The sequence below is a fragment of the Melanotaenia boesemani genome, chromosome 8, assembly GCF_017639745.1.
Source record: "Melanotaenia boesemani isolate fMelBoe1 chromosome 8, fMelBoe1.pri, whole genome shotgun sequence".
NCBI classification, from domain to species: domain Eukaryota; kingdom Metazoa; phylum Chordata; class Actinopteri; order Atheriniformes; family Melanotaeniidae; genus Melanotaenia; species Melanotaenia boesemani.
Window position 1 is genome coordinate 4,527,658 of NC_055689.1, and position 66,520 is coordinate 4,594,177.

General features: G+C 40.2%; 2 protein-coding genes and 1 pseudogene across 2 annotated transcripts; 2 read left to right on the forward strand and 1 right to left on the reverse strand.

Moving 5' to 3' along the window:
• The first annotated feature begins 8,889 nt into the window (after positions 1–8,889).
• tada1 (transcriptional adaptor 1) lies at positions 8,890–17,854 on the forward strand. Its single transcript, XM_041991797.1, has 8 exons — positions 8,890–8,978; positions 9,479–9,570; positions 9,670–9,735; positions 11,504–11,598; positions 11,750–11,962; positions 14,588–14,739; positions 14,851–15,007; positions 16,216–17,854. Exons 1-8 carry the CDS (start codon positions 8,905–8,907, stop codon positions 16,366–16,368), a joined length of 1,002 nt encoding a protein of 333 aa, XP_041847731.1. The 5' UTR covers positions 8,890–8,904; the 3' UTR covers positions 16,369–17,854.
• A 330-nt stretch (positions 17,855–18,184) lies between these two features.
• Positions 18,185–20,191, reverse strand: LOC121644096 (transcription factor AP-1-like). The gene has a single exon (XM_041991798.1). The coding sequence runs from the start codon at positions 19,808–19,810 to the stop codon at positions 18,857–18,859; it is 954 nt and encodes a 317-aa protein (XP_041847732.1). The 5' UTR covers positions 19,811–20,191; the 3' UTR covers positions 18,185–18,856.
• Positions 20,192–27,883: 7,692 nt separating this feature from the next.
• On the forward strand, positions 27,884–41,528 carry LOC121644097 (annotated as a pseudogene).
• Positions 41,529–66,520: the final 24,992 nt, after the last annotated feature.

The window sequence follows — 66,520 nt, forward strand, 5'->3', positions numbered from 1 at the left end:
CCCACCAAATATTCCCCTCAGGAGAAAACTGTCAAGCTCTTGTTGGCCTCCTAGGACTAAATAAATTACATTTAATCCTAAAAATGGGGGCCAATGCTGAAGAACTTGAGTAAAAATATGTCTTCAAACAAGATTTAAAGACCTAAAAACAAACAACACAATCTTAAACTCAACTCTAAAGAAACAGTTAGCCAGTGCAGTGTATACTGGTATAAAGGCCCAATGTCAAGATCAACAGCGTGGTAGCCTGGAGTCCCAAGCAACAGGACTTAAGTCTTTTCCTCATTTAAAAAGACATTTTAACCATCCAGGACTTAACATCTTCTAAACAGTTTAACAAGGAGTTTTTAGGAGTCTGGCTGATTCGCTTCAGAGGGATGTATATCAGTATATTGTCTGCAGTGATACGAGATGCCATGGTTTTTTTAAAAACCCGTCTAGCAGACATTGTTAAGACCATTTAAAAATGACTGAAGTTGGATAAAACAGCTTTCTCCAGCAACTTTAAAAAGAAAAGGCAATTTTGAGTTCAGAAACAGAAGGAAACAGAGTGTTAAAGCCCTAAAACTAAACAAAATCAAATCCTATACTACAACAAAATCAATAATAAAAAAAAAGAAAACTAAATAAAAAAAACTATTTAAAAAAAAAAATACATATATTAAAAAAACAAACAAAAAAAAAAACAAAACAAAAAAAACCTAAGTAACTCTGCCAAAGTGTCTCATTTGTGTCACTTTGCCGGTCCCAAGCCCGGATAAAGGAGGAGGGTAATGGAGCTTGTAAATTTTAGAAAACCAACCTTGTCGACTCTGTTCAGGGTTATGCTGTATAATTTAGGTTAAAACAATATATATAAATATGGGTATATTCCCAATATTACACTGCTCAATAAATAAATAAATAAATAAAAAATAAAGGGAACACTTAAACAACACAATGGAACTCCAAGTCAATCAGACTTGTATGAAATCAAACTGTCCACTTAGGATGCAACACTGACAATAGTTCCACGGGTGTGCCCCAATTCAGGGTCTGCACACTTCGAAGTGAGGATTCGTTGGCCACATACGTCATGGCGGTGCTCGAAGTACTGTCCCAATTCACAGAATTTGAAGGACCCTCCGAATCCACCCTTCGAATCCGCACTTCGTTTGGCCTCAAACGAAGGCTGCTGGTGATGCATCCTTCACGGCCTCTTTTCTCCCACAATTCATTGCGCACAGGACGGTGTCGAATCATCAACCTCAAAAGAGTCGTACTAAGGGTAGCTGTGTCCCAATTCAGGGTCTGCACACTTCGAAGTGCGCAGACTACATAGGCTACAGAGTGTCCTCCGTAGTCTACACACTTCGAAGTCTGCTTAACGTTCGTGAAATGGGACAGCCTACCTAGTCTAGAAGAATTTCCCATAGCAACAACAAAGGACGTTGAATCACTTAAACCTCTGAAATTACTCGTAGGAAACGTCAGTAGACGCTGAACACGGAGCGGCAACACCGACAGTAAAAAAAAAGAAAAAAAAAGAAAGAAAAACACGGTTTGAGGCTTTGTTGTTTTCCAGCCGGTACACACTTCATTAACCCCTTAAAAGTAATTGAATATCAAATATTACCGAATTTTAATGTCACCATTTAACAAACATGCTTTAAATGTACTTGATTTTGTAACGTATATACTGAAGTGTAGTTAAAAAAACGTACTTTTTTTTAAATAAAACTTTATTTAAACTTAATACGACTCTTCAGAGGTTACTGATTCGCCACCGTCCTGTGCGCAATGAATTGTGGGAGAAAAGAGGCCGTGAAGGATGCATCACCAGCAGCCTTCGTTTGAAGCCAAACGAAGTGCGGATTCGAAGGGTGGATTCGGACGGTCCTTCAAATTCTGTGAATTGGGACAGTACTTCGCGCACCGCGATGACGTATGTGGCCGACGAATCCGCACTTCGAAGTGTGCAGACCCTGTGTCCCAATTCAGGGTCTGCACCATGGATGTATTATAAGAACATAAGAATGTTCTTATAATACATCCATGGTCTGCACACTTCGAAGTGCGGATTGCAACATGACCTCCAGCAGGCCACAGATGTGCATGTGTCTGCTCAAACGGTCAGAAATAGACTCCATGAGGGTGATAATTCCTTGATGCATTGAAGGAGGTAATATACCTCTATACACTATTTATCCTCTTCCTAATATGTTGCTACTTAGCCACAGAAGACGACTGTATTTCGTTTTTAGCTTTACTTAAGCAACTTTTAAATTTGAGGCATAAAGTCATGCAGTTAATTCCACCAATAGGCTAGTTTGGGTTTGCAACACAAGTGCAGAGAGGTTGGTAAACAGTACGTCCTGACTGTGGAATTTTTAATGCTATACGTGGGTCTATGCTAACTTAAATAACTTATATAACATTCATGTCAATATACACTGACATGACATTTTGTAAGCTTTATGTGATGTCGTTTTTTTAATAATTTGTACTGTGTTATGCATAATTAATAGGATGTTAACAAATTATGATAATTTGTGCATTATTATGGTTTATTTTAATTGGGTAACTGATGCATTTTAAGTGTGATCTAACTTACACATTGTATCGTAATTGTAAACTCAGGGGAACTATTTTGGAGCAGCTCCCAATGGCCAAAATGAAGAGCCACCTCCCTCTGCAGCCATATCTTTTCAGGACATGTCAGGTGTGTGTGTGTGTGCCAGGTGTAAACAGGATGAAAGACCCAGGTTGAAAAATCTGCTACAGTCTGAGCACTGAATTAAGACTATGTTAATTATTATTACTATTTTTTATTTATTTTATTTTATTCATTTGTATTTGTGTGATGAATGATTTGTACAGTTTACATTGGTGTTTACAAACTCTATTTCATTTATCTAGCTTATTGTTTTATCTATTCGTGTTAACTTTTGTATTTAATAATAAATAATATTAATAAAAATTAAAGCCGCAAGCGGCATCCATCGGGTCCGAGCCTCGTGGCCCCCGCCACCTGTGTTAGCTAACATGCTAACATGCTAGGTAATATAGTAAAGGGCTAGCTGAGAACCTGAAATGTTTATTTACCTAGTTAGCATTTCTTGCTAGCATGCTAACTTATTAGCATGTTAGCACATTAGCTAACATGCTAGGTAATATGGTAAAATGGCTAGCTGAGAATCTGAAATGTTGATATACCAAGTTAGCATTTTTATTGTCATGCTAATATGCTAGCATGCTAGCTAACATGCTAATGTGCTAGGCCTTATGGTAAATGGCTAGCTGAGAAACTGAAATATTGATTTACTTAATTTGCATTTTGCTAGTGTTGCAAATATTTTATAAGCATTTTGATTCATTTACTCATTTATTATTCATTTACTCATTTAAGCATTCTTATTCATTTATTCATTTACATTTTATCCTTAGATTTTAGTAACATGCATTAGGCTCTGCTTTTAATTAATAGAACTACATTATATAGTGGTGCTGAGGTGAAAACAGCTTAATTATTACTATTCCTTCACAGCTCACAGATAATGCATTCACAAACAGGACACAAACTCATATAGGGTTACTGAGTTCAAACATGAGAAAAGAGCGGCCTTGACAATGTTCTGGATGGCCAATAGGGAGTAATCGTAAATACTGTTGCATCTCTTTGCTTATCTATTCACTCCTAGCAGAACGGAATGCACAGTAACTCAGAGAAATTAGTAAGAAGGTAACCTTTGTGAGAAACTGTGAGAAACTGTGAGAAAAGGTAGAAAAGGGGAGTCAGCGCAAAGAAGCAGACAGATAACAGGGCAGAGCATAGTATCTTTTTCCTTTCAGCTCTGACGCACCTCAGACGGAGGACCTGGAGGAATCAAATTCCCGGAAGAAGGAAGGACCACCTTGCAAAATACACATTCACATGAATGCTCACCACATGCACGCACATAGCCACAATGCTTTGTATCACTATAAATGAGGAGGATAATTTAGTTAGGCGGGTCTTTTGGCTGAACCGAAGGGTCCCGACACTTCGTGTATTAGTTGACCAGAAGCTAAGCTAACAGTCCTCCTTCTCGAGAAGATATGTATTGTTTTCTTATTACTGGCTTAACAAAGAATTGTCAATTCTACTCAAACTCAGGTGTTTTTGCCTTCTTTTAAAAATGTGGATTTTTGAACACTCTTCCTTCTGATTTACAGGTGGTGAATAAATCTTTAAAGCCAACAAAGAATATTTTAAAACTTCACTAGCATGCTAATTTGTTAGCATGTTAGCTAATGTGCTAACATGCTAGGCCATATGGTAAAATGGCTAGCTGAGAAACTGAAATTTTTATATACATAGTTAGCATTTTTTGCTAGCATGCTAATATGCTACCATGTTAGCTAACGTGCTAACATGCTAGGCTATATGGTAAAATGGCTAGCTGAGAAACTGAAATTTTTATGTACATAGTTAGCATTTTTTGCTAGCATGCTAATATGCTAGCATGCTAGCTAACATGCTAATGTAATAGGCCATATGGTAAAATGGCTAGCTGAGAAACTGAATTTTTTATATACATAGTTAGAATTTTTTGCTAGCATGCTAATATGCTACCATGTTAGCTAACGTGCTAACATGCTAGGCTATATGGTAAAATGGCTAGCTGAGAAACTGAAATTTTTATGTACATAGTTAGCATTTTTTGCTAGCATGCTAATATGCTACCATGCTACCTAACGTGTTAACATGCTAGGCCATATGGTAAAATGGCTAGCTGAGAATCGGAAATGTTGATTTACCTGGTTAGCATTTTTTGCTAGCATGCTAATTTGCTAGCTAACATGCTATGTTGCCATGGCAACAGTCATATTTGACCTCAAAATGCTTAGAAGAATAATAATAAACATTTCAACAACAATAGGGTCCTTCCATACTTCGTATGGCTCGGACCCTAACTAAAGCCGCAAGTGGCATCCATCGGGTCCAAGCCTCATGGCCCAAGCCTCATGGCCCCCGCCACCCGTCTCATACACCTTTTGCTAGCATGTTAGCTAACATGCTAAGATGCTATGTAACGTGGTGAAATGTCTAGCTGAGAATCTGACATGTTGATATACCTAGTTAGCATTTTTTGCTAGCATGCTAATATGCTAGCTAACATGCTATGTTGCCATGGCAACAGATGTTTTAATATGTTAAGGACCCAACAAGTATGAATTCTGTCAACTTTGGTGCAGATCCCATGTATTTCTAAGGAGATATGAGCAAACCGTGTTTCATGGCGAGAAGACTTTTTTCCGTCGGTTGCCACGGTAACACGCTTTTTCCTATTAGAAAGATTAGAATAGCGTTTGGTCCCCAACTTGTCAGGAAGCTTCCCACCAAGTTTGGAGTCAATCGCACAAATCTCCTCAGACTAGTTCGTTCAAATACGATGCGTATAAAGTGAAAAAAATGTGGAAAAAATGGGCATACACTCCAGACACACTAAGATGGCGGGCACCCTGTTGCCATGGCAACATGTCTTCAACTGACTTTTTTTGCTCAACTCGGGGTGTTACACGTGTGTGCTGAGTTTCGTCTTCCTACGTCGAGGTAGACATTCGGGACCCCATTCATTTGGGGATTTTATTTTTTTTCTAGGTGGCGCTGTTGAGCCACTTTTGCATTGAAGTGTATGCAGACCTTAGAATATCGAAATTTTCGCCGTTCTTGACGTGTGTGCCAAATTTCACATAAGGCAACATACCAGTTTTTGGCCTTGGAACATTTCCTAAATTCATCCCTTTGAATGATTTAATACTTTGAAAAGGAGGAAAGAACACAGTGAACCAAAAACAATGTTCCAGTTTGCCACATGACTTGTAGAATATCATATTAAAGCCCTTTTTGACAGAATTTTCTTGTATTTTGCTCCATAAAATTTCCTCCCTTTTTCTGTCTGAAAAATATATTCAACCTACAACAGAAGTAAAACTTAATTTTTGATTGTTTGATATAAGTTTTTTACTAATCAAATATTGAAACATGGAACCATTATGGGCTCAGTGTAGCAGCATGAAATGTTGGTATTAAATGTTTAGGATTAAAAAGCAGTTTAAAAGACTGCTTCTTAAAGGGCAGTAGCTAGTGTGAAGGAAATTAATTTTTTATTCTTTTGTTTAATTTATTATTTCATTCTTCTGAACATGTGTTTAGACTAAACTAGTTTAGAATAGCGCTTGGGCCATAAACACATCAGGTTTGTCCATTGTATGCCAGAGAGCCTCGCAGAGCTGATCAGGAGGCCAAACTGCCTCATCAATGATCCCATTGGTCCTGCAAGGCCAGATGTAACACCTCTCTTCTCTAGAGACTCCTCGTGCATGAGTTTTAATAAACCTGAATGGTCTCTCATCTGGATGATTGTCATAAGTTATTTGTTTTTTTCCACCACACCAGTCTGCCTGGGGTCCACATAAAGCAACAATACATAAAACTATCTTCAAACAAATTGGTAATAATACAGTTTAACACCCACATCCACAGGCGTAGCACTGGGCCATATGTACAAACCATCTTGGTGGACCCCTGTGTGGACTTGATCGATAGTTCTCAGGCATTCTTTTCTGATGGTATAAGACTAGGGTAGTACATATGATCATAGCCATTTTCCTGGTTCATCTGGCAAACACTATTCTGCATTTCTCAGCCTCTCACTGTCTTCCTGTTCCTCTGCTTTCCTCATCTCAACCTCCTCATTACCTTTTACAGCAACCTTCCTCTCCCATTTCTTCACTTGCATCGTCTATCTCTCTCTGTGCCACAAGGAGGACAGAGCCCATACAAGCTGGATAGATAAAAAGATTATCTTAACCTGTTTAAAGCATGACATACAATAGAATAAAACTTGATGTGTTAACATTTTTTTTTGTTTGAATCAGCTGCAGGTGATTGTAAATTGAATAACTTACGTTCATGAACTCATCTTACTGCATCCTCAGTGCTCATCTGGACATGATGATGAAGCTGCTGCTGTGTCTGAAACTGAGGACCATGCTAATACCGATGTTACAATGTTAAAGTGGCACTGGAAAAGTTAAATAGCGACGTCCTTTTCAAATGTTGTCATACGTCACCTTCAGCGGCAGTACAAAGGGTCAGAGTTCACTCCCGCCATCCGACACCAGTTTCAGACACCAGTTTCAGACACCGTTTGGTGGCGGCAATGGATCGCTATACAATTATTTCTAACCGCCCAAAAAGCCGCACAGCCTGACCCTAAACATTCGCTTATAGTCTTTATTCAAAAGCGTGCCCATTTTCAACTGTTGTGTTCGTCTTTTTTGTTGTTTTTTTTTTTTTCTTTTTTTTGTTCCCTTCCCTTCCTGATCCTAATCCTCTTCTCTGGTTTGTTTCTTTTGCTGGTTGCATGTCAGTTATTCTGCTCAGCATCCCCCCACAATTTTCAGTAGAGTTGCAAATTATGTGCATAACCGACGCAGAAGACGAACAAAACTGCCTTCGTCCTCTGCGTTGACCATAAATGGGATTTAACTTAGTTGAAGAAACAGGTGCAGGTGTGGACTAAACCATTTTGCACTATTTTAAATGGGTGATATGGCCCTCAAAGAACATCATTATTGAAAAGCAAAATTAGCTCTCTCTCCACTTTCATTCTGGCAAAGTGACTTTAATTATCAAATTAATTAATTAGACATTTTAAAATGGAACACAAAAAAAGTTCATTCAGGGATTTTCAAGGGCCCCACCCTGCAGTGGGCCCTGGGTAAATGGTACTGTTTACATCCTCCCAGTCCGCCACTGTAACAGTATTGACTTAAAAAAAATGCTATTTTGTTTAAACAAGAAGAGGGTACTGAAAATTATTCAAATTAAAATGATTAATATTCAAAGTGAAAAAAAAAAACGAATGCTGGTCTCATGTCCACATTTTAGTAAACTAACTAGCAACTGCTAAAACCGTGTCCTGCTTAGCCTGCCGATACCCATCAGCTCCATCCGGAGTCCCACAGGCCAAAAAGGCCTGAAAGGACTCCTTCTTCAGCTTGATGGCATCCCTCATTGCTGGTGTCTTCGGCCACCACCCAACTCACATTGCAGCTGACCCCTATGGCCCCTCCTGCAGATGGTGAGCTCACAGGAGGCAGGGCCCATTTGAACTGAGCCTGACTGGGCCCCAGCCACCAGACACTCGCCTCCGTACCCCACCTCCAGGCCTGGCTCCAGACGGGAGGCCTGGTGACCCACGATCCAAGATCCTTTCTTTAACGTTAGGAAATTAATTTTGCTAATTAGATCTGCAGGCAATGCTGCAGGTGGGAGAAGAGCAGAGATCTGTTAACGTTTAGGACAACCAGGTAGTCTGAAAGATAGCCATGCAGATTATAAACATGATATAATAATAAAAAAAAACCACCCTTATCTGACCACAAAGCCTTATTAACTGACAGATTGGTTGATGTTGGGGTAAAAAACATTTAGTCAGGGTTGGAATTACAGGGGAGCTCTAAAAATTGTCCACTTTCAGGTTATATTTAATTTCCCATAAGGTTGCTAATGTTTTCTAAATTAAGAGAATATAGCGGTTGGGTCTGTGTATGGTTTGGTAATTGAAATTTCTGTTCAGAAGTAAGTAATAAAAAACAAATGTTCATTTTATTTTTATTTAAGAATAAAAACATTTTTATGAAATATGAGGTTTAAAACTGAATTAACAAAAATTTGAAAATGGTTTGATTTTGGTTTTATAGTTTGCAGAATGGAAAATAAAAATCACGTAAACACAAACACAGAAAACAACTCGTTTTAGACCAGAAGTGTTGATTTATGTGGGCGAATCACAGAAAGGTTCTGCTATGAGAGGGACTCCGTTTGGGGTAAAATCCAGTGTCGCTAAATGATGACGTATTTGTTAAGACGCGATGGCGGCGCATGCTAGCGAGCTCGAGATTGCAAAGAAGAATTTAACAGATGCAATTGGCGATAATGTGAAGCAGTAAGTTATTGTCGCTCTTAGCGTTTTTTTCCCCGTCCGTGGTGTTGAAATCTTAGTTTTAATTTCTCTCAAAAATACTAAATAATTACCGGCCCGCTACTCATCTAAATTGTGTGCATATTAGCAACTAGCTAGCACTCGCCATGAACTGAAGCATCAGTGAAGATCAGGATTTCAGATATACATTATTTAATATGGGCCTTCATTGTTATGTGACATGTAAAACGAATAAAAAGACACGACGAACGTAACTCCATTCCCACCCCGATGTTAAAAGATGCTTCTACTAAAGAGCTGAAAAATAACACAAGTAAGCGAACAGTGAAGCAAAAGAGGATAAATAAAATATATTTTTGCTACAAACGTCTTAATTGAAAAGCTGACAAGTCAGTTCTTGCGTTGTTAAGCAAAGACATCAGTATGTGAACTGAACTTGTGTTAAGTGAATACTGTACATGCATTTAGCTGCTTTGGAGTAAATGCTTGCTGCTTTCTTGTAGCTACTGGGCAAACCTTAAGCTTTGGTTCAAACAAAAGATAAGCAAGGAAGAGTTTGACATTGAGGCCCGTCGTCTGCTGGCACAGGAAAATGGTTGGTGATTAGGAGAAGGTCATCTCACTACTAACGTTTTCTGAGTGAAAAATAAGGTCTAATCCTATGTTTATCTCTTCTTTCCCTCCTCTGTCTCAGTCCATGTTCACAACGATTTCCTCTTGGCCATTCTCACAAGATGTCAGATCATTGTCTCTACACCAGGTACGAGTTTATGTTATAAGGGCTAAATGAAGCCCTGGTATGACCTACTGTAAAGCACATGCATATGTATGTCTGGAAGTCTGTGAACAGATTTAGTCCATCTTTAAAACAAATGCAATCATGACATTGTAAATGTATTTAGCTATAAGTAAAATGAAGACTGTTACCTTTTGTCATAACATATATATATAGGTTAGACTATTGACAGGTTTCTTGTGACCCTTTTCTGTCATAGTCTATTATTACATGAATGTTGGGTTCATGGGTTTTTCAGCAGCAACTTATTGCATGGAAGTATTATGTTAATTAATTATTTCTTAATTTGTCAGGAGCCAACATGCTGGTCAAGGTAGTTACAAACTATTAAAAGTAAAGTTTCAGAACACTGAACAAAAGGAAAATACAGAGAATACAGCTGCCATGGTGTCAAAGACATACATTAAAATAAACAGTGTTCATGTCTATTTGTCAAATCTCTTATAAATTTTGATGTTTATACAGACACAAGCTTGTGTTATACATAAAGTGCAACATTTAGAAAAAGTTTATTAGCAGTCAGAAGCTTGAATGCTTAAGAAAAGCAAGAAGTAGACTTTACCTCCCATTTTCAGCAGTTTTTACCTATATTGTGTGTGCTGTAAACACCTGCATCGTTGCTGAAGTTTGCTTCCATATTAACACACTGATAAATTGCTTTAAACTTGTAATTCAAACCAATGAACATGTGAGACAAATGCTTTTACTGGTCTTGCGTTGCAGGAGAATTAGATGTCTGATATCTAACTCATTAATTTTTCTGGCATATATATCCCATTCAGGAGGTTTACAAGCCAGCCTGAAAATGTAGAGTTTTTTAAGCTTATATAGTAAATTCACAATGAGTGATCCATGATAACACGATCATTGATCACATTTTCATAATAAAAATTGGTTGCTACCACTGTTATGTTGAAGCCACTTCCTGTCAATCTTTTGACCAATTAGATTAGCAGTTGACAAGAAAGTCCTATGTCTGCCTGAAAAGAACCAAAATAATGGTCCTCTATGACTGGAATAAAGCGAAGAGGATGTTTTTGATCACCAAAGATTTGCTTAGTTGGATTTGGTTTTGTGAGGATAGTAGGTAAATAGTAGCATAAATAACATTTATTTATATATTTATATTTATATATATATATATATATATATATATATATATATATATATATATAAACAGTTGGAGAAAAAGATTTAAATATGTAAATAGTTTCTGTTGTGTGTTTGTTTCAATGCCAATATTTTTTTCTCCTGAAAGCCAAGACTTGAGAGAATGATGTGTGATGTGATTGTTTTGTTGTTTTGGTTGGCATTTATGGTGCTATATCTATTAATAAATTCATTTTACATCATCATCTGACAACTGAGGCTGTCCTGAAAATTGTCAGTATGTTGACATTGATTAAGAGGGTTGAAGTTCTGCATTTTTATATATAAAAAAAAAAAAAACAGGCAGACTAAAAATGATTAAAAATGGCTGGGAGTTTTAACGGTTTAACTAATGACAGAAAAAGTCTTTCCACAGACACTTTAAATGCATCGTAGATGTGTAGGCTGATGAGGAAAAAAATTAACTCTTTAAATTGATGAAAGGTCATGAGGAACATTGCTAAAGTTTCCAGGGATCATGGGTTCACCGTCTGCCACTAAGCACATGTTGCTGTGATGTCTTGTAGCCAATCTTTTATAAACAGTTTTGTCTTTGTCTTGCGTTTTCTCCTTTGTCCTCTAGAGGGCACTGGACCATTACAGTGGCAAGGCAGCTGTGTTCCAAAGCCTGGAAAGCCAAAAGGAAAGAAGAAATGTTCCTCTAGACAAAAATTTGATGTAAGTCCTTATTCTCATTTTCTGGACATGTTTGGATAAGATATTTGCCACTTAATGAGCTGGTGTTTTAAATCGAAATGGCATCCAGTGAATCACTGAGGTGCTTGAACAGTTGACTCGCTGACTAACTTGTGTCCGTTTGTGCCCTCAGCATCGCTTCCAGCCTCATAACCCTCTTAGTGCCGCCCAGCCTTTCAGTCCACGGGAGGTGGGAGGTGAGGAAGAGGAGCTGCATCTCAGCGCCCACACACTGCTGCTGCCCACACGGGGCCAACTGGAGGCCCGCATGATGATCACCGCCTTTGAACTGGGCCTGGATAATGTCACAGAAGATGCCATCAGCACCATGATTTATGCTGTTGAGGTGTGTAGGAGCTGTTCGCCATTATGTGGTCATTCTGATCGTTTCCATTCACAAAACTAAATTAGATAACATATTTAGATCACTAACATGTCGTCTCTCACCTTCTGTGCCCCCCTGACTCTGCTGTGGTTTATTGGGACCAGCTGTTCATCTCAAGAAGGTTTTTACCACCAAAATAGTTCCAGTGCTGTTGGTAGAGCTACGTTGGTTCGAACGAAGAACTAGCTTGTTTGTCAACAGCCAGAGAACCACCACAGAGATTATGCCACTTAAAACAACTTTTATAAGACATGTTTCATCCTCTTTCTAGGGATGTCTGTGCAGGGACACAGTTTATCTTGACTAAAGCAACAGTAGATCGTAGCATTTGTCCTGTTTCCTCTGCAAACTGATGTCTTGATATCATCAGTTTAGTTTCAAAACTGCTACTGATGTATGGTGATAAAAATTTTACTGGTCAAAAATTTTACAAGACCACAATTTTTCCAGTTATTTATTGAAAATTATGCAGCTTAATGTCTCATTGCACTCTGAAATGAAAGCATAGTGCAAATAGTTAAAAAAAGAAATCATAGAATCAATTTATAGACCAAAAATGTATTTTAAACTTTGAACTCATCAAAGTAGCCTCCTTTGGCCGATATAACAGCTGAACACACTTGTGGCATTCTTTTTACAATAGAAATCAAATATTTTTCAGAAAGTTCTTCCCATATCTGTTGCAGAAGTTTCCACAAATGTGTGGCACTTATCGGTTGCTTTCCTTTCACTCTTATGTCCAGTTCATCCCAAACCAGCTCGATGGGGTTTAAGTCTGAAACCTGTGCTGGTCACTTCATGTTTTCAAGCTTACCATCGTTTTCTTTTTTCCTGGTAGGTAGTTCTGGCACAGCTTGGAATTGTGTTTTGGGTCATTATCTTGCTGTAGGATGAACCCCTGACCAACTAGGTGCATACCAGAGGGTATTGCTGCAGAATGCTGTGGTAGCCATTTTAGTACAGGTTGCCACTTACTCTGTACAAATCACCGACCCCGGATCCAACAAAACTGCCCCACACCAGTTATTTCCACACACTAGAACCATCCTTTCGCCTACTCGACGCCATACAAATATCCTGCATGATAAACCGAAGAGTTCAAATTTTGATTCCTGTTTCCTGGCCCAGGCAAGCCTCTTTCTCTTATTATGACATCTATTAGCAATGGCTTTATCACTGCAACTTGTCTTGTCAAACCTGCAGCTTAAATCTCTTGTCTTGTGAGCCGTCGGTCATGCAAGCAAACTCTCAGAAACTTGTCCTCTGATTCAGGTGTCTTCCAGACCGCCTCCTGTCAGAGTTTGCCCCAGTTTGAGTGCCTTTTAATGGTGAAGGAAACTGTACTCACTGACACCTTGGCTTTCTTTGCAATCTCTGTAGGAACGACCAACATTTTTAAGTGTTATGATGGTCTGTCTCTCCTCCGTTGTTAATTGCCTTTTTCTCGCCATTTTTGTAGCAACAGACTACTTTCTGCAGTACAATACTGTTCAGCTGATGTTCACGAGGGTATGGTACCTCAGTGTGTTCAACACTGCTTTTATGCAGAGAGACGGGGTTGTAAGGAATCCAGCAAAGGTGGAACACCTGTAGGAATTAGTAGCACCAGCTTTCAAGGCTTGATCACCCTCCATTGCTTCAGGACCGCTTTTAATTAACACGTTTTGTGTTGACTGAAAAAGGCCTTTTTGTATCATTCTGAAATGTACATTACTTTTCATTTTTGGGTAACCTTACCGGTTTTTGTTTAACGCTCTGGCAGTTCACCACTGACCTTTGTACCATTTCAGGCTATTCATTGGACTCGAATCTTTGGAATTGCATTAAATAACTGAAAAAATTGGGGTGTTCTAAGACTTTTGACCGGGAGTGTATATAAATGTCAGCTGGCTATTAAAAGGCTCAACAATGCTGATAAATGTAGCAGCGAACACATTAAAAATACTTCAGCTATAAGCAGTGACTGCAGACTGCAGCGTTCAGACGCAGCTGGTAATATAAAACTTTAAACATCAGGAAATGAGAAGAGCACAGCAGTCGCGATCTTCTGCTGCTTCTACTTCACATCCATGCTGTTTTTTATTCTCTTAAGCAGAATAAACTGGATTTTAAACACGAGTTCACGTCACACGTTGTTTCACTTAGAAAATCTGCCAGTAGTGCTTCTTTAGCAACTGACCCAAGAAATTATAGTAAAAAATATATTTTTTTAAGTCTTGATTTTGCCTTTTTGACAGAATGTAATATAAATAAGTAAATGAATAAATGTGTTGTCAGAACTATTGTAGTGCAAAGGGTATCCACCAGGGGGCAGAATACAAGCATCAGATTGAATACAGCATCGTTTTGAGTCAACTTTTTACCATACTGTACGTCTCACATATCATACATTAGATATTAGTTTTTTTTCACAAATTGTTACAGAATTTATTTAATTTTTCTTTCCTTAAAAATTTTATACCATGATTCATCTCAATGTTGATCTGTTTAAACACACAGAAGGTGTGCAGCTGGAATTTAATTCCCCTCAAACCACCCAGGAGTAAACTCTGCTTTAACTCAGAGGTCCGATTTTCTGTATTTCAGCACCACTTGAAGGACGTCCTGACGGCTGTAATCACCCGGAGGAAGGCGTATCGGTTACGAGATGGCCATTTTCCTTATGCCTTTGGCAGTGATGTCACTCCACAACCGTATCTGAAAAACAGCCTCGCGGCCTACTACAGTGTCAGTGAATGGTAGAAAATATGATAAATAATTATTTTTGTTGTCTCTTATTTGCTTTATCTTTCCATTTTATTGTCTGTAGATAAAGTTACTCAGTTTTTATTTATTTATTTTTCTCTAAGCCCTCCTCCAAGCGCTTCTCTCCCTGCGGGCCCACCACCTCAGGTTTTCCCCGATGAGGCTGAGCAAAAAGCTGTTCACTTGTTGGCTTGTTCCGCTGACAGTCTTCCTGCTCCACTTCCTCCAATCAGCATGTTTGACCTGCTCGAGGCTTTACAGGTAAGAAACTCTGCAGATGTGCTTTTCAGGTGCAGATTCTCATTCTGCCTAATGAAGCTGAAAAGGAGGAGGATTTTAGTTCACAGTAAGGAGCTTAGTTTGAAGAGTAAATGCTTTCCATTATAATTCAGCCTTAGCAGCCTGAGAGAGTTTGATGACTTGTTGCAAATAATCCACAATAAAATGGAAGTAGACAACATTAATGGCAGGGATGTCCAGCTCTGGTCCTCAAGGGCCACAATCCTGCAGGTTTTCTGTGTGTTCCTGCTCCATCACACCTCACTCAAGGTAAATGGGGAACACCAGCTCTGACTTGCCCACCCTCTCTGGTTTTTGGTGTGTTTCAAGCAACAGATCCATTACTCCTGCTTTTCACTGGTCGGTGGTAAACAAAAGCTGAATTGTTGGTCTGAGTATTTCAGAAACTGCTGATCTACTGGGATTTTCACACACAACCATCTCTAGGGTTTACAGAAAATGGGCTGAAGAAAAGAAAATATCCAGTGAGCAGCAGTTGCCTGGACCAGAATGTCTTGTTGATGTCAGGTCAGAGGAGAATGGACAGACTGGTTGGAGATGATAGAAAGACAACAGGAAGCCAAATCAGCACTGATTCCTACCAAGGTCTGCAGAACAGCATCTCTGAACACACAACAAGTCCAACCTTGAAGCAGATGGGCTACAGCAGCAGAAGACACACCGGGTGCCTCCTGACAGCTAAGAACAGGAAACTGAGGCTACAATTCACACACACTCACCAACACTGGACAATAGACGATGGAGAAACGTTGCTGGTCTGATGAGTCTTGACTTGTATTGTGGTTCAGGCTGCTGGTGGTGTAAGGGTGTGGAGGATATTTTCTTGGCATATTTTGAGCCCCTTAGTACCAACGTGTCCTGGTTTAACCAGCACAGCCTACCTGAGTATTGTTGCTGACCATGTCCATCCCTTTATGACCACAGTGGAGCATCTTCTGATGCTACTTCCAGCAGAATAATGCACCATGTCACAAAGCTCAGATCATCTCCAGCTGCTTTCTAGAACATGACGATGAGTTCACTGGACTCCAGTGGCCTCCACAGACAGCAGATCTCAGTCCATGTCACGCTTTAGGATGTGGTGGAATCTAAGAAAAAGACAAAATACTACTGTAATACAGTAGCTGTAAAATACTACTGTATTAAAAATGGTTTTATTGCCTTTGCAGGTTCATCATGGTGTGATGCCGTCCCACACTATGTACGCCCTCAACATGGAGCGCATCCTGTCTCGTCTCTGGCACCCTAGCCACGAAGAACTAGAGCAGGACCACGTACACCGTCAGCGGCTAGCTGCTAAAGACGGCATGCTGGTCAGCTGAGAGGCGCAACACTGGACCGTTGAAGGACTGATGGTTGCATCAAGAACCAAAAGAACAGTCCCCACGTGTGAACTGCGGGGGAGCGGTGCCCTGAAAAAGAAGAAGGCTTTGTAAGACAGAAAATCACACCTGTGTTGCACAGAAAGAAGGGGACCGAATGACGCTAGATGAAACAAATAAGCTGTTGGTGGCTTTTTCATGTTCAGCATTATTTCAGGATGTTGCATTCAGGTTCCTGTTAATATGTTACAAAAGATACTTCAGTTTGGGACTCATGCTTACTTTACATCCCCCTTTTAGTGTTTGCATCCATCTATGGTCTCAGTTATATCCAAAAAAGTCAATACTTTGACCTTCTTTACCAGCAGATTTCATGCTCTGCAGGTAAAACCTCTGGATCCATTGTTGTCAGACCTTGTGACCTATTTTTTTCTCTCTTTAATTAAGAAGCAAAATAAGTTCAAATTTGCTCAAAATAAGCAAACATGCCAACTCTGACTGACTTGGAGCATGTCTTGTTAAACAGCAGTTAATCTTGCAAGAGAAATAACTTAATTTGAATATAGCTCACTCTGAATATGACCTTGTTTGGGTTAAGGTGAGTACAAAACACAGTTTACATCTTAATCAGCATAAAATTGTAATATTGATGTAAACATGGCAACGATTGATTTGGATGACTCACTTAATGAGTCATTTGGCTTGGCAGAAAACACAGTTGTGCATCCTTTGTTTCTGGGATTCTGTTGCACGTAACAGATATATATATATATATTTATATGTATATATATATTTATGCACAGTATTTAGTGAGGGGGTACCAGCAGTACTGAAAATGAAACTAATATTTAAGCCCAGATTGTACTGTATTAGAACTCAAGTGTTAGTAAAGATGGAATTTCTAGCTGTTCTTGTCAGACTTTCACCACACTGCATTATTATAAAGGCACTTTACAGAACATCTAGTTGGTCCTTGAGGGCTGCCATCCTGCAGTTTTCCCTGCTTTAACACACCTGTTTCAAATTAAATGGGTCTCCTTAACAGCTTGTTGGCCAATTCTACACAAGCCTGGTAATGACACATTAATCTGAGTCAGGTGTGTTAAAGCAGGAACCACCTAAAAACCTACAGGCAGCAGCTCTTGAAGACCGGAACTGCCTTTCCCAGCTTTAAAAGTTGGATAGATCATCTGTGGTTCATCTTTACTAACAGGTGTGGAGGAAAGCTCAATTAAAGCAGTAAATGAAAACACTTGTGTGGGTTAACAGTGGCTATGTAGGGTCTTAAACCAGCTACTTCCTTTGTTGCTCCTCCACATATGTCCAAACAATGTCATGATTGTTCCCAGAACTATTTCAACTTTCTGGTGACCGTGTTGGTGGTCCTGATTATCTGTACAAGTTTTTTTTATCTTTAAGTACATTTCTACTTTTCTATTCAGTGTTTATATGGAAGATGTTCCGAAAATGAATAAAAAAGTCTTTTGTATGAAAATTAAATATTTACTTGTGTATTTTACATTGTCTCACTGTGAACACGACTTCCATTACTTTGTTACTGGGAGGAGTCTCCAGCAGCTGTGAGGAGGAGGGAAGGAGGGAGCAGTGATTCAGACGTGCGCAAACTGAACTTGTTGCCATATTAGGGCAACTGCAGCTCACTTCCGACCCCTCGCCGTCCAATCAACGTCCGTGTGGATTCGCCAACCATGAGCGCCCCACGCCGCACCGATGACTCAATGTCCCGTCCGTCCCCATGTTCCTCAGTAACAAAATACCGCGAGAAGATTTAACTAACTTACAAATCAGGCAGAAATAAACTCCCATACACATTTTTATTTCAGTCATATTTACAGTTAAGTGCTTCAAGAAAAAAAAAGCTGCGTACAAATATTACAAAGTGTTATTTTCAGGTCTAACAGCTACATCCAAATTTATCACAAAGCTGAGGGAACATTAAGTGTTATGAAAGTAAGGCAGTTGTCAGTAAACGCTATACACACACAAACACACCTATAGAAGTCCAAAAAGGTGTGAAAGTTGTTAGTGTTATTTTGTACATATGCTCGCTGGTCAACAGTGCTTGACTCAAGTTTATGCACACGTTGCTACTTGTCAGACCTGCAGGATGAGGCCTGGATTACATTGTGTGGATCTCTTGAACCACAACTGAGTGATTAAAAATGAAAACTTGACATGCTATGATTTAACTGCATAGAAACAATCGGGGCTAGGTAGTTTAATGTGAGGATAAAAAGAAGTTAAAGACAGAAAAAGAGCCAAAGTTTGTGCGCCCCTACAAGAAGTTTAGTGATTTCTGCTCTGTAAGAATAAAAGTCATCATTTGTGTCCATACAGTCTGAGTGGGTGATTTTGGAGGAAAAATGCGCTGAGACGCAGAGATTTCCCTGAAACGGGTGAACATGTCATTTTAAGATGCATTTTGGTCCCCAAGCAATGTCTCTTGGTTCTTTTTTGTTATAGCAGTCTAGTAGGCTTGGAGCTGCTGCGTCAAGATGAGCTGACAGCCGCTGTTTACGTGGTCCATGACCTTTTGCTTAAGCAGAGCCAGCTCATCCCGGAGGACGTTAGCAGAAGAAATCAACTCTGTGTTTTGACTCTTCAGGTTTTTGACCCTATCCTCCAGCCGAGAGATCCTCTCCAGCTTCCTTTTCCGGCATTTGGACGCGGCCACCCTGTTCCTCATGCGCTTTCTCTCGGCTTTGATGCGCTCTTGGTTCTCCATGTCGATGGGGGAGAGCGGCGGAGTATCGCCGGACATCTCGGGCACAGTCTGCGGCTCCTCTTTCAGTGACTGTAGTCGCGAGTGCTGCGCTGCCGCCAGCTGGTGGTCCATGTGGTTGTGGGGCGGCTGTGGAGCTCCTGGGTAACTCGTAGGTGGGCGCCTCTCGCTGACAGGTGCGGACACGGAGCCCACAGTCCGGTTAAAAGTGGCCAAGTTTGTGTACTCCGGCGGCTCCGTGCGCACCGTGCAGCTGTAGGAGATCCCGCCGCTCTCGCATGCAGCAGAGCACGGTGCCATGCTGCTGGTCGCGCCGGTCTGTGCGTTGGGATGGGCGGCGGGTATCTGCTGGTAGTGGAGCTCAGCCAGGGCCCTCACAAACCCCTCGGCGAAGCCTTCCTGCTCGTCGGTAATGTTCTTGGGACAGACAAACTGGGTCGGGGTGGGAGTCGTCAGCCCGCTGCAGGACTGGATGATCAACCGCTCCAGTTCAGGCGAGGCCAGCTTCAGTAAGCCGACATCAGGGGAAGTCAGGATGTCCAGCGTTTTGGTGCCCAGCTGGGGTTTGAAGTTTTTCGGGTCGTTTAGATTGAGAGTCATGGTTTGTTTCAGGGTTTTAGGGTTGAACCCATACACAGCCGTCCCGCCAGGCTGAGAGTTGGAGGCATTCACGGCTTCGTCGTAGAGAGTCGCTTCCATTTTCTGAAGCTAAACTTTTGATGATAAAATTTAGATTTTATATTTTCTTCTTTAAAAAGAAAGAAAAATCCAAAATCGACTGTTTACATATGTCCCGTGACAATATGTCTACTGTCCTGTGGCAGATTCTGCCTTTTGTTGAAGTTCAACTCACTTGACAACTTTGTGTCCCGAGAAAACTTTTCTTTTGTGCACCGTGCGAATGTCGACAACAAAAACCTCTTCATCCACCGCAAAGCGTCTCTGTTTTTACACCTCAAGTTCTCTATTTAATTTATCCTTCCTCCTAAAACCTGGTAACAGTCCTTGAAAACGGGTATTACTTTCAATCACTTCCAACGTGGAGACGAACTTTATCCACCTCTAAGCTGCAGCTCTACTGAAAATAACAATGATGTCATTTCTAGGACCTGTCATTGGCCAGAGATGATTTGGTGGGCGGGAATTATCTAATGACATGCACGTTGCTCTGACAACAGCTCCTAACTCCGCCCCCCGCGATGGTTTATGGGATTAGGTAATGCAGTCTGTGGAGCAATGTACTCTGGGATTACGTAGTGTTTTTGAATATTTAGTTACCCGCTCAATTTCTACTGATCCAGTCCAAGTGCGACACTGTTCTTTTTGAGCAGGAACATGTGTTTAATAAATTATTAAGACAACAGCACAGATTTTTACGTTATCATCAAAACACAGAAGCGGTGAAATAATTTCTGTTCCTACGGATCTTTGAGGAGGAAACTGATAGACCAGTACAGGAAGTGTGTACTAGTTTGTTCAGATAATACAGTTAAAGATAGAGGGAAGAGCATGCACTTGACCTACATCAAGAGCTATTGTTGTCAAGACTGTATGGGGGGAGGGAGAAAAGGACGTGTTCCTTAAAAGTCTCTTAAAGTCTTTTTTCACAGTTTGAGGAGGACATCTGTTTTAATAGCATGAATATAGTGCTAAGCACAGCAGCAACAACAACAAAAAAAAAAGATAAAGTTACAAAAGAGCTTCTCTGTATAGGTTCAGGCAAGTAGCAATGAAAATAGACAAGTAAAAACTGCGATAAGTATATTCCATTTTCTGTTTTCAACCTACTGACACTTTTCTGTACAGTTTTGCATAGTTAAGTTGCCTTTTTCCTGGTAGTCTTCTCATTTTGGACAAAACCGAGTTTGAGGTTTCCCTTTAATTTGTGATAACGACTGGGAATGTGAATAACAAAGCTCATAAATATTTCATTTGCACATTTTTAGGTATCTTTGTCATGGATTTCCTACTTCCAGGATTAGCATATTAGAATTGCATAAAAAAATAAAATAAAAATAAAACTAAAAACTAAATAGTCCACTCTGTTCAGATTCTCGGGTTTTACATATCAAGAGATAAAACAAAAAGAATTATGTCCTTACCAGGCCATTAAAAATGATGACAAAATTAGATGATTAGTAACAAATGTCATTTCAGACTGCCAAAGTCATTTATTTAACAAAAGCTAAGCAAAAATGCAGAAGCAATGTGTAGAAATATCCATCCTTACCACTTTCATAGTAATTAAGGGGATAAGTAGCAGCCAGGTGCTGCTAACCAAATACACTTGATTAATTGATCATTGTCGGTGGGAAAATCAAAACAGCCCTCTGCCTTATGATTGAAAAGTTTAATTTCCAAGTACCTCAGTGATTGCCTGATAAAGGATTAATATAAAGAGGAAAGACAACAATGATCTTACAAAAATAATTGTTGCTGGCCATCAATCTGGGGAGAATTATGAGGTCTTTTCCACATTATTTAGGGTCCATGATTCTACAGTGAGACAGATTGTTCACAAGTGAAAAACATTCACAACAGCTGCCAATATTCTCAGCAGTAGAAGCCCCAGCAAGTTTAGACTTCAAGGTCAGACTTTAGCACAACACAAGAGCCACATCTCAGACTCCACAGGCCCCAGTTAACATGTTAAATGTTAAAGTTTATAACAAAACAATTAGAAATGGGCTGAACAAGTATGGCTTGTTTGGATTCAGTGAAAATTAAACACAGCGTTTTGGCACAAACATCTCATACCAACTGTCAAGCACGGTGGTGGAGGAATGATATGTGGGCTCGTTTTGTAGCCACAGGACTTGGACATCTTGTAGTCATTGAGTGTGTTATTCAACAGGACAATGATCCTGAACACAGCAGCTAATTTACAACAGAATGACTGAAAAAGAAAAGAAACAAGACGTTGACATGATTGGGTTAAACTCCAGACCTCAGCCTGATGGAAATGTTGTGGTGGGACCTTTCAGGAGAGCTGTGCATGAATGTATGACCACAAAGCTCAATGAACTGAAGCAGTGTTGTAAAGAAAGTGTCCAAAATTTCCCCACTGTGCGGTGAGAGCTTGATGACATACAGGAAATTATTACTTCAAGGTATTACTGCCAAATATGGATCTGCAAACTACTTAATCATGAGTTGTATTTAGTTTTTCCACGCAATGCATCGACATTTCGACTTAAAAAACTAACATAATAACAAGGTGTAATATATTACGTAGTGTTGTTCATCAGAGGTTGCATTTACTTATTTTTAAGACCTCAAAAGCACCAGAATTTTTTTTTTTTATTGTTCTGACGTCTACATAAAGTCTGAAGTGAAAAAAGATACACTTTCTTTTTCATTTTGTATGGTGTATGTGATAGTGGATTAAAATGTTTACAAAAGTTTTAGGATCAAATCTTTAAAATGGGTTGTTCAAAAGGAAAATTCAGATTCCGAAATCCCATAATCCAATCCTGGTTGTTATCTGGATAAAACCCTCACTTTGGGTTGTTCAAAATTTTTGAGTAGGATCTGGATAAGTTTGATAAAAAAACAGGATTATCCTGATCCCAGCAGAGAGTAGGATTACAAGGCGGATTTCAGGAAGAACATGCGGCACAACCTATCAGTTGATCAAATAATAGAACTTTTTATTTGGTGCATAGGCTTATATTTGTATTTTGCACCTGACTTGTTTAACCGTTACAGTGATAAAATGGTTAAATGGGCATAGGCTACCTATTAAGCCTTTCAGCATTGTAAAGCAAGACTAACCATCTTGTCCCCATGGAAATAAACCCCCAAACAAATTCAATAACAAACGCACATACAATAATCAATCTTCCTGTCAGTCATCACTGCATAATCCGTCAAAAATAATGACTAACGATTGCATCCCTCACTACTTGTCCCATCCATCCCTCATTCTGACAGAATGCCAGAGGTTGGGCTGGTACCTCAACACGGGGCTCAGGTGAGTCATTAACATTGTCACAGAGAGGGACATTGTACCTGGAACCTATATTATGCAGGACAATACATGCAAGTATTATGTTACATGTTCCCTGTGGTTCCACTCACAAGTTGTTAAGGTATGCAAACGGTCTCTTCAAAACTCCATTGAAACACTCGACTGCACATCACGTTTTGCAGTGAGCAGTGTTGAAGCGTGCCTGGGCTGGTGCAAGTAAGGGCGTCATCAGCCATGGTAGGAGTGGATAGACGCTGTCTCCTAATATGATGCCATCCGGTCGGTTGGTTTGGCACTCTCTGTACAAGGCACTCTCCCTTAGGATACGAGCATCCTAAACAGACCCCAGCCATTTCACGACAGTTTGTGATGGTGAGGTCAGCGTCGCCCACAAGTTTGATGTTGATGCTGTGCCTCCCTTTTCAGTTAATATACTCCTAATCATTCTCATGAGGTGCTTGGACATGCACATGCGTGCAGTCAATAACCACAATAGTATTGGGCATTTTCCCCAGAAGGTAAAACCTGTGCTTGGTCTGGACAATCTGATCTTCATTTGGAATTACAACAAACTGATTGACCAGAATGGCCAATGCGACTGACATGGCTTTTACCACATCACTCACAGTTGCTTTGTGCACTTCCATATTGTCACCAACCATAGAAGTGCAGAGCAATGAGGACCTGTTCATCCACAGACAGAGTGACTCCTTCGGGTTCTCCATTGTAGTTGTGGCCTGACAAGGTCTGCAATGGACTTAATATCAGCATCCCCAAAATGAAAGCATGCACTCAGTTCCTCAGTGGTGTATTGCTTCTGTTGTTTGGCATGCTCGACATATACCCTCCTAGCACCACAATGGTGGTAGCGATGAACAAAACCCACCATGTCAGTGCCTCTCTGTACGTCCTCTGAGAAAAGCTTAACAGGATACCTGTGAAATACCTGCCCACTCTTTAGCTGACGCGCTTAGGCTTGTGCTCAATTAAGCCGCTCATGGACCAATGATGAGGTGTCGCCCAATTGTAAATAGAAGTGAATGTTTATGGTTTCTGTGTGTTGTCTCACAATAAAAATCACTTGAAGTGATCCCATACCGTCTCTTCTACGTGTTGTTCTTTACATAGCCAGAAACCCACTTTGATTTACATGCTGGAAATCCAAATTTGGGGATCCTGAAAAACGGGATTCTGGATCAGGGTGATCCAATCCAATTTGAGCAACCGGGGTAAAAGTAAGCTGGATTACGTTAACTGCCGTCTGGAAAAGTGGGATTCCCGAATCCAAATAGCTTTTATCTGGATTAAATTTTTTGAACAACCGCCCCCTCTCTTACCACTAACAGCTCCTCAGTCTCCCCCTCTCCTCAGATTAAGAGTCTGGGGCTGTATCCGAATGTCCACCCTACTCCCTAACCCCTCGTTCACTACATAGGGCTGCACTACATAGCACACTACATAGTGACTCATTCTCTTGGCAATTCGGACACGAAGCTGCCTATTTTTTGGCGCCGCAAACCACCTGACTACCGCCATCACCACGGCAACCACAACCCGCGTCAAGATGTCATTCCAAGTCCAATCCAAATGTAAATATTTTTTTTATTCCTTATGTTGTATTTTATTCTTTGTTTGTTGCTTACAGATAATTTTGCGCAGCTCAATTTTTTTGCCTCCTTCCACCATGTTGAGCTTCTGTGCGCAATGCATTGTGGTCTATATTGACCCATCTAGTGACCATTCCCATATCAACAACATCACCCTGTCTGCTTTCTTCCACCTTAGCAACATAAACGGACTCCGCCCCTCCCTCACTGTCAACACTGTTTCCAGCCTTGTCAACAGTCTCGTCACCTTGCGCATTGTTACTACAACCCTCTCCTTATTGGTCTCCCCCAGAAGTCCCTCTACAAGCTCTAACCGGTCCAAAACTCTGCTGCCTGGATCACAACAAGAACCATAATCACATCACCCCCATCACTGGCTCCCAGTCAGTCAAAGTCCTCCTGTTCACCTTTAAGGCCATCCATAACCTTGCCCCACCATATCTGTCTGACCTCCTCCAGATCGCCACTGCAGCCCCCTCCCTCAGATCCTCCTTCTTCCTCCACTTCACTGTGCCCTCTGCCCGCCTCATCACCATAGGTAGCAAAGATTTCAGCCACTCTGCTCCCAAACTCTGGAACTCCTTACCACCTGACATCCACAATATTGACTCTCTTCCCATCTTCAGATCCAGACTCAAGACTCACCTGTATAAGATTACCTATTCACTTTAAGCCCAACTACAGTTTCCTCTATTTCTTTTACTATATGTTTATTTTATTTATTGTTATTTTGTTTGTTGAAAAGTGTTATTGAATTTTCATGAAAATCACTTTTAAATTAAATATATTATTATTATTATTTAGATTTAATCTTGGTTACTGTGTGTGCTCGGCCAGTAGCCTTCTGGGTGGGCCATATGGTTGCTGTACTGCATGTTTTCACCACATTCTGTTGTTTTGCTCATCAACCTTGTTGGTAAACCTGAAGCCATTCTAATGTCTAAAGCCTCTGTGCAGCTGCAGTCCAGTCTGGTTTTCCCCATTGTATTATTCAACATGTTCTCCTCAAGCCAACTATAAATAAGTTAACAACCCCATTTAAAGTCGGCTAGCCGGAGCTGCCCTAAGTCTGCACTCTTCCCAACACAGCCATGCAACACCTATTTGGAAGTATATTAAACCCTAAAATAAGAAGATGTAATTGTTTAGAAACTTTTTGTTCTTGTGTGTTGTGGAAAAGTTATTATCCACTTTCTCTTTGTTCTTTTCCTTTCCTCTCTTGTCTTACCAAAGTGCTGTCTCTAAGCTACTCTCTCTGTACCCCTGTATGTACACCTGTGTCAAGACCACCAAATAGTATTTTCCTATCAAATAATCACCATACTCCGGCAAAACTTCCTGTTTCTCAGTCAGCGTTTCCCCTCTGCAGGCCTGAAAGGGTCACCTTCAGTTAATAGCCCACCCCCCCCACCCTTCTAGCCTGGGCCAGCTGTTTCCACTCCGTACATTTTTCTAATCAGGAGCTGGCCCTGCCGGTCTCCAACAGGCCCCAGTGCTGTTGTTGTATAGAGGTGGGACAGTCCAGCATCCACAAAAACACCCCCACCCCTTCATGTGAGCTAAACACACAGAAAGGTTATGGTGCATGTGTTGATGTATCAGCAGAGCAAAGTTTTGATTACCTTCAGGCGTGGTCGTGAGGGACACGCACACACTGAGGCACTGTAAGCTCTGAGAGAGACAGATGAGATTTCAAACACTGTCCTTGCAGTGTTTGTTGAAGACCATCTGTTTCTTCCTGCCCTGCTGCTTAGTTTGTCTCTATACTCCATCTCAGCTGACCGTTCCTGGTCCAAACACGCCGGTCACAACCAGCACCACTTCCTTTAGACAGCTGCTTATCTCCTAGAAAGAAACACACACACACACACACACACACACACACACACACACACACACACACACACACACACACACACACACACACACACATACACACACACACACACACACACACACACACACACACACACACACACACAAAACACAATAGTGGAAGTAAACAAAGTTGGAAAGAGAGGAAGAAACAAGATAGTCTAGTTTTTCTTTTTTTTTCTTTTCTTTTTTTTGTGGTTTTTGTATCTTAATTCCATAAATGTGTATCAAACAGTTACATATCTTCAATGCAAGACATAGAACAAGATAAAAACAAGAAAATAAGATAAGATAATTTAAGATTCAGCATAAAAATTAAATAAGTTGACCCCAAAATGGAAAAAAAACATGTTACAGCAGCTGGGTATCTGGTACAAACATCTTAACAAGAAAAGAAGAAAATCATCCACAATGTTTCAAACACGTGTTCCTTATACAGTGTTGATTTAGATAAATGTGTCTTTTTGGGATAAACTTGATGCTTCAAACATTTGTTTTATGCTCTGTAATGTCTTGTTAAGAGGCAATTTAAGTGATACAGGACTTCTTTTTTTTTTAGAGAGATTACTAAGAAAAACACCAAACATTGCTACTTGTTGAGTATTGTTTTATCTATTACAGATTTTTTTAGATCTGTAACAGAATTTTCAAGGAATAATTTGTTGCTAAGTAAAATCTGGACCCATCAAGGTCAAACCCATCAACAACCCATACCTCCCTGATGACATGATCAAGTCACATGAGAAGTTTATTGTAAATGTGACAATTACAGATCGATCACAAGTTTGGGTAAACATACTCAAAAAGTAAAAAAAAAAGAAGAAAAGAAACTTATGGTACCTCAAACCTGCAGATTTCATGTCAGAAAAATGTCCAGTTTATCTAAACCTTTTGGTTTTTGTCTTGTTTGTTGTATTGTTATTGCTTTAGCTGAAGTTGTTTTATTGCTAAACTGCTCAACCTTGTAGCTTCTGGGACACGTGGCTTCTTCTTTTTATACTCTGAATAAAGGGGATTTCAAGCAACAGTGTTTTAATTGATTAACTATTTATATCTATAGGACCCAAGTGGTAAATTAATAGTCAGCTTGGAGTGATATTACAGTTAAGGAAATGCTAATAAAAAGCACAATCACAAGAATGTGGAGAGATTTCATTATTATTATTATTGTTGTTGTTATTATTATTATTATTATTATTATTATTATTTAGCATGAATAAGTCTGTACAACCCAAGATTTATTTATTTATACCTGCTTCGATCACCGGGACAAAAAAGCGCGACTGGATCCTTTTTGGTCGCTTTCGCGTTCCGTCTATAATCTCAACAAAGCGAAGTTCTGTGCTCAGAAACTGAAATCACTGAACGTAAGTGCTTTCTGGACTGTTAGGACATTTTAATCACTGGGTAAGTATGGTTGTGTTGGATTGATTTAAACTCTAACGCCTTTTTTGTTTTGTAAAGACTTTACGTATTTTTTAAACATTAATTTGGGCACAGAGTGACTGGCTGCACTGATGTTTTCACAGCAGAGGACATGAATAAATTAATCAATCAATCAATCAATCAATCAATCTTTATTTATATAGCACTTTTCATACAAGAATGCAGCACAAAGTGACTCTTAATTAAGAGTTAAATTAAGACTCTTACAAATAACCAACGTTAATTAGTGGGTGAATAAAGCACGTTTACATGGCGGTGTTTAAATTGAACCTGTTTAACCTTCTGAATGTCGAACCTGACAGTTCGGCTGGTTAATAATCGACCAGCTCCCCCTCTGTCTCCTCATGACAGAGCTTTACTATTATATGTTGGGGTGGACGTGGGGACAGCCAGTCACTGGTCACCAAAGATGGTCTGTTGAGGAGCACTGCAGAGGAGCCCATCAGGATCTGGGAGCCCCAGTGTGGCCACTACGTCCAGTCCTCCGCTGAGATATGGCAGAAATGCTGCACAGTTGTCAAGGTAGGGTGAGCTCAGAGCAGTGCTGGGTCCACAACACATTTACTAGACCATGCATCTTCAATCCAGTCAGCTATTTAAGCTCAAATATCCCAAACATACCTTGTCAAGGCTAAACACTTCCATTACTGCCACTCTTCAGGATGGTTTGGCGAGCCCACAAGACAAAAGTTTCCCTACTGTAATATTTTTTAAACAACATAGGGCTCACCAAAAACTGAGTCCTGGTCTGGTTGGTCGCTACAACCCTGTCTCCAACGCCCAACATAGGTGGTCTTTGCTCTACCGAAGACTTGGTGGTTATTATTACCGATATAACAATTCATCAATCTTCACACTTTGGTGCCCACTAAAGACGGCAAACTCAGCATCCGCCTTGCATCCTGTCTCTTCTCTGAACTCTCTCCAGCCAGTAAAAGTCAGTCCAGTTTTGAGTCTAGTCTAATCTCTTGCTCTGTCCCTTGCTTTTTTTCTGATTATCTCTTCCTACAATAATGTCTTGCTTTTTTTTTTTTTGTGCTAAAATCAGCTATGGTGCCCGTTCGGGGCAACCAGTGAGCTAATACCCAGTACTGGCATGTGACACAGTGCCGTAAAGGCTAAATACTGCTATAAAGTGATGCTCGAGTCCAGGATAGCCTCAGGATGCTGCAATGCAACTGTGGCTCCAGGACTGTACATAGTAAATGTCAGGGCGCCATCAAAATGAGTCAAAAGCACAGAGTTTTAGAGCCAGAAACTTATGTAGTGCTATTTTAGGAAAGATTATGTTGAATTGTTTCCATTTGCTTTGTTCAACCAAAATTTTCGTTTTAGTAAATGTGGTGAGGAAAATGGTTTTGTCTAAAGGCATAAGTAGCTGCATGCTTTGTGATTTTTTTTAGCGTCTTCAGCAATCTTTTAGTCTTCTGTGCCCAGGAACCAACAGCTATTAGCTAACATAACGTTAGCTACTTGTTTATGTATTTATTTTACTTTTAAACAATAATTACAACCGTTTGTTCATTAATTTTAACTTAAACTATTTTACTTTACCATTAGTTAATATTTTAAAATATTCATCTATTTTTTTAACTTGTTATTAAATACTTTTATCTAATATTATTATTGTTAGTCTTTACTTTTGGCTAACAGTTTAACGTTCTTATTTTATGCTATTGTAATATTTTAACAATATGAATTGTACCTGATTAAAGTGCTTACACTATGTTACATTTGACCAGAGTTTTAACTGCCTTTATTGATTTTTAGCTGATGTGCTGCAGATATTAGCTCTATTTACTTTTAGCTTATTCCTTTGTCTGCTAATTAATTACTCTAAGCTGACATTAGCTTAATTTAATTTTAGCTTGTTGTTTGAGTTACTTATTACTTTTAGTTAACATTTAATGGATTTTTATCAACTTAGTACTAATTTCAACCCCCCCCCCCTCCCTTGTGCCAGTCAGCTGAGCAGTTTCTTCTCTTATCTTACCTGAAAATTTTGTCAATATCAGTTACATTCGTCTTTTACACACAAACATGTTGGTTTGAACCCTCCAGATGTTGAGCTTTTCTTTGACAAATTGCAAGAAAGGTAATGTGGTACTTTATTAATCCTTAAAGAGAAAAAAAAAACTGCTTCTCCACTGCGGGGTCAAAGGTCCGGGTCAGGATGGACCTGGTCCTGATTTATGTTGTTTCTAATCTAGCAAAGTGAACACAGAGATGAACAGCATATCGCATTAGAAGAATGCAGATCATATGCTGCTTTTGTAGAAACTATGGAAAATGTTTCTGGATCACCAGAACAGTGACAGCTCTTGGGTATATGTTTAGTTTTTAGTAATTCTGGCCTTGAATCTTGTCTTTGTATTCAGGTGACACAGAGACAAACGTGGTGATGTGGATGGACCATCGAGCTGCAGAACAAGCTGCTCGTATAACAAAGTCCTGAGCAGGGTAGGAGGGGTCATGTCACCAGAGATGCAACCCCCTAAGCTTCTCTGGTTAAAAGAGGTGAGAGGTGAGCAAGGTCACCACCCAACCACTGGTCTCTGTGTGTTTTACTGTTGCTCTTTGAACCAGTTTGTTTTTCAAGCCTTACCAAACAAACCAGCTAACATGTAGTCTGGTGGTGTTCAGTTTTTAGCTTCTTTTTTAGATTTCTGTTGTTTGGAGACATCTTATCAACAGATCCTTGAAAACGTAATTTTCATTAAACGCTTGCATGTATTACATTTTCTTCTCTTACTTCAGAATTTAAAGGAAAGCTTTTGGGACAAAGCCGCCCATTTTTTTGACCTACCAGACTTCTTGTCTTGGAAGGCAACAGGCTCATTAACAAGGTGGGTTTTGATGATGATTTTAACATGAATGTCGTGGATGATTTAATTATTTTTTTTTATTTTATTTACATACTGACGGTGACCTACAATGATAATGTGTTTGCTGACGTATTGTTGTGCTGTACTTTTGGAACATTTTCCTTGTATCAAATGTTTGTTTAAGGCTAAACCAGAGTAACAGAGCCAGTTCCAAGTAAAACATCTTTTATCATTAACAAAGTGTTTTTGATACCGTGACCTTCACAAGATGCTCTTAACTATTGTGTGCTTTCATATTGATCTAAAAACTAGTGTTGACGTCTACTACAGTACCTTTCTGCCATGCTGTGCCACAGGTCTTTATGCACTCTGGTATGTAAATGGACATACTGCCCTCCTGAAGGATGGGACTGCAGCTATTGGACTAGTATTGGACTGGAGGACCTTTTGAAAAACAACTTCTCCAAAATAGACAAGATGATAATGATAATAATAATAATAATAATAATAATAATAATAATAATAATAATAATAATAATATTATTATTATTATTATTATTATTATTATTATTATTGCAATCATCTTTTCAGTTTAGGCAAATTCACACAAACATAACTATTAATCTTATTGATCATTAGTTTCTCTTTCTCTTTTCTGTGCCACTCAGGCAGTGTGCCGTGCTCACTAGGAAGTCCGTTGGGCGACGGTCTGACTCCGGAGGCTGCAGCAGATTTGGGTTTGAACCCAGGAACAGCAGTTGGTGCTTCTCTCATCGATGCTCACGCTGGAGGCTTAGGTATCGCAGTGAATGAAGTGAAAGTTAAAAGTCTTGTCATGAATAAGTTCACGTCTGCTAGTTAAAACATTGCCTAATATGCAAATTCCACACTGCTGTCAGTTTGCTCAGATGATAGATAGATAGATAGATAGATAGATACTTTATTGATCCCGAGGGAAATTCAAGCATCCAGTAGCATATACATACATTAAAGGTTAGTACTTGACATTAGGGGTTAGTACTTAAGCATAACTAGACTAATTTAAAATTAAATAGAGGCAACGGTAGATAAAGAAGACCATTATTATGGTCTATGTACATATATACTGTACAGGTGATCAAGTATGTACATATGTTGACGGTGGTAGCCAAACAAGGTGCATGAGTGAAAAAGTGCAGGATGTGCAAAAACTGCTGAGACAGTGTTAACAGAATGGGATAAGAGCAAATGTGCTTCCAAATGAGAAAAAGGCACATGTCCATAAAAACTATTCAGACTATGGTTGTGGTTGTGACCCCTGCGCCCTCAGCGAGATGTTGTACAGCCGGATGGCCCGGGGTACGAAAGAGTTTTTGAGTCTGTTGGTGGAGCAGGTCAGGGACAGTAGTCTGGGGCTGAACACACTCCTCTGCCTGCTCAGAGTTCTATGCAGAGGGTGAGAGGAGGAGTCCAGGATGGTCAGGATCTTGTCCAAGGTCCTTTTTTCTGCCACTGAGACCAAAGAGTCCAGCTCTGTGCCCACCACAGATCCTGCCCTTCGGATCACTCTATCCAGCCGTGCTGCGTCCCTTTTCTTTATGCTGCCTCCCCAACACACCACAGCATAGAAAAGGACACTGGCCACCACAGTCTGGTAGAACATCAGCAGCAGTTTCTTGCAGATGTTGAAGGACCTCAGCCTCCTTAGAAAGTACAGACGGCTCTGTCCTTTCTTGTGGATGGCGTTGATGGTCTCTGACCAGTCCAGTCTGTCATCAAGCTGCAGTCCCAGATACTTATATGAACTGACCGACTCCACCTCCACACCCTCTATGGAGACGGGCGTCAGGTCTGATCTGTTCCTCCTGAAGTCCACCACCAGCTCCTTGGTTTTGGAAGTGTTCAGCTTCAGGTGGTTCGCCCTGCACCAGCCAACAAAGTCTTCCACCAGATGATGGCACAGAAAGATTAATTAAATCAGCAAAGGATATTTTAGGTCCTTGAAGGTTAAAAAAAAAGGAAAAAATGAATGTTCTAATAGAGCATAAAAATGCCAAACTACTACTTCTCCGCTTACCCTGAAATTTTGAATATCTCGAATGGCAGAGCACAGATATGAAGGAGTCATATTTGGTTATTTACTGGATTACGAAAGATAGGAAATAGGTTCAGACCAGTTTGTGTTTGTGATTCTGCTTTTTATTTATTTATTTATTTATTTTTTGAAGCCACAAAAAGATGCATTAAATATGCAAAGTTTATATTTGAGCTTCTGGCTGGTAAAAAAACGGTGCATATTCAAAGAGACCATAAACATGCCACTTAAAAATTGAGCCGTTCAAAAGACTGGCTCATTCTTACAATATCCTAGAAAATATCACAATATATAAGAATGACAAACAATCAAAATATGTACCTATATAAACTCTACTATACAAGATTAAAAAAATGATAGGAAAATATAGATAAAAAAGGATAAAGCTGAGCAGTCAGTGCAAATTCTAGTAAATGTTTTGGATAGAACTCATAATATTTGTTTCCGAACAATTCTCTCTGTCCATAGATGCTTGACATGAATGGAGCGTGTTGGACATCAGACTTCTATGATGTCACAAATGTGATGAAGGCAGTGTGGAAAATCTGTATATAAAAAGAATGGCTCACAATTTAACGGCTCACAGCTGTGACTCGGTTCCCATTGTTCATTTAAAAGAGCCGTTCAAAAGAATCGATTCGTTCATGAAGTCACATCTCTAGCTGTTTGTAGCTGCAGACGTAGCTACAGCCAGGCAGCACTGCAGGGGTGGTCAGAGCGGAGCTTGAAGGCAGGTACGTTTGTCAGATTAAGAATGACTTAACTTCGTTTGCCACGTTTCATGATGGTGACTCGTGCTTCATGTCGGTCATGCTTTCCATTTATGTTGCATTGCTAAGGTTGTGCTAACCTAGCTTAAGTTACTCCCAGTCTGTTTATGTTAGCAATAACATTGCTGTGATTATGCCAACCTAGGATAGCGTTAGCTAACAACTTAAAATTCCAGTAAGTCACTACAGAAATAACGGAAGGATAGAAAATATTTAAGAGAACAGAACAACCATCGGTTGCGTGTTGAGATGCATTTAAGGAGGAGCGATGTGAACGGAGAGAGGAGGAAAAGTTAAAATGATGAACATTACTCTCTGTCTTCAGCAACTGTTATGATGTCCTGTCACTCCTAGTTTTACTTTGTCAGAAAACACTACTCAGGCTGTAACAGCAACTCACTCTGTGTGGTGTTGTGGAGTAACGTAAATGTCAGATTATTTGTGACCATTATATGTTTAAAATACAACTCTGGTTCATACGGTTCATATGAGTCACGACTTCATTGCAAAGAAAATAATGGAGTAGAGAAAATGTGATTTAACATTAAAGGGCATCAGAGGGCTGCAAAAATAGTGTTTTGCCGGTAACGTCACTCATCATATTGCTTATATAAAGCATGCATTTATAGTCAAAATCTAAAGATAAATTTATTAGTACCACTGGAAGTTACATTACCGTTCAAAAGTTTGGGGTCACTTTGCCCTGGGATTCAATAGGGAAGTGACCCCAAACTTTTGAACGGTAGTGCATATTAACGCATGTTCCATAGAAAAATTCACAATGAAAATTAAAATAAAATAAAGTTATTTTATTCCTATTTTTTTAATTAATCAACCGATTAATCGGTTATCAATTTTTTTTTTTTCTGCCAAATATCGGCATCGGCCCCAAAAAATCCATATCGGTTGGGCTCTAGTTTTAACCCTGTAACACTCAACATATCATATTTGCAACAAGACCTCTGCACCATCTACATAATCTAAATGTTTCTATGGACGCATTCACACCGGCCCTTTATGTTTGAATCCTAGTCTGTTTGCTCAGAAAGTCCCCTTTGATTGGAGAATTGTGAAAGCAGATGTGGTCCAGCTAAAAATGCAGGTCTTGAGCCACTTTAAGTTGACCAAATACAGGAAGTGGACTACAAAGCCAAGTGCATTGTGGGTTCAGTGCATGGCATTGTGGGTAAACTACCAAAACGTACATGCGTGTGGGACAATAGACAGCTCTGGATGGGTGAAATGGCTCGTCGTGGGACGTATATGAATTCGGTAAAAGTTCTGATTAAAAATATGGTCACCCCAAGAAAGCTAGGATCTGATGTAGCTCCATATTTTGCTGTTATGTGATAGAAACTGAAGTTGTTCTGTATTAATCAGTACATTAATTTTCCTTTTTGTTGTGCATCTCCTCTTCTCCTTTAGTAATATCTGAATATCCGCCTCTGGTGGGGACTGGGATACGTTATTTGAAAGGTCTGATTCATTTGGGTAGTACAGCGTGATCCAAACGTCCTGAAGAATGTTGCGTCCCCAAACTGAACCAAGTCCCCAATCGTACCAAGTCTAGCCAACTATCCTGGTGTGGATGCACCCTTAAAACCCTACTTTATACATTTTGGCACGTTTTCTGTCCCATAGTGGATTTCTTAATGTTCTGTAATTAAAATGGTTGTTAACAGATCTTTTTTTTAAAATGACAATGAAGAAGAAACTGAGAAATTGTCACTGTCACAATAAGCAAAACATCACATATGTTTTATTTAATGAGGCAGCTAGAAGAAGGGAAAAAAGGGAGAGGACGGCAGCCGTGGAGCTCTCTCTAGCTCTGACATCCCAACCATCTGGTTTTATTCTGTGAGGTAAACTGCTCATGAACTCTGCTCTCTGACCTGTGGCTGGAACCTCTGCCAATCATACATTGTTGTGTCAGTCAGAGGTTAAAACGCTCCGCACTATTAGTTATAGTCCATGTCTCAGTGATGCATGTCCCTGGCCTCTGCATTTTGACCAGCTTTCCATCTTAAACTCAAACCAGCTTGACAAACATTGTTCCAGCAGTTAGTGTCACTGCTAAATCCAACACGAAGGTTAAAAAATTACTTCAAAAGTTTCTGACCTACAAATCATTTCAATTATTTCCTGATGGGGTTCTGCAGTTTGGAAGCTTTCAGTTTGTTTTTTTGCAAATAAAAAATAAAATAAAAAAAGTTTTCCTCTGCAGAAGGTAAAATCAGTGTCCTTCTTCCAGGTGTGATAGGAGCTGATGTGAAAGGCTTCAGACTGTGAGCATCAACCAATCACGTCGCGCATGGCGATGATCTGCGGGACGTCATCTTGCCACATGGCGGTCAGTGGTTTTATAGCTGCCACTCACTTGATTTGTGACCTTTAGAGAAACATTTTTTAAATTAGAAACAGCATTTCAGTGACATGTAGACTCTGTACACGGATCAGCCACAATATTAAAACCACTGACTGGTGAAGGGAATCATCTAGTTACAGTGCAGCATCCTGCTGGGAACTCATTCATCCCAGAATACACATGGACATTTCTTTGACAGTTGCTATCCACCTAAACATTTTATTCCATATAGCAACAGCACACCCCACAGTAGCAGCAGCTCCTTGCGGAAAAGCTGCAAAAACCTGCTTAGTTAGGAACCAAAGAACCCAGAACTTAAAGGTGCCGGTGCCACATTTATCAAAATCAAAGGTTAATGTCAGAAGAATTTAACATATTAAAAATAAGGTTTCTATTGGTATCTAAACACTTCACTAAAATAACTGTTTTTATTCTCTTAGAATGAACCATTTATATCTACTTGCCATGGGTCCACAGACGTGGCAGCTGTTGTATTTGTGCCACTATTTTGACTACGGTGTCTCTGAATGGACAAACAACTCTACCTGTGCCGTGAGAACTCTGACCTTTAAAACTGTAGTACCAGCTTTGTTAGATAGATGCTGGAGCACCGTTAGGGATCAGTAATACCTTAAAAGTCCCATAGAAAAAGTCACAGATGTCAGTAATCCTTACACACTGTACCTTGTAAAGAGACTACAGCTGTTCAGTTTTTTGACTTTTGGATTTCCCCTGAGGTCTATGGGGGTATTTTCCTATCTTTAATCAAGAGCGTAACTTTTTGCTTTGAGAGCAAGATTTTTGGTTTTCACGCTCAAATATAATCTTGCTTTCTCTCAGAACTCTAATCTCACACTCAGAAAGTCCCCTCTTGCTTTCAAGTATTTGTTCAAATATTAATCTTCCTTTCAAAACTCTGCGCTCAGACTTGGTCTCTTTCCCTCACAGTCAGACACTTTCTCTACTCTCTCAAAACTTCTGCTCTTGGATATTTTTCCTCTCTCTTGGGTTGCTGAAAAAGCTGTCTGTCTAACCTCCTCCAGCCAATAGAATACGAGATAAATCGAGAAACTAGTCCTCACCTTCTTCAGGGTGTGCTTTTTTTTAACTTCACACAATACTTTATACAGTGCCTCTGAACTGGTAACAGTTTTCTTTTCTTTTCGTTTTTTTCTTTTTTTTTTTTTTCTTTTTGCATATTATAATAATTTTATGTATTTCCACTTTACTTTTAAAGTAGACACTAATTTGTCAGTAATATAACTCACTGGGACTCTAGTAGAGCCATGCAATTGGCTACTGCCTCAACTAAGATGACTTTGTGAAAGCACATAAAGTAGTGGTTGGCAACGGACGGCCTGCAGGCTGCCAAAAATATCTAGTCCACCAGATTACACTGATTAAATAAAAAAAAAAAAAAAAAAAAGAGAAGAAAAAAAAGAAAGATATAAAGTTAACGTACCTGCACTCTAATCCCGGATTAGTTGCGCTTACTAGAAATTTTCGTGGAAACCTGTTACCTCAAATCATTCTAGTTTTTACAAATGCTGAAACAAGTCAAGTTGTATCAACACGGGCAACAACTAGAATTTACTTAAACCTATTAGTTCACTTATCTAAATTTCTTTAATGCCTGGAGTTTGAACTAATTCTCTAACATTTTACTCATACTGCTTAGTTATTTCATTGACTTTGACATACATCTAATAATAAATTGGAGATTCAACTTACAGGTCCAAAACTGCAATCAGCAGTGCTGAACAGATGACAATGGGTTGTTTCAATAATTATAATTTTTTACTCATTAAACCACGTATAAACCTAGTTGCTGGTAGTGGGTTTCTTTTCCTGTATTGTCCTTTTCATTCATGGTGCCAAGTTTAAAATTCAAAGAGGGCAGAACTTTATAACATTGTCTAATTGTTAACATTACACAGGAATTAAAGCACATAACACACAGCACAGCAATTAAAAAAGGGCTAAATTTCAGCTGATTTTGCGTTTCCCATGAGCCTTTGCTCATGCATATATATGCTCATGCATATATAGATCAATAAAGACTCTTAAAAAAGAAGAGTTTGAACTAGAATGGCTGTACATAATTCAGTTAGCTTGTCAAAGTTAATCTTTTTATTCCAAAACTTCTGTAGTCCCAATAATATGGAATCATATGTGCTATTTTACAAAATGTGTCAGTTTTCCAAATCAGAGCCACAGATTTGTGTTTTTAATTTGATCAAAGACAACGTTTTGCTTTGATGAAGAGGCATTCTGTGGTAAAAGCTATTTAGCTTTTTTTTTTTTTTGCTTGCTGTGTGTAACTATGGAAGTGTTTCACGTTTTCCCATAAGCTTAGTCAGAGCCCACCAGCAGGAGATGATGAGCAGATGATGCATGTTTCGGCACGCTTGAGATGTTTGTCATCACCATCTCTGACAGGAGCTGCACTTTTCTTGCCCAACACATGAAGCGTGTTGCTTATCAAGCTGTCTGCAGTTTGTCTGCAGAGACACCTGCAAACTGGGAGTGGTGGGAAGAAGGCAGAGTTTGGTTTGTGGTCTAGATGATGCTTCCTGTAATTGCACAATGGTGTCAAAAATGGAAAAAATGTGGGTGTAGGAGTGAATGTTGTGGAAGATTATCTTACATCTAAACAGCGCGTGGCTGCAAATGTGTTTTGACCAAATTGTAGTTCAGATATTCATTTCATACATAGTTAATTTACATGTCCTTTGTCTTACTCGGTACCAAGCAGATGGTTTTAAAGTTGTGGCTGATCAGTGTGGTCAGGTATGCTAATGTTACGTGTATTATAGTGGAAATGGTGCATTCAACACTTTCGACACAGTATCCCTCCATGACTGATACAGGACTTCCTGTGTACCAGTTCCAGCCATTTACCCTTCCAGCGATTTCCTGATGCTTTTTAAGTCCTGATACTTACGATGATGTGGTGCTGATGTTCCTGAAACCTATGCTAAAGTACAACTTCACAAAATGCTCCACGGCTCTTACTTTAACAACATTCCACTTCTAAAATAACTAATTAAAATATTACAACTTTATTCTCGTAAAATTCCGACTTAATTCTTGTAATATCACAAGTTTTATCTTAAAAAGTTCTTACTTTTTTCTTGTAATATTACGCCATTTTTCTCATTTATTCTCATTATAATCTGACTTTATACTCAAAGTCTGCGAAAATTAGTTTTTCTTAGTGTGGCCCTAATACGTGAGAAAATAAGTCAAATGTTTCCTGTTTTATTCCCATGTGATCAGATCAGTGAGCAGCCTCTTTTTGTTCCCGGAGTGTGGGGACCCCACCTGGCCGCCATGGTGCCCGGCATGTGGCTCAACGAGGGAGGACAGAGTGCCACAGGAAGGCTGGTCAGTCCATTCAAAGATTGTCAACTGTCATCGTGTACTTAGACACATAAGCACACGAAGCCACGACAGTCTCGTTCATAACTCAGTTAACTGAATTATCAGCAGTTACAGCCTCACAAACCTTCATGTCATCACTCATCAGCCGTGTCACCTGTTCTCAGCTGTGATGTATCACTCTTTCCTGCAGATTGAACACGTAGTGAAGGGTCACGCTGCGTACACCCAGCTCCAGGAACAGGCTCACCAGAGGTCAGATGATGCATGTAGCATTCCCAGAAATGCTTCATCACAGCTGTCATCCTCATCAGTTGGCTGCATGAGGTGTACATGAATAGATTAGTAGTGCAGTAGAGTTTGGCTGTTTATGTACAATTTAATTGCTTGAATCTCTTAATATTTGCATCGAAATGCAAAATATTTTTCTTTCTATGACAAGTCAGTGATTTTACCATGTTCTGATTTTTATTTGGCCTTTCTAGTGTTTCCTTTACAGGTGAGAACATCTACAGCTACCTGAACAGCCACTTGAGCTTGACGGCGAACTCTGGTTCTGCTGTTGATCTGCTGGGATCCAGTCTGCATGTTTGGCCGGACTTCCATGGAAACAGGTCGGCACTCGCTGACTGGAAGTCGGATCCGAATTATGTCACATCCCAGCTAAAAAAGTTCTTGTTGATAAAGTTGGAAAATTCGCAAAAACAAAATGTATGCTGCCAGGAAACTCTTAGTTTTATTCGTGCCGTCTCTTTACACTGTTTATTGAACCAGTATGTGGACTTCACTTAAGAAACATTGTGAATGTGTTTTATTGTATGAAACGTAGAGCAGTTGTTTTGATGTAGTTTCCCACCTGTGCAGCTTGTTTTTGTTTAGTGTAGATAAAGTTTATACACTAAACAAAAACAATGTTTATGTACTAAACAAAACAGTTACCAGCCAACACTGGTCCCATCATTTTAATCTTCGCTAGTTCAGGACGTGTGAACCGGTCGAGGCAGATGGCCGCCCTTCCTGAGCCGGGTTCAGCCTCAGGTTTTTCCTTCCTGTTAAAGGGGAGTTTTATCCTTTCTGCTGTCGCACGCCACCACGTGCTTACTCAGGATGTGGGACTGAATCAAAGTCAAGATTCAATGCAGTGTTTATTTTTCTTAGCTAGTCTATTAATGGTTATGAGTTGGTTTGTATGGATACTGATTGGATCACAATGAATTGGCTCAAATTGATGCGTCTGTAAAGTGCCCTGAGAAGGCTTTGTTGTAAATTGGTGATATAAAAATAAAGCGGAATTATAATTGATTTTTTCCCTCTAATTTGCACCAAATATTCTTTAAAACACTCAAAAACCAAATTAAACAAGCATTTTTAGGTTTTCTGTGCAATCTTTTTACATGCCCAGCAATTCCATAAATTTTTAACATGTATTTATTTATTTTTTATTCTTTTTTTATTTCATTCTTTTTTTCTTTCCTTTATGCATTTACTTACTTATTTATTGATTTAACATTTCTATTCACATTTATTTATCTATTTATTTAAATCAAACCTGGTTGACTGACTACATGATTTAGTTTCTTTTTGAGATGTAGTTGATTTCTTTTATGCCAGAAATATTCATACTTGATACACAAGCCACCTATCAGGAAACCACAGGTCTGAAAAGGAAGTCGAGGCGTGAAATGATGGTTAATGCTGACCAATCAGAGCAGGCTGAATTATTACAGGAGAAAAATGGCCTTCCTGTCTTTGGTTTACATAAAGTGACAATAATTCTTCATTACTTGTTGTATGGGAACTTCAAGTATTAAATGTTATTTTAAAGTTAACATGTTTGTTAATGAAAGCTAATAAATGCTTGATTGGATGTCAATGTTTCTGGATATATACCACCCACCAGGATGCTGCGCAGCATTTCATGATGAGTTTAGTGAAATGCTGGCTTTAATCTGTGTAGACTTTGACTGTGTATTTATTATTGGTGATTTTAACATCTATGTAGGCACCCCTCAGGATATGGGGACTAAAGACCTGAGTAACAGTCTGGACAACTTTGGGCTGACTCAGCACATAAGACACTAAAGGACACACTCTAGATTTACTGATTTTGAAGGGTTTGGACTTTACCATGGTTACTGTGTGCGATGTGGGCCTGTCTGATTAGTACTGTGTTTTCTTTGTGTCTCAATGGAGGTGATCACAAAATGGTGTATAACTGAAAATACGAGTGGGATGTTTGACAAGGTCTTCTCTTTAATACCTGCCCTATCAGGGGTTCAGCTAATGAATTTGTTGCTAGTTTTAATGCTAAAATGTTAAATATTACAGATGCTATTGCTCCTATTAAGGTGAAGGTTGTATCTGGAAGGAAAAAGTCTCCATGGAGAAATTCCACACTGGTGAAAAATTTAAAAAGAGTGTTGGAAAGCCGGCCGCAGATGGAGAAAAACAAATCTACATGTTCATTATGACATGTATAAGGAGAAAATTCACTCTTATAATCTACAACTGAAGAATGCAAGGGAGTCCTATTTCTCTGACATTTTTAGCAAAAACTATCATAATGCTCGAGCCTTATTCGCTGCTGTCAACAGGTTAACAAACCCTCCAGTGTCAGTAGCACCTGAACTTTATTCCACCAAGGCTGCAATGAGTTTGCCAAATTCTTCACAGAAAAAAATCTAGAATATCAGACAAGCAGTTTGTTCATCAACAGCAGGTTCAACAGACATACTGTGTCCATTGAAAACCAGTTTAAGCACCATGACACAGTTTATTCCCATTAACAGCAAAGATCTGCAGGAAATCTTACGTCAGCTGAACTCCTGTTGCTGTTTGGACATCCTGCCCGCAGGTTTCTTCAAAAAGGTCTCAAAGACTGGATCCAGATCTGTTACAGATTGTTAACTTATCTTAAATTTCTGACATCTTCTCAGCTCAACTTTTAAAAACAGCTGTAATCAAACCTCTGCTAAAAAGGGACAATCTAGACACAAATGAGCAACTACAGGCCGATCTCAAATCTTCCTTTTCTAAGTAAGATAATTGGAAATGACGTTTTTCATCAACTAAATGAATTATTAAAACAACTGCTACGATGTTTTCCTGTCAGGTTTTAGACAGCACCACAGCACTGAGATGCTCTGACCAAAGTCATTAATGACATATGTTTGAATACAGAAGATGGAAAAATGTCAGTCTCAGTCTTACAGGACCTCAGTGCTGCATTTGATATAGTTGACCACAATATATTGCTTAAACGACTGGAGAACTGGGTGGGCCTCTCTGGTACTGCACTACACTGGTTTAAATCTTATTTAGAGAATAGAAAGTACCTTGTGTCAATAGGTAACGTTACATCAAACAGACAAGAATTACATGTGGAGTTCCCCAAGGTTCCATCCTGGGGCCTCTTCTGTTTAACATCTACATGCTCCAACTGGCACAGGTTATAAATAACAATAAAACTAGTTACTGTAGCTATGCAGTTGACACACAGATATATATTACAGTGTCACCAGGAGACAAAGGCCCCATAAAGGCTCTTGGTAAATGCATCGAAGAGATTAATGACTGGATGTGCCTAAACTTTCTCTAGTAAAACAAAAACAAAACTCAGGTGATTGTATTTAGAGCCAAAGAGAAACGATTAAAGGTCACCACAGAGCTTCAGTCTATACACCTAAAAACCACCAACCAGGCCAGAAATCTGGGTGTACTGATGGACTCAGACCTTAACTTTTAGGAACACATTAAGGAAATCACAAAATCAGCCTACTATCACCTTAAGAATATATCAAGGGTAAAAGATCTGATGTGTCAGCAGGACCTGGAAAAACTAGTCCAGCTTTCATCTTTAGTTGGTTTGATTATTGTAACAGTGTTTTTACAGGTTCTACCTAAAACATCAGTCAGACACCTGCATCTGATCCAGAACTCTGCTGCTCGAGTCCTCACTAAGACCCAGAAAGTGGACCACATCAGTCCAGCTCTGAGGTCTTTACACTGGCTGCCTGTTCGTCAGAGGATAGACTTGAAAGTTCTGCTGCTGGTCTATAAAGCTCTGAATGGTTTAGGACCAAAATACTTCAGTGACCTCTTGATCCATGTATGAACCTACCAGAACCCTCAGGTCATCTGGTTCCAGTGTCTTATCAGTTCCCAGACTCAGAACCAGACATGGAGAAGCTGCATTCAGCTTCTATGCCCCACATGTCTGGAACAAACTCCCAGAAAACTCCGATCAGCTGAAACACTCAATTTATTTAAATCCAAGTTAAAGACCCACCTGTTCTTTGCTGCATTTTAATAGTTTTTATTTAGAAGTCCAGATCTGCAGCTGGTTCTTTTACACTGAAATCTTAACTTTATTTCTTTATCTGAGTTTTTTCTTTCTGTTTTTATGTAATCAATTTTATCTTTTTTAATCTTTGTTTTTCTAATACACTTGTATTTTTTTCCTGCACCTTGCTGTAATGTTTAAAGGACATAAAGGACAGCGGTTGTGATCATTCAGGAGGGAGAAGCTGTTTGGCTCAGACTGTTTCCCCCTCAGCTTGTCGGTTTAGTGGTGGCTTGGTGACTGTGTGTGCATTCTGTGGCCTAGTGGTGGCAAATATTGTATAGTTTAGTGAGTGGTTTCAGCAGAGTTAAACCTGACTGTTTATTAGAATAAGGTTAGCATGTGTTGGGATAGGATAGTGTAAATTGCTTTGGGTTTAGAAAACCTGTTTTAAGTTTATTGAAACTGCTGCTTTTGTATGGATATTGTGAGTAAGACGCCGATTCAATTCCCTGCAGTTTCTTTTGTTTTGTCTGGTGGGACTTTCCTTTGTTATAATTGCCTGGGTTTTATTTCTTTCAGCAGTTTCGCTAACCCCAACACTGGTTTGTGTTTGCCACCTGTTCCATTGTTATTTTTGTTCACAACAATAAAACCTCTTTTACCACACCCGTTTGTTGCGCCCTTCTTACCCCTAGACAAGGACGTGACAAAGTGGGGGCTCGTCCGGGAGTTTTTATTATTCCCGTGAGATTTTGTGATTGTGTAGACTTGCATAAGGTTTGTTGTTCTGGACGGAAATCAAGATGGTCACGTCCTTTGAATTAGACCGCTTTCTTTCGGGTCCTTCCAGTGAGGATCTTGACTGCTGCCGCAAGGCGGATCTAATGTCTATTGCGAGTCACTATTCTCTTGTGGTCCCGAAACAGGCTACCAAGAGCCAACTGAAGGCTCAGTTGGTCGAGCAGTTATGGGTATTTAAGTTGCCTCCTGAGGCCGCAGCTGTGTGTGAGGGTGCTCTAGTTAGGAGCGACCCAGATGACGGAGAGGTGAATCCTCCTCCTCAAACTCCCAGCACGGAAACGGCTGAGGAGGGAGCAGGGGCTGAGGGTCAGGTGAGGACACCTGTCATGCTTCCCTGGTATGACCCGCCTTCCTTGGTCAGTCTGGAAGCCCGTGGTGAAGCTTGGTTGAAGTTACGCTTGGCTCGATTAGAGTTGGATGCCCGAGAAAAGGCCCAGGCTCGCCAGGCGGAAATGGAGTTTGAATTGAGAAAGATGGAAATTAAAGCTGACAAAGCTGTCAGGCTGCGCAGGCTGGAGCTGAAGGCCCAGGCTCTGCCCCCGGCACAGGCACTGCCCCCGCCGGTTGTTACTCCAGTGGCTGTTTCTGCCAATTCGACCACCTTTGACGTGAGTAAATGCATCTCCTTGGTGCAGAGATATGGTGGTAGACTTGTACTTTGTGGCATTTGAACACATTGCCGGTGCGCTGAAGTGGCCGTGTGATGTATGGCCCTTGTTGTTGCAATGTAAGCTCACTGGAAAAGCCCAAGAAGTGGTTGCGGCTTTGCCGTTAAAGGATAGTTTGAACTATAAAACTATCAAAGCCACCATTCTGAAGCCTTATGACTTGATCCCTGAAGCTTATCGACAAAAATTCCACCAGTAGAGATAGTCTGTTGGTCAAACATACGTTGAGTTTGCTCAAGAAAAAAGTAATTTGTTCGATAAGTGGTGTACAGCTTTACAAGCTGGGGATTTTGATTCTTTAAGGGAACTTGTGTTGTTAGAAGAATTTAAGAAATGTCTGCCTGAGAGCATTGTGCTATATTTAAATGAACAAAAAGTTGTGTCACTCTCTTCTGCCGCATTACTGGCGGATGAATATGCGCTGACACAGAAGTTGTCACCGCCTATTCGTGGGGATATGCCTCCCCTTCGCACAGACACTCAGTGCGCTGGGACAGCTCGTATCCGTCCTGTAACCAAAGTAGGAGTGAAAAGCGCTGAGGTGCTCAAATGTTTCTACTGCCACAAAAAGGGGCACCACATTGCTGAGTGTGACGTGTTGAAAGAAAAACATGTGTAACACGGGGAGATGTGGCCCGGATCGTGACTGAGGGCGGGACCACAAGAGCCCACTGGTAGACCAACCCAATTCCCAAAGAATGGTCTAGGGCTCCCTATTATGGAGTACGCAAGTTGGATCTGGCTATTAATTTATAGAAACAAGACAGTGTAGAAAAAAATAATCTCTTTATTAAACAATGTATAAAACACAACACAATAAAACACGTTGAGTAATCTGGATGTTAACACAAAATCCACTGCAACCAAAACCAAAAACCAAAACAAAACAAGAGTTAGTAAATTAATACCAAAACCAAACTAAACAACATAAATCCCCAAATTACCAAACCCTTAAAAAAAAAAGCATTTTGCAGACTATTAACTAACCAAAAGGGGCGTGGACCCTCTGTTAGGACATAGGGTAATGGCACAGTCAAAACTAAGGTGTGCAAAATCAACTACTGGGAGCACCATAGACTAAAGAGAGCACTGTGGACTAAAGAGCACTGTAGACTAATGAGAGCACAGTAGACTAAAGAGCACTGTAGACTAAAGAGAGCACAGTAGGGAGCAAAGGCAGTCTCTGTCCCGAGCAACGTAGCTCTACTCCAATGCCACTCCAGAAATGCCAGCAGCACAGTCTTCGCCAGCAAAGCCTGGAGAAAATCCACAGCCCAAACATAAAAAACCAGACGACCTGGCTCTAACAACAAACCACGGCAACCAGCTCGTGGCGACACGCCGCACCGCCACAAACACGCACAAAGGTAGAGAGAGGAAGACTGTCTAGCTACCGCACTGTTTATACTCTCTCTGATGAGCCTAAGCGGAGAAATGGAAGCAGAAGTATGGCCCGTGATGCCTTCACGACCACGCATAGTGTCGGAACACACTCCGCCATAATTACCCTGGAGTAAAACCACCCGGTTACACATGAAAGGAAATCTTCTCCACCCAAAGGAGTAGGTCTGGTGGGGACACAGATCTGCTGTGGAGATGTCACATTAGATAGGTCCCTTCCTCCTGAGTCATGCTTTGCCCCTTTCGTGTTTAATGGTTTTGTGTCCTTAACAGGCAATGAGGAGGATGAAAAACCAATTCGTGTTTTGAGAGATACTGGGGGTTCCCAAACCCTTATTTTAGCTGATGCCCTACCGTTTTCTGACAGTTCGTTGGTGGATTGAGTGTGGGGATTAGAGGAATAGAAATGGGATATGTACCGAGGCCGGTACATCGAGTACACATTAAAACAGATCTAGTTAGTGGTATTTTTTCCAGTAGCTGTGTATCCTGAGCTACCCATGAAGGGAATAACAATGTTGTTGGGGAACGATTTGCTGGAGGACGCGTATTTCCTCAGCTTGAAGTCTTAGATGTTCCTGCTGCTGAAGCGCCATCAGACTTCCCTGCATTAATAAAGTTATATCCCGCTTGTGTTGTAACCCGTGCTCAAGCTCGCAAAGGCCAGGATGTTAACCTGTTGGACACTGCCTTTGTGAAAATATTTGCAGAGGAGAAAATCCCTGCAACAGATATCTGTGATGCCTCTCCAACAGTGTCTGATGATCAGACGGGAGAAGAGTTTTTTTTTTTACCTGACCCTGACACAGACGCACTTCCTATTTCCAGGGCGAAACTGGTTGAGGCGCAGAAAACTGATCCAACCTTAAGGCATTGTTATGAATCTCTGGAAAGCGGTGTAGCTGGTAAAAGCTCACAGCCCTCGTATCGTCTAGAAAATGATGTGCTGTTACGGAAGTGGTCTCCACCAGGTGCAGGTGCAGAGGAGTGGAGCGTGGTAATGCAAATTGTGATCCCTAAACAATACCGTCAAAAGGTAACATCGTTGGCACACAAAAGCCAGTGGGCAGGAAACCTAGGTATAACAAAAACATATCGGTTATTATTAAATCATTTCTTTTGGCCTGGGATGCGACATGATGTTGCCATATCTGTCAGGTAGCAGGTAAGCCAAACCAAGTCATACATTCGGCCCTGTTGACACCCATTCCTGCGGTGAATCAACCGTTTGATAAAGTTTTGATAGATTGTGTAGGTCCCCTTCCTCGAACTAAGTCTGTAAATCAATTCATTCTTATGATAATGTGCGCTGCTACGCGTTATCCTGAGGTCGTTCCACTGCGTATAGTTATGACCAAGACAATAATAAAAGTTTTGACAAAGTTTTTCTCCACATTTGGACTACCAAAGGTCATCCAGTCAGACCAGGGTACAAACTTTAACTCTAGACTGTTTAGATCCGTGTTCTAGACGTTAAACGTAAAGCATGTTACATCAAGTGCATACCACCCTCAGTCAAAGGGTGCGCTAGAACGCTGGCACCAACCGTTGAAATGCATGTTGCGGAAATACTGTCTTGAAAGCAAGAAAGCCTGGGACAAGGGCCTTCCATTCGTTTTATTTGCAGCTCGAGAAGCCCCCCAGGAATCACTGGGATACAGCCTGCGGATTTCAAGTTTGGACATACTCCCCGTAGCCCGCTACGCGCCCTGAAAGACAGGTTCCTTCTTCCCACCAAAGAGCGAAACCGTACCGTCCGTGAGTATGTGAAGCATTTTCAAGCTTGATTAAAACATGCAAATTCAATAGCCAAACAGTTTCTATCCACTGTTCAAGCAAAAATGAAAATGTTGTATGATGATTCGGCTGTAAAGAGGGAGTTCAAAGTGGGTGATCAGGTCCTCCTCCTGTTACCCACTGCTGTACATGCGCTACGAAGGACCCTTGATGTCATAGATTGGGTGAGAGAACACAATTACGTCATCAAAACTTCAAATAGACGACAAAAATCCTGCGTGTGTCATGTTAATATGATAAAGTTGTACAAATCTCGTGATTTTAAACCGGAGGTCCAGTGTTCAGCCGCGCTGGTTCCCGACATAGTAGCAAATGACACTGCTGAAGAGGTGGACGGTTTAAGATCTTCAAAAGGAGCAGGCTTAACTACCCACCTACCAAATTCTGAAATGTTGTCTAAGTTACCGACAATTCTTTCCCACTTGACTGGGAACCAGCAGAATGATCTTTTGGGGTTAGTTAACCAGTACAAGTGCCTGTTTGGAGACATCCCCTCGCGAACCACCGTAATAATGCATGATATCACCATTCATGATGTAAAACCCATAAAACAACATCCGTATAGAGCTTCACCGGTAAAAAGAGCTCTTATGATGCAGGAAACTGCTTATCTGTTAAAACATGGATTAGCTGAGCCCAGCCAGAACCCGTGGAGCTCCCCGTGTTTAGTAGAAGCAAAACCCAGCGGATCTCCTAGATTCATAACAGACTACCGTAAAGTACATGCAGTCACCATCCCCGATTCTTTCCCGTTACCTAGGGTCGAGGATTGCGTTGACAAAATAGGCATGTGTAATGCTCCCGCTACGTTTCAGAGACTCGAGAACCATGTCTTAGCCAGTTTGCCAATGTGTTCAGTTTACTTAGATGACCTGATCGTGTTTTCCGACACTTGGGAAGAGCATATGGTGGCTCTCCATCAGGTATTCGATCGCTTAGCGAAGGCTTTGTTAACCCTTAACCTAGCAAAATGCAAGTTTGCACAAGCCACCATAACCTTTTACCACACCCGTTTGTTGCGCCCTTCTTACCCCTAGACAAGGACATAACAATGTGCTTCATACACTGCATTAGTAGTATTACCAATATTTAGTTTGGTATTCATCTGTGTTATTGTATTGTGCTTTCTTGATATATTGGGGGCAATCCTTTCCTTCTGTTATGAAGGTCCTTTCTCTCTCCAGTCATGATACCCACCCTCTATAATAGTTTACGGGCAAGAACAGATCTTAGTGCCTCCAAAAGTGGCATACTTTGGGGTGCCAGAGTGTAGGCACCAGATGAATAGGTTGCAGTATGATAACCTTTGGAGAAAAGCGGCTGCTAAATGACAGTACTGATGCCAGTAATTTGTTTTAATTTATAAAATAAATATGTACAGCCAGTAATTTGTTTTAATTTATAAAATAAATATGTACAGCTACATCTGAGATTGGTAGCAGTTGTTTTAGAGTTAAATAATATTTCTTTCTAGTTGCTGGTTGCTCCAGCTCAGTGGGCAGTGCTCCAGCTGAGTGGGTGGTACAGAGAGACACAATCACCGCTATTAACCAGGTGGACAAGCAGTTGCGGGAAATAAAGACCATTTTGGCAGAAATTGGAACAACAGTTAAAGAAAGCATTGTGTAAGAATAAATAAATAAAAGGAATGTCACGTACCAGGAGATTGGACTCATAAATTATCAGGAACACAGGGATAGGTGATGGGAGTTTTATTGAACAGATAACAAAAGTGCAGGATAATACAGGTACTGACGGTTATTAGAGAGTCCGGGTGATGGCTGCAGCAGGTGCTTCCGTGGATACTGACAGAGCGAAAAAGCCAAGTCCGTGATCTAAAGGCGAGGTCCAGAGAGCAATCCAGAGGTCAGTATCCAGGGAATCGAATAATTAATCAAAGGCAGAGTTACCAGTCAGGGAGCGGGCGGAGGCAGAAGTCCAGGTTCGGGAATACAGGTCGACGGCGGACAGGCTGGCAGAAAAGACTGAGTGATAAATCAGGGAGCGGGCTGAGGCAAAAATCCAGGTACCGGAATAAAGGGTCGACGACAGGCAGGCAGGCCGACAAGGCTCAGCATCAATAAGGGAGCTGGCAGAGACGAAAGTCCAGGTACCGGAAAACAGGATCGACAACAGGCAGGCAGGCAGACAGGTAATACTGGGAAACAGACAGGAAACAGAGGCTGGATACGTGCAGGGAGAAACCGAGACGATCTGGCGCAGAAGGGATGTCACAGACCAGTATAAATAGCGCTTGGCATAGGTGGAGCGCATCAGCAATCAAGCTGAAAACTGGCTATGCGTTCAGGAGCGGCTGGGAAAACCGACCCCTATCAGCTGCGACGTGACAAGGAAATTCACCTCTTGTGTGTTTTATTAGCGTCACTTCTTGACCTCCAGCCTCCAGTCTGTACTGTTCTGCTGGAAGCCACAGCTCATTGGACATGTAAATGTACTCGTCACTTAATGTGCCATGAAGCATTTTCCTTACGCCCCTTTTCCCACCAGATCAGCTACAACGATGTTGACAAGTTCACGGTGTGTCTTTAAATACACCCTCCCCCCCAGGCTTTTGTTCCACCAACTCTTTTGACGAACTTGATTAAGGAAAATTAAACAGTAAGACCACCAAACAAAAGATTTATAAAAAAAAATATACAATACTTACAACATAAGAAGAAATGTTATACAAAAAAAAAAACATATTGGCCAATCCACTGATGAGATCTGTAAGATTGGTAGTTCTAGACAATAAAAATGCAGAGGAAATTATGCTGAACAGAAAAAAAACAAAAAAACAACAAACAGAAAACTGGAACTCTATAATGTACACAGTAATCATGCAGCCATTTACCAGTCACCGACTCAACGTCAAAAAGGATCCATAGGATTTTTTTCTTCAGGATGTCACTGAAGACCACATCATCAGCTTCGGTTCCTGTGTCATCCACCACATATAGGGGAAACCGGGGCTTGTTGTCACACTTTTTATGCTCCTATATATTTCTTGAAATCAATAAATCATATAAAATAAAAATATGTACCAGATGAAAGACCAACATCTCAGGTATAGATATTGTATTCATGTTATTTTCATATCTTTTGTCAGTGCAGAGTTACAGCCAATCAAATGGAGAGTGTGAACATGTGACATGTTGCTCCACCATGGAGTAAGTTGTGTCACTATATGGGGTAAGATGTCACACTGGATTTTGCAACTAATAAAACCACAATTATTAATCTTAGTATGTCTATTGTGTGAAGTTGTAATGTCATATGATGTTTCTATCTCTCTGACCTGCCAGGGACTACAGATGTTAAGTAGCCTTTGGGCTAGTTCTGGCATATTTACATTTATTTGTTCATGAATATGCATTGTTCCTTTGAAATAAATAAATAAAATCAATTCTTTTTTCTTTTTTTTTTAACTTGAAACTAAACATTGAAGTCAGGCACAGAGCGTTTATCGTTGACTGTGAAGAAGTCATTAAACATTGCTATTAAACAAACATTAACACAAAATAATGTGCAACATGCACTGGATTAAAGTCCAGACTACCTCAAATGCCTGTTTAACCTTTTTTAAACTACTCACTAGTCAGACTCATCCGAATCACAGTTCAGGCATATGTAGACTGATTTACCAGGGGTACATTTTTCATGGGCCCATCATAACTTACTTTTAATTAAATGATTATAATGTTTAAACACTCCAGAAGATGTAGATCCTTTTTTTTCTTTGTATTGCATCACTGTATCTGCATTAATGTAAACAGAAAGACCAGAAACTGAATAAAGTATGAGAAATGCGTTTTTACTGTCTCACCAACAGTAAATCTGAAGCATGAAGAGTGTTTGGGAATCTCCTCTGATCGACCTCCTCAAGTTTCATTTCAGTCCGACTCGCTGCTTCCATCCTGTGGCGAGTCGGCAAATAGTAAAAGATAAAAATCAGCTGTGCATTGCTCACCAGGCTTTTACAACAATTAGAGATTTCAAATTTACAGTAAAATACCCACACCAATGCTAGCAATTAACTAGGTATAGTAAGTGGACATTAAATCAGCTGCGGGGGCTCTAACTTTGGCTTTTTATGAAAAAAAAGAGAGATTTTTTTACATGTGAAAACTGTTTTAGATTTTAGCAATACAACCAAAAAAAAAAAAAATTATAAATGAATAAATGCAGCATCATCTTTAGTTTAAAGATGGTTCGTTTTATTAACACCATTTCCAGGCAATGTTTAAGCAGCTGAATTACAAAAATCTTGTACTGCAACTTTTAGCAAAACATCAGATTCTGAAAGTTTTGTTGTAAATGTTTGTCAAGTTTTTCTTTCTTCTTAATCCATCAGTTCATTTATATGTTCATTTGTTTTTACAGATTAACTTTAAGTTTTGCTCCCCAACAAAAAAAAACACATACTAAACTTCTCATCATATACCGTTCAAAAGTTTGGGGTCACTTTGACATGGGATTCAATAGAGAAGTGACCCCAAACAGTAGTGTATATATGCATATATATATATATATATACAGACATACATACATACATATACATGAATTAAATATTAAAGAGAATTAAGTCACATTAGGCTGTTTACAGGTCAAAAAACACATTTCAGGGGGCGCTAATCCTCCAATTAACAGCTGCAAACGTTTGTTAAATTCAACATTTGGGGTTGACGATTTGTTGGAAAACCATAAAGTTGAACCAGTTTCGACATTTTCAAATGAGGTTAATCAATTCTCATAATTCATGATACCAAAACATAAATAAATAATGATAAAAACTTTCTTCCCATATTTATCCAACCAAAAAACTTCGGAAAAATGAAGGATAAAAACCAAGTAATGTCTCGGAGACGTATAGTTGAGAATTCCGCTTACAACAAAACTGTCTGGAAAACGATTTACGCGTCTTATTTCTTTGCTGTCCGACAAGATGAAATCTGATTGGTTGGATGTTAGACGAAACTTGTTGTCATTGGCTGGCATTTTTGACGTTATGTTTTATTACGTTTGCCAGTGTTGTAACAGCCAAATAAGGGACTTTTTATTTATTTATTTATTTAGCCTATTTATTTTGAAAAAGACTAATTCGACCCGATAAAAAAACAAAAAAAAAACAAAAAAATAATCAACACAACATTTAAAGGGTATAATTTTAGATTGAAGTAAATCTTTCCACCAAATTTGAATCACTGAACACCATTAAGCTAAACAAGGCAGTCTTTGCTGTGGTAACTTAGTCCGTGTTTCACTGTGTGGTACACATAGGCAGCCTCAGTTGCAGCAATTCTGTCATTTTCTGTCATGGATGTTGTAAACAATGTACCGATGTTGCTAGCACCTTTAGCTAGCGTGGCTTTCTTATGCATTTCTCTGGCGGCGTTATACCAAAATCTGTGATGCACCAGAATCTCTGGCCACAGGGGGGCGACAGTGTACTCTGCATCTAAGTCTTAAAAGACAAGCGGAGTCTTGAAAACACTTGAATTTAAGTCTGAGTTCATAATGCAGGTACAGTAAAGTCACACATTCTGATGGCTATTAGAAATGGTGACCTCGGTGATCCCATAATATGTGAGCATCACACATTATGTTAAGAGTCCAGACCTAGGTCACCATTTCTGATAGCCAGATATTGCATTTAAAAGCCAAATAATGAATTTTGTGATTAATTTACATTAATCACAGAATACAATAAAATTAATTATGATAAAAGTTTAACCACCTCAGGGACCTCGGCCCCAGAGATAGGAGAGCCAGCACCAGCTACCCCAGACTCTGCTTCCTCATCGGAGGACGTGTTGGTGGGATTGAGAAGGTCTTCGAAGTATTCCCTCCACCACCTCACAACGTCCCGAGTCAAGGTCAGCAGCCCCCCATCACCACTGTACACAGTGTTGACGGAGCACTGCTTTCCCCTCCTGAGCCGCCGGATGGTGGACCAGAATCTCCTCAAAGCTGTCTGGAAGTCATTCTCCATGGCCTCTCCAAACTCCTTCCATGCCTGAGTTTTTGACTTAGCGACTGCCAAAGCCACGCTCCACTTAGCCCGCCAATACCCATCAGCTGCCTCTGGAGTCCCACAGGCCAAAAAGGCCCGATAGGACTCCTTCTTCAGCTTGACAGCATCCCTTACTGCCGGTGTCCACCAACGAGTTCGGGGGTTACCGCAACGACAGGCACTGACGACCTTGTGGCCACAGCTGCGGCTGGCCGCCTCGACAATAGAGGCATGGAACACAGCCCATTCGGACTCAATGTCCCCCGCCTCACCCAGGACATGATTGAAGCTCTGCCGGAGATGGGAGTTGAAACTCTTTCTGACAGGGTACTCTGCCAGATGTTCCCAGCAGACCCTCACAACACGCTTGGGTCTGCCAGGCCTGACTGGCATCATCCCCCACCATCTGAGCCAACTCACTACCAGGTGGTGATCAGTTGACAGCTCCGCCCCTCTCTTCAAGCCTGCCGCACACAAGAACTATCTACTGAGCTAAAAGTCATTCGAGACTGTTTTCTCAGCAGAGAGCTTGCCGTGTGCGCCTTATTTATCGCCTAAATTTCTACCTCGCAAGGCCTTTAAGTGAAAACCAAACACGTTTGATATTTTTTGCCTCGCGAGGCAAAAAAACTCACCATCTGCGTGCTACGAAAGTTACGTGCTGAAGGCAGAAATTCAAGTGACCAATCAAGACTCGCCCTCCGCTTACATGATTCCAAGATGGTAGCCCCCTCTTGTCAGAAATGATGATGACTGTTGCTGGCCCTAGTTTACTATGTTTATATGTAGCTAGCTCTACCAAAAAAGAATTATGTCAATTTTGTTAGAAAAAGCAAGGCCATCACAACTATATTATGCTTGCCTCCCTTGGTATGACAATTGTGGTTTATATTGTAAAAGGTGATCTTGATTCATTGTAATTTCTGGTTAAGATTTTGATCCTGTGTCTTTGTAAAGCTCATAAGATTTTAATGTTTCTATATTTTAAGGTGAAACATTTGGAAGTCTGGCATTTCAATTCAGGATTGGAGAAAGGACAGTCTCAAATATTGTTGATGAGACATGCCAGGCATTGTACAGCACAATGAGGGAGCAGTATATAAAGGTAATGAATTGCATTTTATTCAAACACAACAGTATGCACTACAGATGCAACAAGTTATTAAATAATGCAGTTTACAAAAATAAATGCTCTATTAGCCTAATATGTTCCAAAAAATAGAACAGTAGAATCACACATTAGGCCATCTGTGAATGAAAGAAAAATGTTTATAAACATTCATTTCAAACAATGAACAGAATTGTAAACAATAACATGGACCTAGTCTTAATTTCTATAGAGGTCTCAACTGTGTCACACTGTTTTGGGAGGTTGACAAAATCAAAAAACAAACATAAAAGCTGAGGTGAGGAAAATAATACATGCACACTGACACTCACTGGTGAGGAGGCTGTGAAGTGGCACTGACACACACACACACACACAAACTCAAAGTAAAAAATATGAACTTTGTATGTATACACAATATTTGCAATGAAAATATTACAATGTTTCATACACTTGGTTGTTGTCAACTGAGACATGTGTGCTTGTTTGGGACCGACCCACTCATGTCGGGGATGAAATGGTTGTGGCTGGTGGTTAAACATTGGTGGTGGTCTTGGGCTGATGGGGTGTGTATTTTGGCCAAGTGTTCCCATTTCTGCCTGAAATAAAATATTATTAATATGGAATTGGGTCATGTTTATAGTGTATGGATCAAACTCAGACAACGTTTGTGTGACATACCGACCAAATGTACAAACTGCATTATCTTCCACTGATTTTTTTTGTGCCTTGTTTCTCTGAGTAATTGACTCAGCCAACCCTTTTATCAACTGATATTCTTCAGCATCTCATTGCCGTTTCAGATGGTTTGGTCGTATGATTGGTTGTTTTGTGAATTTGGGGGTAGATGTGCTTGTACTGCTTTCTCCTTCATCAGCTTCACTTTCAAAGACAGAAGATGTATCACTGGGGTCTTCACTTTGGCCATCATCTAGCACGTCAATGGTGTCCTCACTGCCAGCTGTATCAGATGGTGATGGCTGAAATTATTAAATTAAAAGCAACCATTAAATATCTCTTTTTTTCAGGTCCCGACAACGACAGGTGAATGGATGGAAATTGCCAAGGAATTCAAGGAGAGGTGGAACTATCCTTGTTGCGTCGGAGCTATTGATGGCAAACACATTGCCATCCAACAGCCAGAAAACAGTGGTTCAGAGTACTTCAACTACAAACATTTCTTCAGTGTTGTACGCTTAGCTCTTGTAAATGCAAATTACAAGTTCACATATGTAGATATGGGGGCAACTGGTTGTGCAGGAGATGCTGGCATATTTGCAAACTCAGCAATAAAGAAAGCACTGAGTGAAAACTCCCTAAGTTTGCCACCAGCTGAAGAGATAAATGGAATATCCACCAGCAAACCTAACTACCACATAGTTGGTGATGATGCATTCCCACTGTCACTAACACTGATGAACCCGTACCCACACAGAAACCTGGACCAGCCGAAACAAATTTTTAATTATCGGTTATCCAGGGCTAGACGGGTGGTCGAGAATGCATTTGGCATTCTCTCCAACAGGTTCAGGGTGTTTTTGACAACAATCAATCTCAGGCCTGATAAAGTGCAACAAGTCATTTTGGCTGCCTGTTGTCTACATAACTATATGGTGGAAAACAACAAGCTTTCCTACATCAGCATTTGTGATAGTGAAGACACTGCTAACCCTGACTGCTGGAGCATGGAGGAATGATGCAAAGTTACAAAGGCAGCTCCCAACTGACTATTTCAATTCTGACTATGGAGCTGTGCCGTGGCAGCATGACATGGTCAGTCAGTGATGGTATAAAGTAGACAGGAAATCAAAACTAAGGTAGTGTGAATTCAGTAGGATGAATCTAATGTCATTTGTTTCCAAAGAGTCCCCTATGTTTCTAGTTGGCAAAAATCAGTTGCCTTTTCTCCTCCAACAAGGCCAAAAGCTGATTAGACAGACACTGTACATTTCTTATTGTGAATCTTTCCAACTGTATTTTTTATGTACACATATGTTGCAATTTTGTGATTGATAAATACATTATTGAGGAAATACTTACCGTATCCAAGTTTGTTATTGTTGGCCGAGCAGCGATGTAGGGAGCAAGAAATTGCAGTTTTTCCAAAAGCCATTTGGAACGTTTGGTCAAGTGTTTCCTGGCACTTCCACTTGTTTGAGGTTTTCTGGCCTTGGTAAAGCTGTTCCACAGCAATCTTATTTTTAGTTTCATCCACTCCACTGAAAGGAATAGTTTTTTTTTAAATGCACTGTATTTGTTATGAATACATCTTGTATTCGAATATCTAACAGGACTAAGTACATCAGGTAAAGTACATTATGCACTGGACATCTTAATTGCAAGCCACAATGGATTTGTGGTTAAAAAGTAAATTGTATACCATCCTGTCCTGACTTAACTGTCATTTTACCCATCCTATCTATGCAGAATTACAATCATCACAGGAAATACAGACCATTCTATATACAAGTATAGCCTATTTCCACAAGCAAGTATGAGTGGTCTGGATAGGATTATTGATATTTATACCATGGTCAGTGTTAATTGTAATGCCAACTGGCATGTATTTTTCGTATATATGCATGTGATTTTCGGCAAGTCAAATTACAGTTATATAACACTGTATACAGGATGTTTCAAGCTCCTGGCCAATACGGGGCAGATGGAAAACCTAGCTGGTACCCATGACGTTGCACAGTTCGTACCTGTCTGGTCCAATCTTGCTGCCATCTCCGTGAATGCCTGCTTGCGCTTGTCCCTGTTTTTAAAGTCCGACGAGGTGATGGCATATAAACAGGGATAGTCTGGCCACATTTCGACCAATTTATCTTCCAAAATGTAGTCATTGCCAACTTCGCTGTGGGTCGCCATCTTAGAATCATGTGAGCAAATCATGTGAGTGGAGGGCGCGTCTTGATTGGTCACTTGAATTTCTGCCTTCAGCATGTAACTTTCGTAGCACACAGATGGTGAGATTTTTGCCTCGCAAGGCAAAAAATATCAAACGTGTTTGGTTTTTACCTCAAGGCCTCGCGAGTTAGAAAGTTCGGCAAAAATAAGGCCCACACAGCGAGCTCTCTGCTGAGAAAACAGTCTCGAATGACTTTTAGCTCAGTAGATAGTTCTCGTGTGCGGCAGGCTTCACCCGAGTGTCCAGAACATGTGGCTGCAAGTCCGACAACACGACTACAAAGTCGATCATCGAACTGCGGCCTAGAGTGTCCTGATGCCAAGTACACATGTGGGCACTCTTATGTCTGAACAAGGTGCTCATCATGAACAGTCCATGATGAGCGCTTAAGTCCAACAACAAAACATCACTCGAATTCAGATTAGGGGGGCCGTTCCTCCCAATCACGCCCCTCCAGGTCTCGCTGTTGTTGCCCACGTGAGCATTGAAGTCCCCCAGCGGAACGAGGAAGTCCCCGGAAGGAGTGCTCTCCAACACCCCCTCCAAGGATTCCAAAAAGGGCGGGTGCTCTGAACTGCTATTTGGAGCATAAGCACAAACAACAGTCAGGACCCGTCCCCCTACTCGAAGGCGGTGGGAGGCTACCCTTTCGTCTGTGACACGGGTGGAGAGCGAGCAGGGTGAACGGAGAGAAACAACGGCAAATGGTGGGTGAAAAGAACTTATTCTTCCAACCCAAACAGAATTGTAACAGGAAACAAATTAAGATCAGGGAGGCCAAAGTCCTGGGAAAATAAAAAACAAGGGTTGGAGGTCCAGGTGAAGCAGCGTAGTCCGGGTAGTTGTTACAGTCGTCAGTCCCGCCGTGGACTTCTGGAAAAAGAAGGGAGATTTCTGCCAGTACTCTTTGTCTGTAACCTCTACCACAACAGGCTTCCCTTGACAAGGGTTGCTAAAGGTGCAGTCTATGCTTACGCACCAGGCAGAGCCTCCTGCTCTGCCTCTGCGTGTCTTTCACGTAGCAACCCCTTCCTTTTGTTGTGTGGCAGCTTCTCAACTGTACTCCAGCCCTCATCCACTTCTCGGTCTCCTGCGCACTACTTCCAGCCTCCTTCCCCACTGTTGTCAGTTGCTTCCCTCTTCTGCTGTCACCAGATCCTCTTTATTTCCCAGGCACTGCCCTCTGGCTGGCTCACACTGGCTGCTGATAGGCCCATCAATTTGTCACAGGTGGGAGTCATTTCTCCCCAATCAGTCTGTATGCCCAAGGTGAGTGAACTTGCATCCAATTAAAACAAGATCAAAAGAAAGTAAAAAACCATGCAATGAATAAAACCACACTAGATAAAACCATGCAATAAATACATATAAAAACTGTATAAAACTGAATAAAAGGAAAACCTCTACACATAAAAAACAGAATGTTCACTTCCAACCTTGTGACACGTCCACCAGGGTAAACCCCAACGTACAGGCGCCAAGTTGGGGAGCAATGAGCATGCCTATACCTGCTCGGCGCCTCTCATCTGGAGCAACTCCAGAATGGAAGAGGGTCCAGTCCCTCTCAAGGACAGTGGTTCCAGAGCCCAAGCCGTGCATCGAGGTGAGTCCAACTATATCTAGCCGAAACCTCGCGCACCAGCTTAGGCTCCTTCCCTGCTAGAGAGGTGACATTCTACGTCCCTTTGTCACAGATTCTGTTCATAACTTTTGTGGACAGAATTTCTAGGCGCAGCTGAGGTGTTGAGGGGATCTGGTTCTGTGGCCTCTGGATTGGGTCTTTGTTCTTTGCAGATGATGTGGTTCTGTTGGCTTCGTCGGGCCCTGATCTTTTGCTCTCACTGGAGCGATTCGCAGCTGAGTGTGAAGCGGCTGGGATGAGAATCAGCATCTCCAAGTCCGAGGCCATGGTCCTCAGCTGGAAAAGGGTGGATTGCTCTCTCCGGGTCTGCAGTAGGGTCCTGCCCCAAGTGGAGAAGTTCACGTATCCCGGGGTCTTGTTCACGAGTGAGGGAAGCATGGAGTGGGAGATCGACAGGCGGATTGGTGCAGTGTCTGCAGTGATGCGGAGTCTGCATTGTCCGTCGTGGTGAAGGAGGAGCTGAGCCAAAAGGCAAAGCTCTCGATTTACTGGTCGATCTGTGTTCCTACCCTCACCTATGGCTTGTGGCCATAGGTGATTCAAGACACCCTGTGCCAGATGCAGCCAAGCAGCCCCAGAACATAACAGAGCCTCCTCCATGTTCCACAGTAGGGACAGTGTTCTTTTCTTTATATGCTGATTTGCCTTGGTAAAAAGTTCCATTTTTGTCTCATCTTTTCGTAGGACATTCTCCCAGAAGCTTTGTGGCTTGTCAACATGTAGTTTGGCATTTTTATGATTTGTTTTTAACAATGGTGTCTTCTTTGGTCGTCTCCCATTAAGTCCACTTTGGCTGAAACAAGGACGGATGGTGCGATCTGACACTGATGTTCCTTGAGCTTAAAGTTCACCTTTAATCTCTTTAGAAGTTTTTCTGGGCTCTTTTGTTACCATTTGTATTATCCGTCTCCTTGATTTGTCATCAATTTTCCTCCTGCGGCCACGTCCAGGGAGGTTGGCTACAGTCCCATGGCTCATCTTGGAGATGGTCTTATAGCCTTTACCTTTAACATGCTTGTCTATAATTTTCTTTCTAATCTCCTAAGACAACTCTTTCCTTTGCTTCCTCTGGTCCATGTTGAGTGTGGTACACACCATGTCACCAAACAGCACAGTGACTACCTGTAGCCTATATATAGGCCCACTGCCTGATTACAAAATTGTAGACACCTGTGATGCTAATTAGTGGACACACCTTGGATTAACATGTCTCTTTGGTCATATTATTTTCAGTCTTTTCTAGGGGTACCATCATTTTTGTCCAGGCCTGTTTCATGAGTTTATTTTTTTAATAAATCTGTTGAAGCATGGTTGAAAAGCAATGTCTGACTTTCATTAGTTAAATTTAATAGAATTTTTATTTATAATTGCTTAGATTCAAGTTATTTCTGTAAACATTTTGAGTTTTTCTTTCATTAACCGAAGGGCACCAACAGTTTTGTCCACGTGTGTATATCTGACTGGTGAAACTGGAGTAGAAATCGTAAATATTTTGCACGTTTGGGGTTTAAAATTAGAAGAAAATCATAAATTAAAAAGAATAAAACTAGATGCTATTGTACAGACTTTTAAAAATAATTTTTGTTTGGTACAGTTCTCTGTAAAAAAATGGACCATAATGATGTAAACATGTTTTTAAAACTAAATGAGAATAATTCCGTCTAATATTACAAATTCTACACAAAACCAAGGAGTCAAAATCACCACAGATTTATTTTCTAAAATTATTACAAGCATGGGGACGATGATGTACTGTAACAGATGTCTTTAAATCATTAAGATAACCCGGTATTTAGTAAGCAAAAACAGCAAAAATAGCAAAAACAAAAAAACATCAACCTAAGACTTTGGTGTCAATCAATAGAATAAAATACTTTGGATCATAAACTTTTACTTGTTTAGACATCTATTTGCTCTCAACTATGTGATATGGCAAATAAATCAAATAAACCGGAGGCTGACAGACGTTTGCTGCAGTGTTGTTTTTCTCTAATCTTTTCTGTGCTTGGTGAATTGGGTTGCATCTGAGTCATGTCGGCCAGAACCTTGACACTCCCCTATTGTTCAATATAGAAGCAATGTATGGTGTGTGTGAGGAAGAAATGACTTTGAATTATGTGTTTTATATTATCATTCACTGGCCAGGTTCACTAAAAGGAAATGGTTCTTTACCGGGCAACATTTGCCCTCAAATCTGCAGTCACATTTACTTTCAGACTCCTGTGTACATATATATTTTTTTTATTTATTTACCAGTTATTTTCCATCCATCCACTTATTTTCTACGCCCACTTATCTTGTTCAGGGACACAGAAAGAAAAGGAAGCAGACTGTGGGGTGAGAGGCTGGAACATGATGGGTCCTTTGTTGAGATTTCTAATTAATTTGGAGTATTTTTCTCTGATAATTGCACGTTTCTTACAGCTGAAAAAAACAATGTTGTTGTCAGGAAATTAAGCTAAGATGTTTGAGCCACACCAAGGATTCAGGACAACAAGCTGAAGGGGTTTGCAGTTTAATCAACTGGTTTGTTTGGAAATCCGTCAGTCCATCATGAAATATCAGAATTCTTTATAAGGCGATTCTGAAACATCACACAGCTTTTCGGTGAATAAAAAGATAACAAAAGGACTCCAAACAAAGTTTTGTTGCCTTGCAGCAAACAATGATTCTGGTAATCCAGCATTTTATCCATTATTCCATCAGTTAATAAAAAAATCAGACAAGAAATGCTTTCACTTTAATAAAGACTAATAATAACTATTAATAGAGAAAAAAATGCAGGTTTTATAACACAAAGCACTCACTCTCTTTTACAGAAAATTAAACAAATTTAATTATTCAACTACAGGTCAAGAGAAGAAAAACAGTGTATGCATTTTATCGCCTTTTTAAAACTGTTTTTAAATAAAATATTTACAGTTAATGAATTGATTAATTGATTAAAATTTGTTATTTATTTAAGCCACAGTGAATTAAAATAAATTTGCTACAAGTTAAAATTACGTTAAAAGCAAAGATGTACATGCCAAAAAAAGTGCTATAAAATCATCATACATCAGTATGATTTTTGTATACATGTTTTTTTTTCATAACTCACTTGAACACTTTCAGACCTGCTCAAAACTACCAAACATTCAATCATTTGACTTTTAATCCTTTAAATATCAGTTTTAATTATTTGGATGATTCATTATTTATTTAAAAACATTCATTATCTTTTTATGAAATAAATATTGGGGCCTTGGTTGTGATTGGAGTCTTAAATCAAAGATAAGCAACAAAACTGATTTGATGTCATTAGCAGTTTTAATGTAGTATCAGCTACGTCCTCATGTGACCTTTATGGCTAAAAATGCCCCATTGACATTAAAACTTCATTAGAAAACAGCCGGAGCATCTAGTTAAAGCACTTAAAATGCCACTTTAACTTTAACCCTGTTCCTATCCAGGAATATTTTTTATATTTATTTTTCTATTGTTTTGAATTAAAATGCAGTTAAATGCAATTTTCAGTCATTATTAGAGCTTAAGTTTACAATATTAATATTTTATATTAAAGTCACAGTGCATAGTTACCAGCACATGTGAAGAGTCTTTAAAGAGGAGAGCCTTGCAGGAACAATGGGAGTATTAAAACATTGGGAAGCGCTCTGTCATATAATGGACAAACCTGATCTGCTCATATTACAAGCACTTCTTTAAACTAGTTTAGTCTAAATATATGTTCCCATGAATAAAAAGATAACTGAATAAAATAAAAGATAAATAAAAAAATAAATAAAAAATAAATAAAAAATCGGGTAAAATCGGGACAAGCAGTTTTAGGCACAATTTCTAGCCAGAAAGTAATAACGGATTAGATTTATATAGCACTTTGCAAGGCACCCAAAGCGCTTTCCATTTTATCCATTATTCATTCACTCCTCACTCATACCTGGTGATGGTAAGCTACTTGTGTAGCCACAGCTGCCCTGGGCCAGACTGACGGAAACGTGGCAGCCAATCGTCTCCGAACATTTGATGGTCTGAACATCCACCGAACATTCATATCCACATTCATACACCAGCGATGCCAACACTGGAGGCAAGAGGGTGAAGTGTCTTGTCCAAGGACAGATGACTGGAGCACCTAAGTAGCAGGGTAACTGGTTCCAGAACGCTCTCTAAGGGCAACATCTGCTTGCAGACCAGAGCTGCAGTTAAACAGAACCAACATGCACCCACTTGAAGGTCTGCGTGGCCTCCTGTCAGTGAAAGACAAACAATTAAAATAAACTTAATCAACAAAATAAAATCTAAACGTACAATAAACTTATCTTTGAAGATTCTCTGACTTTTCTGATGAAATATGGATTTGCAGTGTGAGTGTTTTTCCGAGGCAGAAGCAGTCAAATATTTTGCTGAGGTTTCTTTCTTGACAACTTTAATTACATACTTGATACAGAGTGAATGGTGGATAACATAAGTAGGGGATAATGCCCGACGAGGACAGACTTGTTTCACATTTAATGATCAGAGTAAATAGTGGATAATATTTCTTGCAATAAAAATGATTTAGGAAACTATCTGTGGACTTTGACTGTTTGAAACAAAATGTTACACCATCCTCTGGACACCAACAAGCTGTAAGAGCTGCACCCGCCCTCTGAAATGTTTGTGTCACGTAACATAACTGTGGCAGACCGAGCTGCAGGTTTTGTGTTGGAGCCGGTTACCGTTGCAATGCGTCACAATGAAATAGTACACTGCTTCTTGTTAAAAACGTACGATTATAACGGTAAAAAAACAACATTAACACATTAATAATTTATTTAATATTTTTTTCTTTCGTAAGTGACCATTGTATAAGTGGAATAATGCCCTTCAAGGTGTCCATTATGAACGACGTGAACCATCCGACGCGAAGCGAGGTGGAGGACGGTTGCCTCTGCAAAGTCCATTAATTTATGATAATTGACACCTCGTCGGGCATTATCCCTTACTTGTCACACAGTACCTTCAAGCAGCAGCACTCGAACAGCCGTTACTGAATATTTTTTTGATGCTGTCCTACAATCAATGCGGTTTGCAGTGAACACTCACATGCCCGCTGCTGTGCAAGGCAAGGCAAGGTAGTTTATTTGTATAGCACATTTCATGTACAGGACAATTCAAAGTGCTGTACATATAACAAAGGCATTACAGATATTTAGAAATAGTAAAAGGCATCAACACATAATCACAATAAAATAATAAATTACATTAAAATGATTAAAAGCAAGATAAGTTAAAAAGTTTCCGTGCAGATTTCATGCATAGGCGGATAAAAAAAGAAATGTTTTTAACCTGGTTTAAAGATGTCTACATTTGGTGAAAGTTTAATCTCCACTGGCAGTTTGTTCGACTTGTTTGCAGCATAACAGCTAAATGCTGCTTCTCCATGTTTAGTCTGGACTCTGGTCTGGACTAGTTGACCAGAGTCTTTGGATCTAAGAGCTCTGCTAGGTTTATATTCTCTGAACATATCACAGATGTATTCTGGGCCTAAACCATTCTAGGATTTGTAAACAATCAGAAGGGTTTCAAATCTATTCTGTGACTGACAGGAAGCCAGTGTAAAGATTTCAAAGCTGGTGTGATGTGTTCAGATCTCTTAGTCCTGGTTAAAACTCCAGCAGCAGCGTTTTGGATGAGCTGCAGATGTTTAATGCTCTTTTTAGGAAGTCCTGTTAAAAGACCATTACAGTAATCCAGCCTACTGGAGATGAATGCATGGATGAGTTTCTCTTGGTCTTTCTGGGAGACTAAACTTTTAACTCTGTTGATGTTTCTGAGCTGGTAAAAAGCTTCTTAGTGAAGCTTTGATGTGGCTGCTGAAAGTCAGATCTGAGTCTATCAACACTCCCAGGTTACGAACTTGGTTGGTGATTTTAAGAGCCCGAGTCTCCAGGTGTTTACCAATGCTGACTCTCTCCTCTTTGTTACCAAACAGAATAATTTCAGTTTTGTCTTCATTTAATTGTAGGAAATTCTCCTTCATCCAGGTGCTTATTTGCTCCAGACACTGACACATTAAGTCTATTGGACAGAGACACATAAAGTTGTGTATCATCTGCATAACTTTGATAATTAATGCTATAGTTCTGTAATATTTTACTCAAAGGGAGCATATACAAGTTGAACAGAAGAGGTCCAAGGACTGACCCCTGGGGGACTCCACAAGTCATGGCCACTCGCTCGGATTCATAGCTGCCGATCGTAACAAAATAACTCCGGCCTTCTAAATAGGACCTGAACCAGTTAAGAACCGCTCCAGAAAGTCCAACCCAGTTTTCCAGCCTGTGCAACAGGATTCTGTGATCTACAGTATCAAACGCAGCACTGAGATCCAACAGAACCAGGACTGATACTTGACCAGAATCAGTATTCAACCTAATGTAATTTAACACTTTGACCAGAGCTGTTTCAGTGCTGTGATGAGGTCGGAA

Excerpts from the sequence above, each read along its gene's own strand:
- tada1 (XM_041991797.1), top strand. The coding sequence starts at position 8,905 with ATGGCGGCGCATGCTAGCGAGCTCGAGATTGCAAAGAAGAATTTAACA. Across the intron at positions 8,979-9,478 it reads ATTGGCGATAATGTGAAGCA|CTACTGGGCAAACCTTAAGC; the intron begins GTAAGTTATTGT and ends GCTTTCTTGTAG. Across the intron at positions 9,571-9,669 it reads TCTGCTGGCACAGGAAAATG|TCCATGTTCACAACGATTTC; the intron begins GTTGGTGATTAG and ends CCTCTGTCTCAG.
- LOC121644096 (XM_041991798.1), bottom strand. The coding sequence starts at position 19,810 with ATGGAAGCGACTCTCTACGACGAAGCCGTGAATGCCTCCAACTCTCAG.